Raw genomic sequence first — 60,948 nt, forward strand, 5'->3', positions numbered from 1 at the left:
CACAAACCAACAAGTCGATTACTTACTACGCTTGCATCTATAAATAGTTAAATACATACAAACCATCCATAAACCCTTCATAAAAATATTATACATAGAAATCACTCGTTCTTGTTCAACTATTGCATTACTTCACTTGTTTTCATACATACAAAAAAGTGCATTCATACTTACAAACATATTTAGAAATTTCTGTCACCAAAGTACAAATCATCCATAGATACATGTCTACTTGTGATCAACAAACCAAATACCAACTATATTGCCATAAGTCCATGGATTAAGATCTATAGGAGACGAACTAGGATTTGAAACCAAGGACCAAAATCGGACAAATAAGAGGAAAGTACCAAGAGGATTTGAGAGGAGTGTGGGAGATTTACCTCCAGGAGTCGAAATCCCACCAAAAACCTCCTTCTTAGAGCTGAATTTGAGAGAGATTGGGTAATGGGGAGGGGTGGGGGGACCCAAGTTCTTCTCTCTGTCTCTTGAGCCCAGGTTACCAATTCGTTGATCCGCAACTACCAAAGTTAGAGAGATTCTGAGAGATCTTTAGATGACCTGCCACAAATGAAATCTAGCAGCTATGCATCAAGATCATCACAATCACCGGCACAAGGAGAGCATGCTAGGGACAAACCACATAGGTTGCACCCTGCTGTCACGACCCATGAATATGAAGATGTTTGGATTGAATGTCGAGGTGGAGCCATCTCCCTGCACTGGCTTGCCCAACTCAAGTGCAACCCAATGTTTAGAGTCATGGCTATAGCGATATATGTAGTTGCTCCTCCCTCCCCATATCTCTGGGTTCATGCAAGACAATCCCTGACTTCTCTTATCGGTGCTAATGAATATCGCACAATTCTCTAACTTCTCCATCTTCAGCCATGATGCAGGTTCAGTCGATAGGTCAAGGCAGAAGACTTCGAAGGTTGACCCTGTTACTATAATAGGTCCCCGCAAGGCCACCAAGAGAAGCATATCACCACAAATCACCAGCCATCCATTGGAACGATGCCATTTTTTAATCATGCTCGACTCCATAACTGGCATTTCTTGTATGTGAATCTGGGGTGTCAACTGCACTTTGAAGAGTTTGAGATCATTATCGATGCCAAAGACACGCCCTTTGAAGACCACAATTTCACTACTAGGAAAATGGCTACTAATGGCGCACCAGTTTTGCCTACTAATGGCGCATCACTGGTGCGCCATTAGTATCACGCCACTAGTATTTTTTACTAATGGCGCACCACTGGTGCGCCATTAGTATCTGGTATACTAATGGCGCACCAGTAGTATAGGCCACTGGTGCGCCATTAGTATTTTTGAATTTTGAAGGCGGGAAAATAGTAGTGGCGCACCGTCTAACCCCCACCGTGTGCCGTTGCTATTTTTGAATTTTGAATTTGGATCTGGATCGTGATTTTTTTGCCCATTTTTTGCTCGTTTTTTGGCATGATATTATTTCAAATTTTGTTCCTATTTTTGGATCTTGTACGTTCTTTTGCCTTGTTCTTTTGGCGGAAAGGAGTTCGCCGGAGAGGAGGAGGAGGAGGTCACCGGAGAGGCGCTCGCCTACATCGCCGGAGAGGAGGAGGAGGTCGCCCAGCCATATATACGGCATAGTAATGGCGCACCATGGGCAGGTGCGCCATTACTAATTTTTTTTATTTTTTTGATTTATTTTGAATTTTGAAGGCGGGAAGATACTAATGGCGCACCATGGACAGGTGCGCCATTAGTAATTTTTTTTATTTTTTTGATTTATTTTGAACTTTGAAGGCGGGAAGATACTAATGGCACACCATGGACAGGTGCGCTATTACTAACTTTTTATTTTATTTTTTTTGATTTATTTTGAATTTTGAAGGCGGGAAGATACTAATGGCGCATCACTTTTTATTTTTATTTTTTTGACTTATTTTGAATTTTGAAGGCGGGAAGATAGTAATGGCGCACTATGGGCAGGTGCGCCATTAGTAAGTTTGAATTTTTTTGAATTTTTTTGCCTCTCCAGATCTTAAAAGCCCCGTATCTTTTTTTCTGTTAGATTTTTGAGGATTTTGAAAATCTTTAACGGGGCTTCCCCGGTTAAATTCAAATGTAACTTATTTTCTTTTATTTTTTTGACATTTCCATCATTTTTTTATTTTTTTAAAACTGAAAAGGCGGTCCAGGGGGGTGCATTCGGTGGAAGTGGTGGCCAAGTTACTAATGGCGCACCGTGGCATGGTGCGCCATTACTAGTTCAACTAGTAATGGCGCACCACTCCCACGGTGCGCCATTAGTAGTTTTGAATTTTTTTTTTTTTACTAATGGCGCACTGTGGATGTGGTGCGCCATTAGTATTTGCACACTAATGGCGCACCAACACATGGTGCGCCATTAGTATTTAGTAATGACGCACCATCTATAGCCCTTTTTCTAGTAGTGTTTGCTTGATTGGCCCATCATTAGGAGAACGTCCCACCCAATATTGACTACCAACACGCGAAAACAAATTGCGTGATCCGATATCGACAATGAGATGTGAGTTAGATGATGCTAGAGGAGTAGTGAGGGCAGCATAGAAGAGCTCGATGTCCTTGACGACCGGTAGTTGTGGGGATGAGACACTAACACCTGTGAACACATCAACAACGAGGCATGATTTATGTCTTGAGAAAATGAGATGACCATAGGTAGCACCATTGAAGCAAAACCCTTCCAGAGGACTTGGTGGGGCATTGTTTTCACCAAAAATACTATGTAGGGGAATCTCGCAGCAATGATAGGTGTCTTGGTTTGCTATATTAGTGGCATGGCATGGCCGTGTTGGTACCAGGTTGTTGATCACGGGAGGACGAGGACGAAAGGACATAGGGACATCAGGCCGGAGAAGGAGAGGTGGGAGCAGCGGTATGAAGGTGGAGAAGGCGGCACGCCAAGAGCGACAGGTCGCAGAAAAGGCAACAAGATCATAGAACGAGACCAGGCCCAGCCGAGCAATGATGGAGCCCAGAAGACCCTCCGGGAGGTCTGCCCAACCTTGCAATCTGTACATGGTGGGGTGGCGGTGACACAAATGTAGCAGAGACCTTTTCCTTGCAAGTAATTGCAGTTTCCCTGCAACAGATCACAAATTAAAGACATGCATGTATTAGAAGAATGAACTGGATAATAGAAATGTAACAGAGTGACCAGCACAAAATTCCCAATAGGCTAGCTGTAATAAGCATGGAAGTTGTGTTCAATTAGAACATACAAAATCCTAGTGACATGATAATTAAAACGCGGCAAGATATCGACAACATTGGAGTTGCATCTAGTATGCTAACCGTGACCTGGATAACAATCAAATCCAATAGTGCTTGTGAAACTGTCTCCTCCAGCCTAACCTTAAAGCATAGTGAAAACACATGATTAAGGAATGCAGCCATTTTTTCAGGAAACAATGCAAGATGGCGTAGCCAGGCATTTAGCTGAACAGCATGTGTAACGTGATGGTCCCTGGATTGTTCCATCTTCAAGAGAAAAGTGAGAAATTATCAACTACCGTTGGTGATCTAATCTATTTCCTTTCTGATCAACATCAAAGACAAGACGCCCTGAATAATATGATCTCTGGTGCTGCTTGGTGTTTCTCATGGCTCTTGCTGTGGTGAGATGAGAGAATCCATGGAAATACATGGAGCGACCGGGTAAGAGAAAAAAGGCAGGATTCGGGAGGGTATATACCTGACGGACGGCGAGTGGAAATAGAGGGGACGGCGATGATTGCGGCGGAGACGGCGGCGGCGTCCTCCGGGCTCCGGCCCCGCCCGTCGATTTCGTCTTCGCTGTGTGCCGTGCCTATCGGCCACGACAGCCGAGAATAGTTATCATTTTTTTTGTGAAAAACAAAGTTATCCAGGTGGGCTGGGCTGAACCGTCGACGTTATCAAGGTGCGCTATGTGCGTCGCGGCCCAATTGGCTAGCTTGATCGCCCCACGCTCTTCCATCGCTTGTTTTTGTTTTCTCGCTTCTGTTGCTGCTGGCTCAATGAAAAAATCCCCTACCAGTTTTTCTTCTTAATTTTGAAAAAAGGGCCAAACAAAATATCTCTGTCAGTTTTAAAACGTTTCATACCTTTAAAGATATTCACAAACTTACAAAATATTAATAAGTTTGGAAATTGATCTCACATATAATAAATATTAACAAACTAAAAAATGCTTATAAATTTGGAAAAATGTTTCTAAAGTGCATGAATTTTAAAACTGTCCACAGATTTAAAAATTATTCATTTATTATGAAACCATTTACTAATTCAAAAAATATATTCACAGATTTTTTAAAAGGTCATGTTTTAAATATATCCAATAATTTGGGAAATTGTGGATGAAACTAAAAAGGGAGTAAAAATAAAAAGGGAGTAAAAATAAAAAACAAAAAAACAATTTGTACCCAATGTGCTAATAGGCCGGGAAATAGGATTTCACCCTAATTCTCTCTACCCTTCTCTCGGTTACTAATTTTAATTTCCTATAAAATAAAAATATTATTGATTCCAACCATTAAGATGAGAACTGTTTGTACCGGTGTAAACAAGCCTTCTCAACGATAAACAAAATTTGCTCTCATTCACCCCCTTTTTTTTTTGCATGGACCAGATCGGCCGTGCATGCCCATTTCCATCCATATGAAACCGAAAACGTAACAGAGTCTTGTGGAGATAGAAAGGAAATGGGCAAAGACGAGTTCGAAAATCAACTGGTAACCCGCTGAAACACGCTTGGCATTAGGCATAAACAATGGGCGTCAAAACCTGTGAAGCAGCAACTTATGACAGAAAACGATTCAATACATGCGCATCATCGAATATGGCACAGGATGAAAAACATCACTTATGGATGCCGAACCAGGAGGCAAGAAATCGAGTTCAAAGCCATCATGATGCGTAATCAGGGCCGGCCCCCCGACATCTAGGGGCCCCCGCAGGTATGCCGTATGCAGCTAGCCCATGGCCATGGCCCGGTGCGCAGCCTCGGGTAACAGGCCATCAGTCTTGGTTTTGTCTATGCAAAACATTCAACTAACAGGCATGTTGCGTGCTTAGATAGCCCACAATCGCGAGAATCCCGGCTCCTACTACGGGAGAATTAAGAGTTGCCAGTTTTTTTCTTTCCATCATGAGTCGCATATCTTGTTCTTTGCAACCCTAGTAAATTCAGCTCAGCCCCGATCGCGAGTTGCGGCCTGGCCGGCGCTGGACGGTTTCGACCAAGGCCAGCCACGACTGCTGCAGTACGCCGACAAACTCCGCTCCTCTATCCCTAGGCGCTGAAGCACATGCACATCGTTGAGTGCGTCCCGCATACGCTAGCAGGGGCGGAGCTGGGCCCCGGGCACCCAGGGCCCAGGCCCGGGGCGTGGAAATTCTAACAAGCTACTGTATATGTGTGTTTTTCTGTAGGCCCGGGGCGTGGAAAAGAAGAAAGCCCAAAGCCTGATGGGCTGTCTCGGCTGGAAGGCTGAAACGGACGCACCAGTCCACGATCTAACCCGACGTAGTGTACGTGGCTCCGTAGGCACATGAAACGTTCAGCTCACTGCAAAAAAAGGGAAACGTCCAGCGCACGCGGCCGCCACGACCTAACTATCATCACGCAAGACGGCACAAGCACGGTCGCATCACGCCGCAATTCCAGCGCTCGCGCCGCCGTCCGCCGCCGCGTCGTCGTCCACCGGCCGCCTCCGCCCCTCCCACTTTCCTCCTGCTCCCGGGCTCGCGGCCACAGTCCTCGACTCCTCGTGTCCGACGTTCGCCGGCGTGGACTGTGGAGCGCCATCTGCTAGTCTGCTGGCTGCTTGATTGCCGCATCTTGGTATTTTCGGCCGATGATTTTCTGGTTTCCCGTGATGCTTTCCACTTGTAGTTCTGTCACACGTTCTACATTGTTAATGTGAACTGAAATTTAATTGACATAATATGTGTGTATCAATGTATATATACAGAATACAGTCATATATGTAGGGTGTTGTTGAACTCAAAGTCTCAAACTTCTTGTAGAAAAAGAAGATGAAGAGATTTGTTTCACCAGTGTCTGCCACGGGGGTGTCTACACCTATCATTTCAGATAGAGGGAATCAAGCGGCTGAGGGGATAGAATCGACACGACAAACAAAAACAACCGTAGATGTATTCACAAGTCTGGATGATGATGATATTGTATATCACTTTCAATCATATAGGTCTCGCAAATGGCTTTTACCTCGTCGAAGTGGTAAGGTTTTAGATTTCTATCAATGATAATTGTATCACTCGATGTTTATGCCATCTCTTGTGAAATTTTGCTTTTAATTTCATGAAGGTGTTGACTCTTCTTCCACCGTTGATGAGGTTATGCGAGGCACTGAAGAAGCAAACCATTGATTTGGTATTCTTTTTAACACGTGCTGTTCTTTGTACCCCCTGTGTCCCATAATATAAGAACGTTTTTGACACTACACTAGTGTCAAACGTTTTTGACACTACACTAGTGTCAAAAACGTTCTTATATTATGGGACAGAGGGAGTAATTTTTTTCTTTATGTTTTTGTATTTAAAAAATTGAAATTATGTTTTTATATATTTAGTTGTACCGTTAAGCATTGAGTTTAAATTCTATTTTTTTCGTGCAATTAAACCATATTATGTATGGGTATCTTTTGTGGTAGCTAAAAGCCTTATAGACGTTATGTTTATTCCCTCGTGGTGAATTTTTTTTTGGGCCCGGGGCTTGCTCCAATCCTGGCTCCGCCACTGTACGCTAGTACACATCACACCATTGCCGCACCGAGCGTTGCGCACTAGTAGAAAAATGGTCATTTGTCCCGGTTCGTAAGGCCCATTTGTCCCGGCTGGGTAACCGGGACTAAAGGTTCGGTACTAAAGCCCTAAACTTTTAGTCTCGGTTCTTACACCAACTGGGACAGATGGGTCTCCACGTGGATGCTGCGGCGAGCCTAGGCAGGAGGGCCTTTGGTCCCGGTTGGTAGCACCAACCGGGACCAAAAGGCATCCCACGCGTCAGCAGCTGGCAGGAGCTGAGGTTTTTTTTGAAAGGGGGTGGTTTAGGGGGTTTTGGGGGGTTAATTTAAGGTGTTAGCTAGGTAATAGAGAGAAGTGTCCTCTCTTATCTCCGTGCTTGGTTTACCAATGCTACTGCTATGCCTAAACATGGCTTACATTGAAGTGAAGGCAACATGTGGTGCGTGTCGAAAGTAATACTAATCCTAACTTGATCAAGTTTGGATTAGTACTACTTTCGACATGCATCACATGTTGCCTTCACTTCAATCCAATCCATGTTCATTTCACCGACTAATATATAATAACTCTTCATGCTTGCATCATGCATCATCATAATAACAAGTCCTAGTAATCATCATCATACAACTTCTACTCGTTATTAATAACAAGTCATACGATCATCATCCTCATAGTCATCGAACCAACCCAACATAATAGTTCTTAGCACATGATCATTAGTATTAGGTAGGACCTAAATACCCTCTTTAAGGTAAAATAGTATAAAACAATATAGGCCCCGACTCTCCATTATGGAGAATGGAGATCATCCTGTCTCCAATTCTTGTGCTTCACTTCCTTTTGCTTCCAAGAACCTCCTTACGACTATCCATACATTTTTTCCATTCTTTGATTTTCATGTCTCCACTTCTTTTAGAAATCCGATATGAACATGTGAGATTCGTAGGATGACCTGGCCGTATGTTCAAAGCATCAAGGCGACCATTCTGATACATCAGATGAGGCACACAATCATTCATGATTATCTGTTGAAAAACATACTAATAACTTCGTAGTTAGCAATGTAGTTAAGTTTCAAAAGAATTTATGCAAAAGATGCATATATGTCGTAATAGTAAAAAATCTTACCATGACATCTCCATGGATGTTACCGTAGTTCAACACGTGCACTAGTGGCACGTATTCACCATAATGTGAAGGAGTTTTATAATAGATATTGTAATTCTCAAGATCAGTACAAAATACGACCAAATGATTTTTCTCCTGATAAGTTAACTCAGAGCCATCAGTGTAGTGAGTTTTGTCTACCATCTTCCGCACATTGTTTGAACAATGAAAATAAGCTGTCAATGGAAATAAGGTGTCAACTATTTTAAAATAAACAATATAAATAAGCTAATAACTATGTTTGAGAAACTCACATAGCGGTAGAATTGGAAGCGTATCAATAAGGACCCAAATGTCCATATTATTTTGCTCGATGTCAGGATCACCAAGATCCATGGTGACAAGCATATCCTCATAAAAACCATACATCTTGCAAAGTGCTTCCCAATTTGGGCAACCAAAATGGGTTACGCTCTCAGAATTATACAGATTTACTTCAAAATCCATACCATGATGAGTCCTTAGGTGAATTTTCTTTGTTTCGAAATTTTCATGGTCTTCAAAACCCATCCTCGCCAAGACATAGTATCTTGCATGGCATGGGATAAGCTAGTCGACTTGTAAAAGATGAAAATTACACGTTGAAATAGTTGTAGTCGTGCTTAATTACGAAAAAAACACTTGTCGTCGTTGTGTACCGTTTCAACATCGAAGGTTTACTCGAGCTTAATGCTGAAGCGCCGATCTTCGTCCAAGTGAGGCCTGTCGCACAGACCTCGGTCGTCGTGGCACCAGTCACACTTCCCCGGGAGACTTTCGTCGTCCGAGTACGACATTTCCTATGTTCATAATTCAAATATTAAACTTGTACAATTAAATATAAGTACTAAAAAACCTAAACTAGATCATTATTATTCATCACGGGTTGACTATCAGTCTGTCGAGTCTTTTCTTGAAAACTCTCAGCTCACGTGGTGTATATATTCGACCGTCGGTGATGGTAGCTCCTCCTTTCGTTCCCGAGTGCATTACACCAAATTTTTGAAGGAAATATGCCCTAGAGGCAATAATAAAGTTATTATTTATTTCCTTATATCATGATAAAAGTTTATTATTCATGCTAGAATTGTATTAACCGGAAACATAATACATGTGTGAATACATAGACAAACAGAGTGTCACTAGTATGCCTCTACTTGACTAGCTTGTTAATCAAAGATGGTTATGTTTCCTAACCATGGACAAAGAGTTGTCATTTGATTAACGGGATCACATCATTAGTTGAATGATCTGATTGACATGACCCATTCCATTAGCTTAGCACCCGATCGTTTAGTATGTTGCTATTGCTTTCTTCATGACTTATACATGTTCCTATGACTATGAGATTATGCAACTCCCGTTTGCCGGAGGAACACTTTGTGTGCTACCAAACGTCACAACGTAACTGGGTGATTATAAAGGAGCTCTACAGGTGTCTCCAAAGGTACATGTTGGGTTGGCGTATTTCGAGATTAGGATTTGTCACTCCGATTGTCGGAGAGGTATCTCTGGGCCCTCTCGGTAATGCACATCACATAAGCCTTGCAAGCATTGCAACTAATGAGTTAGTTGCGAGATGATGTATTACGGAACGAGTAAAGAGACTTGCCGGTAACGAGATTGAACTAGGTATTGGATACCGACGATCGAATCTTGGGCAAGTAACATACCGATGACAAAGGGAACAACGTATGTTGTTATGCGGTCTGACCGATAAAGATCTTCGTAGAATATGTAGGAACCAATATGGGCATCCAGGTCCCGCTATTGGTTATTGACCGGAGATGTGTCTCAGTCATGTCTACATTGTTCTCGAACCGTAGGGTCCGCACGCTTAACGTTACGATGACAGTTATTATGAGTTTATGCATTTTGATGTACCGAAGTTAGTTCGGAGTCCCGGATGTGATCACGGACATGACGAGGAGTCTCGAAATGGTCGAGACATAAAGATTGATATATTGGAAGCCTATATTTGGATATCGGAAGTGTTCCGGGTGAAATCGGGATTTTACCGGAGTACCGGGAGGTTACCGGAACCCCCCGGGAGCCATATGGGCCTTAATGGGCTTTAGTGGAAAGGAGAAAGGGGCAGCCCAAGGTGGCCACGCGCCTTCCCCCTCCCCTAGTCCTATTAGGACTAGGAGAGGTGGCCGGCCCCCCCCTCTCTCTCTTTCCCCCTCCGGGAATCCTAGTCCAACTAGGATTGGGGGGGGGGAGTCCTATTCCCGGTAGGAGTAGGACTCCTCCTGCGCCCTCCTCCTGGCCGGCGCCCCCCTCCCCCTTGGCTCCTTTATATACGGAGGCAGGGGGCACCTCTACACACACAAGTTGATCATTGAGATCGTTCCTTAGCCGTGTGCGGTGCCCCCTGCCACCATATTCCACCTCGATCATATCGTTGTAGTGCTTAGGCGAAGCCCTGCGTCGGTAGAACATCAAGATCGTCACCACGCCGTCGTGCTGATGGAACTCCTCCCCGACGCTTTGCTGGATCGGAGCCCGGGGATCATCATCGAGCTGTACGTGTGCTAAGAACTCGGAGGTGCCGGAGTAACGGTGCTTGGATCGGTCGGATCGGGAAGACGTACGACTACTCCCTCTACGTTGTGTCAACGCTTCCGCAGTCGGTCTGCGTGGGTACGTAGACAACACTCTCCCCTCTCGTTGCTGTGGATCACCATGATCTTGCGTGTGCGTAGGAATTTTTTTGAAATTACTACGTTCCCCAATAGTGGTATCAGAGCCTAGGTTTTATGGTTTGATGTTATTTGCACGAGTAGAACACAAGTGAGTTGTGGGCGATATAAGTCATACTGCCTACCAGCATGTCATACTTTGGTTCGGCGGTATTGTTGGACGAGACGACCCGGACCAACATTACGCTTACGCTTACGCGAGACCGGTTCCCCCGACGTGCTTTGCACACAGGTGGCTTGCGGGCGACTGTCTCTCCAACTTTAGTTGAACCGAGTGTGGCTACGCCCGGTCCTTGCGAAGGTTAAAACGGAGTCTATTTGACAAACTATCGTTGTGGTTTTGATGCGTAGGTGAGATTGGTTCTTGCTTAAGCCCGTAGCAGCCACGTAAAACATGCAACAACAAAGTAGAGGACGTCTAACTTGTTTTTGCAGGGCATGTTGTGATGTGATATGGTCAAGACATGATGCTAAATTTTATTGTATGAGATGATCATCTTTTGTAACCGAGTTATCGGCAACTGGCAGGAGCCATATGGTTGTCGCTTTATTGTATGCAATGCAATCGCGATGTAATGCTTTACTTTATCACTAAGCGGTAGCGATAGTCGTGGAAGCATAAGATTGGCGAGACGACAACGATGCTACGATGGAGATCAAGGTGTCGCGCCGGTGACGATGGTGATCATGACGGTGCTTCGGAGATGGAGATCACAGGCACAAGATGATGATGGCCATATCATATCACTTATATTGATTGCATGTGATGTTTATCTTTTATGCATCTTATCTTGCTTTGATTTACGGTAGCATTATAAGATGATCTCTCACTAATTATCAAGAAGTGTTCTCCCTGAGTATGCACCGTTGCGAAAGTTCTTCGTGCTGAGACACCACGTGATGATCGGGTGTGATAGGCTCTACGTTCAAATACAACGGGTGCAAAACAGTTGCACACACGGAATACTCAGGTTATACTTGACGAGCCAAGCATATACAGATATGGCCTCGGAACACAGAGACCGAAAGGTCGAGCGTGAATCATATAGTAGATATGATCAACATAGTGATGTTCACCAATGAAACTGCTCCATCTCACGTGATGATCGGACATGGTTTAGTTGATTTGGATCACGTGATCACTTAGAGGATTAGAGGGATGTCTATCTAAGTGGGAGTTCTTAAGTAATATGATTAAATTGAACTTAAATTTATCATGAACTTAGTCCTGGTAGTATTTTGCAAATTATGTTGTAGATCAATAGCTCGTGTTGTTGCTTCCCTGTGTTTATTTTGATATGTTCTTAGAGAAAATTGTGTTGAAAGATGTTAGTAGCAATGCTGCGGATTGGATCCGTGATCTAAGGTTTATCCTCATTGCTGCACAGAGGAATTACGTCCTTGATGCACCGCTAGGTGACAGACCTATTGCAGGAGCAGATGCTGACGTTGTGAACGTTTGGCTAGCTAAATATGATGACTACTTGATAGTTTAGTGCACCATGCTTAATGGCTTAGAATCGGGACTTCAAAGACGTTTTGAACGTCATGGACCATATGAGATGTTCCAGGAGTTGAAGTTAATATTTCAAGCAAATACCCGAGTTGAGAGATATGAAGTCTCCAACAAGTTCTATAGCTAAAAGATGGAGGAGAATCGCTCAACTAGTGAGCATGTGCTCAGATTGTCTGGGTACTACAATCGCTTGAATCAAGTGGGAGTTAATCTTCCAGATAAGATAGTGATTGACAGAATTCTCTAGTCACCATCACCAAGTTAGTAGAACTTCGTGATGAACTATAGTATGCAAGGGATGACGTAAACGAATCCCGAGCTTTTCATGATGATGAAATCGATGAAGGTAGAAATCAAGAAAGAGCATCAAGTGTTGATGGTTGACAAGATCACTAGTTTCAAGAAAAGGGCAAAGGAAAAAAGGGGAACTTCAAGAAAAACAGCAAGCAAGTTGCTGCTCATGTGAAGAAGCCCAAGTCTGGTCCTAAGCCTGAGACTAAAGTGCTTCTACTGCAAAGGGACTGGTCACTGGAAGCGGAACTACCCCAAGTGATTGGCGGATAAGAAGGATGGCAAAGTGAACAAAAGTATATTTGATATACGTGTTATTGATGTGTACTTTACTAGTGTTTATAGCAACCCCTCAGTATTTGATACTGGATCAGTTGCTAAGAGTAGTAACTCGAAACAGGAGTTGCAGAATAAACAGAGACTAGTTAAGGGTGAAGTGACGATGTGTGTTGGAAGTAGTTCCAAGATTGATATGATCATCATCGCACACTCCCCTATACTTTCGGGATTAGTGTTGAACCTAAATAAGTGTTATTTGGTTTTTGCGTTGAGCATGAATATGATTTGATCATGTTTATTGCAATACGGTTATTCATTAAAGTCAGAGAATAATTGTTGTTCTGTTTACATGAATAAAACCTTCGATGGTCATACACCCAATGAAACAAGTTCGTTGGATCTTGATCGTAGTAATACACATATTCATAATATTGAAACCAAAAGATGCAAAGTTAATAATGATAGTGCAACTTATTTGTGGCACTGCAGTTTAAGTCATATTGGTGTAAAGCGCATGAAGAAACTCCATGCTGATGGGCTTTTGGAATCACTTGATGCTTGCGAACCATGCCTTATGGGCAAGATGACTAAAAATCCGTTCTCCGGAACAATGAAGCAAGCAACAGATTTGTTGGAAATCATACATACTGATGTATGTGGTCCGATGAATATTAAGGCTTGCAGCAGGTATCATTATTTTCTGACCTTCACAGATGATTTGAGAAGATATGGGGATATCTACTTGATGAAACATAAGTCTGAAACATTTGAACAGTTCAAAGAATTTCAGAGTGAAGTGGAAAATCATTGTGACAAGAAAATAAAAGTTTCTACGATATGATCGCAGAGGTAAAATATTTGAGTTACGAGTTTGGCCTTTAATTAAAACAATGTGAAATAGTTTCACTACTCACGCCACCCGGAACACCACAGCATAATGGTGTGTCCGAACGTCATAGCCGTACTTTATTAGATATAGTGCAAATATATGATGTTTCTTACTGATTTACCACTATCATTTTTGAGGTTATGCATTAAAGACAGCTGCATTCACGTTAAAAAGGGGCACCATCTAAGTCCGTTGAGATGACACAATCTGAACTGTGGTTTAGCAAGAAACCAAAGTTGTCGTTTCTTAAAGTTTGGGTTGTGATGCTTATGTGAAAAAGTTCCATCCCGATAAGCTCAAAACCAAATCGGAGAAATATATCTTCATAGGATACCCAAAAGGAGACTGTTGGGTACACCTTCTATCACAGATCCTAAGGCAAGACATTCGTTGCTTATAATGGATCCTTTCTAGAGAAGGAGTTTCTCTCGAAAGAAGTGAGTGGGAGGAAAGTAAAACTTGATAAGGTAATTGTACCTTCTCCCTTATTGGAAAGTAGTTCATCACAGAAATCTGTTCCTGTGACTACTACACCAATTAGTGAGGAAGCTAATGATGATGATCATAAAACTTCAGATCAAGTTACTACCGAATCTCGTAGGTAAACCAGAGTGAGATCCGCACCAGAGTGGTACAGTAATCCTGTTCTGGAAGTCATGTTACTAGACCATGACGAACTTGCGAACTATGAGGAAGCGATGATGAGCCCAGATTCCACAAAATGGCTTGAGGCCATGAAATCTGAGATGATTCATGTATGAGAACAAAGTATGGACTTTGGTTGACTTGCCGATGATCGGCAAGCCATAGAAAATAAATGGATCTTCAAGAGGAAGACAGACATTGATAGCAGTGTTACTATCTACAAAGCTAGAATTGTCGCAAAAGGTTTTCGACAAGTTCAAGGGGTTGACTACGATGAGACCTTCTCACCCGTAGCGATGCTTAAGTCTGTCCGAATCATGTTAGCAATTGCCGCGTTTTATGATTATGAAATTTGGCAGATGGATGTCAAAACTGCATTCCTGAATGGATTTCTGGAAGAAGAGTTGTATATGATGCAACCGGAAGGTTTTGTCGATCCAAAGGGAGCTAACAAAGTGTGCAAGCTCCAGCGATCCATTTATGGACTGGTGCAAGCCTCTCGGAGTTGGAATAAACGCTTTGATAGTGTGATCAAAGCATTTGGTTTTATACAGACTTTCGGAGAAGCCTGTATTTACAAGAAAGTGAGTGGGAGCTCTGTAGCATTTCTGATATTATATGTGGATGAAATATTGCTGATTGGAAATGATATAGAATTTCTGGATAGCATAAAGGGATACTTGAATAAGAGTTTTTCAATGAAAGACCTCGGTGAAGCTGCTTACATATTAAGCATCAAGATCTATAGAGATAGATCATGACGCTTGATAAGATTTTTCAATGAGTATATACCTTGACAAGATTTTGAAGTAGTTCAAAATGGAGCAGTCAAAGAAAGAGTTCTTGCCTGTATTACAAGGTGTGAAGTTGAGTAAGACTCAAAGCCCGACCACGGCAGAAGATAGAAAGAGAATGAAAGTCATTCCCTATGCCTTGGCCATAGGTTCTATAAAGTATGTCATGCTGTCTACCAGATCTATTGTATACCCTGCACTGATTTGGCAAGGGAGTATAATAGTGATCTAGGAGTAGATCACTGGACAGCGGTCAGAATTATCCTTAGTGAAATAAGGATATGTTTCTCGATTATGGATGTGACAAAAAGGTTCGTCGTAAAGGGTTACGTCGATGCAAGTTTTTGACACTGGTCCAGATGATTCTAAGTCTCAATCTGGATACATATTGAAAGTGGGAGCAATTGGCTAGAGTAGCTCTGTGCAGAGCATTGTAGACATAGAATTTTGCAAAATACATACGGTTCTGAATATGGCAGGCCCGTTGACTAAATTTCTCTCACAAGCAAAACATGATCACTCTTTGGGTGTTAATCACATAGCGATGTGAACTAGATTATTGAATCTAGTAAACCCTTTGGGTGTTAGTCACATGGAGATGTGAACCAATCACATAAAGATGTGAACTATTGGTGTTAATCACATAGCGATGTGAACTAGATTATTGACTCTAGTGCAAGTGGGAGACTGAAGGAAATATGCCCTAGAGGCAATAATAAAGTTATTATTTATTTCCTTATATCATGATACAAGTTTATTATTCATGCTAGAATTGTATTAACCGGAAACATAATACATGTGTGAATACATAGACAAACAGAGTGTCACTAGTATGCCTCTACTTGACTAGCTTGTTAATCAAAGATGGTTATGTTTCCTAACCATGGACAAAGAGTTGTCATTTGATTAACGGGATCACATCATTAGTTGAATGATCTGATTGACATGACCCATTCCATTAGCTTAGCACCCGATCGTTTAGTATGTTGCTATTGCTTTCTTCATGACTTATACATGTTCCTATGACTATGAGATTATGCAACTCCCGTTTGCCGGAGGAACACTTTGTGTGCTACCAAACGTCACAACGTAACTGGGTGATTATAAAGGAGCTCTACAGGTGTCTCCAAAGGTACATGTTGGGTTGGCGTATTTCGAGATTAGGATTTGTCACTCCGATTTGTCGGAGAGGTATCTCTGGGCCCTCTCGGTAATGCACATCACATAAGCCTTGCAAGCATTGCAACTAATGAGTTAGTTGCGAGATGATGTATTACGGAACGAGTAAAGAGACTTGTCGGTAACGAGATTGAACTAGGTATTGGATACCGACGATCGAATCTCGGGCAAGTAACATACCGATGACAAAGGGAACAACGTATGTTGTTATGCGGTCTGACCGATAAATATCTTCGTAGAATATGTAGGAGCCAATATGGGCATCCAGGTCCCGCTATTGGTTATTTATCGGAGATGTGTCTCAGTCATGTCTACATTGTTCTCGAACCGTAGGGTCCGCACGCTTAACGTTACGATGACAATTATTATGAGTTTATGCATTTTGATGTACCGAAGTTAGTTTGGAGTCCCGGATGTGATCACGGACATGACGAGGAGTCTCGAAATGGTCGAGACATAAAGATTGATATATTGGAAGCCTATATTTGGATATCGGAAGTGTTCCGGGTGAAATCGGGATTTTACCGGAGTACCGGGAGGTTACCGGAACCCCCCGGGAGCCATATGGGCCTTAATGGGCTTTAGTGGAAAGTAGAAAGGGGCAGCCCAAGGTGGCCGCGCGCCTTCCCCCTCCCCTAGTCCTATTAGGACTAGGAGAGGTGGCCGGCCCCCCTCTCTCTCTTTCCCCCTCGGGGAATCCTAGTCCAACTAGGATTGGGGGGGGGAGTCCTACTCCCAGTAGGAGTAGGAATCCTCGTGCGCCCTCCTCCTGGACGGCGGCCCCCTCCCCCTTGGCTCCTTTATATACGGAGGCAGGGGCACCTCTACACACACAAGTTGATCATTGAGATCGTTCCTTAGCCGTGTGCGGTGCCCCCTGCCACCATATTCCACCTCGATCATATCGTTGTAGTGCTTAGGCGAAGCCTTGCGTCGGTAGAACATCAAGATCGTCTCCACGCCGTCGTGCTGACGGAACTCCTCCCCGACGCTTTGCTGGATCGGAGCCCGGGGATCGTCATCGAGCTGTACGTGTGCTAAGAACTCGGAGGTGCCGGAGTAACGGTGCTTGGATCGGTCGGATCGGGAAGACCTACGACTACTCCCTCTATGTTGTGTCAACGCTTCCGCAGTCGGTCTCCGTGGGTACGTAGACAACACTCTCCCCTCTCGTTGCTGTGGATCACCATGATCTTGCGTGTGCGTAGGAAATTTTTTGAAATTACTACGTTCCCCAACAATTTTCTAGCACACGGGAATGAAGGAGAAGCTACCCCCACGACAACAGTCGGGATTCTTCGTCCTCTCATATATGGTGGAGACTCGACAGACTTAAAGTCAACCCGAAATATTGTTTAATTATCTTTCTAAAAAAGGACATATCGAGCGCCTGAAATTTGCCGGAACGGAAATATACATGTTTTTATCTACATCATATGAGCATTCAAACTTGATGACCATTACATTTCAATGGTTGAAAATATGAGCAAAAACATTTCAAAATATCTTATAGGACTCATATTGACATGGAGACTTGGCTGGTCTCACCTCGAGGTCGGAGGGGGGTCCGTGACGGGGATGATGGAGGGGGCTCCTAGATTTCTGCAGAAACAAAAACCCTATAAGCTATCAACTAATCAAATGCATACGCCTTGCACAGTGCTCTCCAATTTTAGCATTCAAAGTAGGAGTAGTTTTCCAATTTGAGCATTCAATAAGCAAAACCAAATCGTAAAATAAATTAGTATTCAAATTAGCATGCATTCAATAAGAAAAACTACATCATCTCTTGCGTCCGTACATCGTCGAATATTATCACTAATACACCTCGAATAGTATCTTACATATACCATCGCTAATACAGCTAGAACCGTAGCGCCCGACGGGTATCAGCGCGGGCGGTGGACACCCAAACAGAAGGAACCATCACAGGATCATAGCTCCAGTGAGATCCCCGAGGAACCTCCCAGGTATTGGAGAACCTGCCCTCTAACGCAACCATGTAGTGACGGACGTGCTCGTCCTCCTCGCTGACACGGTGACGTACCACCTCCGCGGTGTCCGGAAGCCTCGGCACTGTCTCGGGCCCACGCGACTGCCACCAAACAAGGTTCGGGTCAACGACGGGCTGGCTCCTCACCAAGCTACGCCCCCGGAAGGTAGCACCTCCCAATACCAGCCCGGCGGAGCCCAGTCCCGGACATGGCCCCTCTGATCAAGGAGGCCTCCTCCGCTGAGTCAACAACGAGGATGCGGGATAGGCATCGTCGACGTCGATGCGGGAATAATTGCTTTAACTAAAAAATAAACTAGTTCTATTAAATTTCTTGCTAAAAATAAACTACTTCTATAGTAAAATAAAGTAGTTTTATTAAATCAACTAGTTCAACTACTAAGTGTAGACGTTGTTGGGCCTCCAAGTGCAGAGGTTTGTAGGACAGTAGCAAATTTCCCTCAAGTGGATGACCTAAGGTTTATCAATCCGTGGGAGGCGTAGGATGAAGATGGTCTCTCTCAAGCAACCCTGCAACCAAATAGCAAAGAGTCTCTTGTGTCCCCAACACACCCAATACAATGGTAAATTGTATAGGTGCACTAGTTCGGCGAAGAGATGGTGATACAAGTGCAATATGGATGGTAGATATAGGTTTTTGTAAACTGAAAATATAAAAACAGCAAGGTAACAAGCGGTAAAAGTGAGCGTAAACGGTATTGCAATGATAGGAAACAAGGCCTAGGGTTCATACTTTCACTAGTGCAAGTCCTCTCAACAATAATAACATAGTTGGATCATATAACTATCCCTCAACATGCAACAAAGAGTCACTCCAAAGTCACTAATAGCGGAGAACAAACGAAGAGATTATGGTAGGGTACGAAACCACCTCAAAGTTACTCTTTCCAATCAATCCGTTGGGCTATTCCTATAAGTGTCACAGACAGCCCTAGAGTCCGTACTAGAATAACACCTTAAGACACAAATCAACCAAAACCCTAATGTCACCTAGATACTCCAATGTCACCTCAAGTATCCGTGGGTATGATTATACGGTATGCATCACACAATCTCAGATTCATCTATTCAATCCAAAACAAAGAACCTCAAAAAGTGCCCAAAGTTTCTACCGAAGAATCACGAAGAAAACGTGTGTCAACCCCTATGCATAGGTTCATGGGCGGAACCCGCAAGTTGATCACCAAAACATACATCAAGTGAATCAATAGAATACCCCATTGTCACCACGGGTATCCCACGCAAAACATACATCAAGTGTTCTCAAATCTTTAAAGACTCAATCCGATAAGATAACTTCAAAGGGAAAACTCAATCCATTACAAGAGAGAAGAGGGGGAGGAGAAACATAAGATCCAACTATAATAGCAAAGCTTGCGATACATCAAGATCGTGCCAAATCAAGAACACGAGAGAGAGAGAGATCAAACACATAGCTACTGGTACATACCCTCAGCCCTGAGGGTGAACTACTCCCTCCTCGTCATGGACAGCGCCGGGATGATGAAGATGGCCACCGGTGAGGGTTCCCCCCTCCGGCAGGGTGCCGGAACAGGGTCCCGATTGACTTTTGGTGGCTATAGAGGCTTGCGATGGTGGAACTCCAGATCTATTCTCTGTTCTGGAAATTTTAGGGTACGTGGAGTTATATAGGCGGAAGAAGTACGTCAGGGGAGCCACGAGGGCCCCACGAGGCAGGGGGGCACGCCCCCACCCTCGTGAGCACCTCCCTCATCTCCTGACGTAGGGTCCAAGTCTATCCGGTAGGTTTCCTTCCAAAAATAACTTCTCCAGTTGATTTCGTTCCGTTTCGACTCCATTTGATATTCCTTTTCCTCGAAACACTGAAATAGGCATAAGATAGCAAATCTGGGCTGGGCCTCCGGTTAATAGGTTAGTCCCAAAAATAATATAAAAGTGGATAATAAAGCCCAATATTGCCCAAAACAGTAGATAACATAGCATGGAGCAATAAAAAATTATAGATACGTTGGAGACGTATCACTAAGCACTTACTATAAATAAAATAAAGTAGTACCTACTAAAAATAAACTACTTCTATAGTAAAATAAAGTAGTTTTATTAAATCAACTAGTTCAACTACTAAGCACTTACTATAAATAAAATAAAGTAGTACTTACTAAAAATAAACTACTTCTATATATAGTAAAATAAAGTAGTTTTATTAAATCAACTAGGTACTACTAAGCACTTACTATAAATAAAATAAATTAGTACTTACTAAAAATAAACTACTTCTATATATAGTAAAATAAAGTAGTTTTATTAAATCAACTAGTTCAACTACTAAGCACTTACTATAAATAAAATAAAGTAGTACTTACTAAAAATAGACTAGTTTAACTAGTTCTATTATTTATCGACCCCCCCCCCCCCCTCATGTCGAAGTTATCGGGGAGGGGGTATATCGACAACGACATACCCGATAAAAAATAAGAAGAGGAAGAAGAAGAAAAAAAGAGGAGAAGAAGAAAGGAATAGAGAGGAGAAGATCGAAAAAAAGAAGAAAAAAAAGAGGAGAAGAAGAAAGGAAAAGAGGAGAAGAAGTTTCTTCTTCTTCTTTTTTCCTCTTCTTATTTATTTCTCCTCTTCTTCCTCTCCTCTTCTTCTCCTTCTTCTTCTCCTTCTTCCTCTTCTTATTTTCCTTTTTCCTCTCCTTCTTTTTCTTCTTCTTCTTCCTTCTTCCTTCTTCCTCTTTTCTTCCTTTTCCTTATTTTACTTTTTCCTCTACACTAACCTAAAATGCACTACCCTAAAATCGATATCTACCAACAACATAAATAAAAAAATCTGAAAAACAGGACATATAATCATATACACACACATACATATAATCACACATATACATATAATCTGAAAAAACATCATAGGGGCGTGGCGGCAGCGGCGGCGGCCAGTACAGGGAGGAGGAGGAGGATCGGGGCGGCGCTCACTGCGGGCGCGACGACGGTGACGAGGAGGCAGGGCCGGCGGCGTCGGGGCAGGGGTGGCGCGGGGCGGCGACGGCGTTGGGGTGGCGCGGGACGGCGTCGGAGGCAGGGGCGGCGACGGCGACGGCGAGGCAGAGGCGGTGTCGTCGGGGCGGGGAAGACGAACTGAATGAAAATTTTCACAAGTGTTGGCTCCCGGTTGGTGCCACGAGCCGGTACCAATGCACCCCTTTAATCCCGGTTGGTGCAACCAACTGGGACCAACGGCCTTGCACAACGGCGTGGTGGTGGGAGTTTAGTCCCACCTCGCTAGCTGAGAGAGAGCCGCACCTGTTTATAAGGTGCGGCGCGCCTGAGCTGTCGAGCTCCTCTCTAAAGCAGGCTTACGGGCCTAACCCCTCTGTACATGCCTGTGGGCCTACTCGGCCTTCTGTGGGCCTGAATCCTGGCCCACCTGGTTGGTTGGGTTTCTAGACGTATTCAGGCCGTGATGGCCCAGCAGGCGGCATTTTTTTTATTTTTTCCCTATTTTTTTGTTTTGTTTTTTGCATTATTTATTTTCATTTTTTTGCTTTTATTTTTTAATTCTATTTGCTTTTAGGTCACAAAAATTATAAACTTTCTGTTAGTGCCATTAGTTTTCAAATTTGATTTTGAGTATTTTTTTCCTACTATTTAATATTACTGTGTTTTATCATTATACTCAATTTGGTAATTTTAGGTTATTTTAAATATGTGTTTTAATGAAAAACAAATTTTGTTATTTTAGTTTGCTATTAAAGTTTCTAACAAAAAATTTCTTTATGAAATTTCTTTTTTGCTTTTAATGTTTTGAATAGAAAATTGTTAGATAATTTTAGTTGCATAATTTTATATAATTTTAGTTTCAAAAATACTAGAGGTTTACAAAAGATTTTTAGTTGATTCCTTTTGCTTTTAGTTGCATAAATTCTTTTTGCTTTTAATGTTTTGAAGAGAAATAGAAAGTTTCAACCTTTTTTGAACTTATTTGAACTTCAGACTGTTTCTGTGTTCAAAATGGACCATTCAACCGGGACCTCATCAATTTTCAACCCTTTCTGACTTCCTTTGTTATTTTTCATGCATTTACTGATTTGGTTGAGCTAAATGACCCTGAAGTTGGAAAGCATTTCAAATAAACTCTGAAAAGGTTGGAAGTTGGCATGGCATAATCATTTCACCCACATAGCATGTGCAAAAAAGTAGAGAGGGTTATGGCAAAAACTGGATGCACTTTGTGTGCAAAACGGACAATCTCTTTCGAAGTATCAGGGTTTCATACGGAAACTCGTCTGTTACATGGATATTCTAGATCAAAGGCATTATCATAATAGTCGTGGAGAGAAAGTCTTCACTTTTTCTTCGTTTATGTCCTTTGCTTATTGCGCCGTAACCATGGATAATCTTCATCGTTTATCAGGATGCTTGGGTCAGCCTTGACTTTGAAGGGAGGAATTTCATGAAATTTTTCATAATCTTCAGACATGTCTGTCTTGCCCTACACTCCCGCGATGTCTCTTTTTCCTGAAAGAACTATGTGGCACTTTGGCTCATTGTATGATGTGTTCGCTTCCTTATGTTTTCTTTTTCTCGGTTTCGTAGACATGTCCTTCACATAGAAAACCTGTGCCACATCATTGGCTAGGACGAACGGTTCGTCTGTGTACCCAGGATTGTTCAGATCCACTGTTGTCATTCCGTCTGTGGGTCTACCTGTACCACGCCTCCTGATAGATTGACCCATTTGCACTTAAACAAAGGGACCTTAAAATCATGTCCGTAGTCAAGTTCCCATATGTCCACTATGTAACCATAATATGTGTCATTACCCCTATTGGTTACTGCTTCAAAGCGGACACCGCTGTTTTGGTTGGTGCTCTTTTCATCTTGGGTGATCGTGTAAAATGTATTTCCATTTATCTCGTATCCTTTGTAAGTTAATACAGTCGAAGATGGTCCCGTGGACAACGAGTACAGCTCATCACAAACAGTGGTGTCATCTCTGAGACATGTATCCAACCAACTGTCGAAAGTCCTGATGTGTTCACATGTAAGCCAGTTGTCACACCGCGCCGGGTATTTGGAGCGCAGACTGTTCTTGTGTTCATCGACATACGGGGTCACCAAGGTAGAGTTCTGTAGAACTGTGAAGTATGCTTCAGACCAAGAATGCCCGTCCCTGCATATTATTGAGTCCCCTCCAAGCGTGCCTTTTGCAGTCAGTCTTCCCTCATACCGCGATTTAGAAGACCAATCTTATTAAGGCCAGGAATGAAGTGAACACAAAATCCAATGACATCCTCTGTTTGATGGCCCATGGAGATGCTTCCTTCTGGCCTAGCGCGGTTACATACATATTTCTTTAGGACTCCCATGAACCTCTCAAAGGGGAACATATTGTGTAGAAATACGGGGCCCAGAATGACAATATCTTCGACTAGATGAACTAGGACGTGCGTCATGATATTGAAGAAGGATGGTGGGAACACCAGCTCGAAACTGACAAGACATTGCGCCATATCACTCCTTAGCCTTGGTATGATTTCTGGATCGATCACCTTCTGAGAGATTGCATTAAGGAATGCACATAGCTTCACAATGACCAATCGGACGTTTTCCAGTAGAAGCCCCCTCAATGCAACCGGAAGCAGTTGCGTCATAATCACGTGGCAGTCATGAGACTTTAGGTTCTGGAACTTTTTCTCTGGCATATTTATGATTCCCTTTATATTCGATGAGAAGCCAGTCGGGACCTTCATACTGAGCAGGCATTCAAAGAAGTTTTCCTTCTCTTCTTTGGTAAGAGCGTAGCTGGCAGGACCTTCATACTGCCTTGGAGGCATGCTGTCTTTTCCGTGCAAACATTGCAGGTCCTCCCGTGCCTCCGGTGTATCTTTTGTCTTCCCATACACGCCCAAGAAGCCTAGCAGGTTCACGCAAAGGTTCTTCATCACGTGCATCACGTCGATTGAAGAGCGGACATCTAGGTCTTTCCAGTAGGGTAGGTCCCAAAATATAGATTTCTTCTTCCACATGGGTGCGCGTTCCTCAGCGTCATTCGGAACAGATAGTCTGCCGGGACCCTTTCCAAAGATTACGTATAAATCATTGATACGTCTCCAACGTATCTATAATTTTTGATTGCTCCATGCTATATTATCTACTGTTTTGGACTATATTGGGCTTTATTTTCCACTTTTATATTATTTTTGGGACTAACCTATTAACCGGAGGCCCAGCCCAGAATTGCTGTTTTTTTGCCTATTTCAGTGTTTCGAAGAAACAGAATATCAAACGGAGTCCAAACGGAATGAAACCTTCGGGAACGTGATTTTCTCACCGAACGTGATCCAGGAGACTTGGACCCTACGTGAAGGCATCAGAGAGGCGGTCACGAGGGTGGGGGGCGCCCCCCCCCTTAGGGCGCGCCCCCTGCCTCGTGGGCCCCTCGAAGCTCCACCGACGTACTTCTTCCTCCTATATATACCTACGTACCCCCAAACGAACAGATACGGAGCAAAAAACCTAATTCCACCGCCGCAACTTTCTGTATCCACGAGATCCCATCTTGGGGCCTGTTCCGGAGCTCCGCCGGAGAGGGCCGTCATCACGGAGGGCTTCTACATCATCATAGCCTCTTCGATGAAGTGTGAGTAGTTTACCTCAGACCTTCGGGTCCATAGTTAGTAGCTAGATGGCTTCTTCTCTCTTTTTGGATCTCAATACAAAGTTCTCCCCCTGTTTCGTGGAGATCTATTCGATGTAATCTTCTTTTTGCGGTGTGTTTGTTGAGACCGATGAATTGTGGGTTTATGATCAAGTCTATCTATGAATAATATTTGAATCTTCTCTGAATTCTTTTATGTATGATTGGTTATCTTTGCAAGTCTCTTCGAATTATCAGTTTGGTTTGGCCTACTAGATTGGTTTTTCTTGCCATGGGAGAAGTGCTTAGCTTTGGGTTCGATCTTGCAGTGTCCTTTCCCAGTGACAGAAGGGGCAGCAAGGCACGTATTGTATCGTTGCCGTCGAGGATAACAAGATGGGGTTTATTTCATATTGCATGAATTTATCTCTCTACATCATGTCATCTTGCTTAAAGTGTTACTCTGTTTTTAACTTAATACTCTAGATGCATGCTGGATAGCGGTCGATGAGTGGAGTAATAGTAGTAGATGCAGAATCGTTTCGGTCTACTTGTCACGGACGTGATGCCTATATACATGATCATGCCTAGATATTCTTATAACTATGCTCAATTCTGTCAATTGCTCAATAGTAATCTGTTCACCCACCGTAGAATACTTATGCTCTTGAGAGAAGCCACTAGTGAAACCTATGGCCCCCGGGTCTATTCTCATCATATTAATCTCCATCACTTTAAACTTGCTTTGCTTTTTTACTTTGCCTTTTACTCTTCACTTTGCATCTCTATACCAAAAATACCAAAAATACTATCTGTCAGATCTCACTCTCGTAAGTGATCATGAAGGGATTGACAACCCCTAATCGCGTTGGTTGCGAGTAGCTATCGTTTTGTGCAGGTACGAGGGACTTGAGCGTGGCCTCCTACTGGATTGATACCTTGGTTCTCAAAAACTGAGGGAAATACTTACGCTACTTTACTGCATCATCCTCTCCTCTTTGGGGAAAACCAACACAAGCTCAAGAGGTAGCAAGAAGAATTTCTGGCGCCGTTGCCGGGGAGGCTTACGCAAGGTCATGTCAAGATTTGGACTCCCGACAACGAGCCATTTCTGGCACCGTTGCCGGGGAGTCTATGCAAAAAGTCAACATACCAAGGACACATCACAATCCCTATCTCTCGCATTACATTAGTTGCCATTTGCCTCTCATTTTCCTCTCCCCCACTTCACCCTTGCCGTTTTATTCGCCCTCTCTTTCCCAACCTCCTCCTCCTTTCTCTGTTTGCCTTTTTCTCGCTTGCCTTTTTGTTTGCCCGTGTGTTGGATTGCTTGTTTGTCGCTATGTCTGAAGTTGGGGAAGTTATCGCCGATATGGGCGATGACAATATCATGGAAAATTCTAATGCTCCTGTTGAAGAATCCCCTACCTACCATACAAAAACATTTCGAATCGGTAGTGGTAATATTATTGGAAAAGGAGTTATCCAAGATTTCTTTACTTGTGCCGGTGCTTTGCCCTCTATGGGCGGTTCTATTCTCCATAGAACTAGTAGTCTTGCGGACGCTATTGCCATGCTTATCGTTGAACTTGAAAGGCAATTTATGCATATGCACCCATCTATACAAAGAATTTTCCTAGAATTTTCTAATATCGAGCATTCTTCTGTTAAGCGTGCCGCTACTATCTTTTTGGCTCATGAATTCAGATTTATAATAGAAGAAGCCAAAGAAATCTTTGCGCACTATAAAGTGGACGCTGGTCGTCCTCCCATAGAATCTATCCTCTTTGATCAAGAAGAAATTATGCGCTTTCAATCTCTTGACTATGTTGCTTTCAATGAAAACCTTAGAAAAAAGGTGCCAATCAATATTTTAATTGATAGAATCTCTGAACTTAATGATGATTTGGCTATTCGAAATAATGAGCTAGGATGCTCTCTTGAGTTTAGGCTCACAAGGTTCTGTCAAAAGAATGCTTATAATGATGAATTGGTTGTGCAATACGAAGGGCCGAAAGAGGAACCTATACCTCCCAAAATTGATCTTGGGGACTTTTGTCCTATTAAATTTAGCCCTTTTGATTACTTTTGCTTGCCTCAAAGGAAACTTGCTGCCGAACGTAGAGAATATGAAATGAGTTTTACCGATCTATCTTATTACTACGGCACTACCTAGATCTATCCTCGCTTTTATGCCTAGCTAGGGGCGTTAAACGATAGCGCTTGTTGGGAGGCAACCCAATTTTATTTTTAGTTTTTTGTGTTTTTCTTCTGTTAGGGAATAAATAACCCATCTACCTTCTGTTTGGATGTGGTTTTGTGTTTTAATTAGTGTTTGTGCCAAGTTAGACCTATTGGATCTTCTTGGATGATAGTTATTTGATCTTGCTGTAATTTCCAGAAACTTTGCGTTCAGTGCCCGAATTATTAAAAATCATCAGAACGTGATAAAATACTGATTCCAATTGCTGATGATCAATAAACAAATTGTCTAGGTCTTCCAATTTTGGTAGATGTTTTGGAGTTCCAGAAGTTTGCGTTAGTTACAGATTACTACAGACTGTTCTGTTTTTGACAGATTTGTTTTTCGTGTGTTGTTTGCTTATTTTGATGAGTCTATGGCTAGTAAAATAGTTTATAATCCATAAAGAAGTTGGAATACAATAGGTTTAACACCAATATAAATAAACAATGAGTTCATTACAGTACCTTGAAGTGGTCTTTTGTTTTCTTTCTCTAACGGAGCTCACGAGATTTCTATTGAGTTTTGTGTTGTGAAGTTTTCAAGTTTTGGGTGAATTCTTTTGATGGATTATGGAACAAGGAGTGGCAAGAGCCTAAGCTTGGGGATGCCCATGGCACCCCCAAGATAATCCAAGTACACCAAAAAGTCAAAGCTTGGGGATGCCCCGGAAGGCATCCCCTCTTTCGTCTACTTCCATCGGTAATTTACTTGGAGCTATATTTTTATTCACCAACATGATATGTGTTTTGATCGGAGCGTCTTGTATTATTTGTGTCTTTGTTTGTTAGTGTGCCACAATCATCCTTGCTGTACACACCTTTTGAGAGAGCCATACATGAATTGGAATTTGATAGAATACTCTATGTGCTTCACTTATATCTTTTGAACGTTATAATTTTGCTCTATGTGCTTCACTTAGATCTTTTAGAGCACGGTGGTGGTTTTGTTTTAAAGAAACTATTGATATCTCATGCTTCACTTAGATTATTTTGAGAGTCTCTTAATAGCATGGTAAATTGCTTAATAATAATATGCTTGGTATTCAAGATTTGTGAAACTTTCTTTTGAGTGCGTTGAATACTAAGAAAAGATTGAAGCATGATAATTGTTTTGAGATATGGAGGTGATAATATTAGAGTCATGCTAGTTGAGTAGTTGTGAATTTAAAGAATACTTGTGTTAAAGTTTGTGATTCCCGTAGCATGCACGTATGGTGAACCGTTATGTGATGAAGTCGGAGAATGATTTATTTATTGATTGTCTTCCTTATGAGTGGCGGTCGGGGACGAGCGATGGTCTTTTCCTACCAATCTATCCCCCTAGGAGCATGCGCGTAATACTTTGCTTTGATAACTTCTAGATTTTTGCAAAAAGTATATGAGTTCTTTATGACTAATGTTGAGTCCATGGATTATATGCACCTTTTCCCATCCTTCCACCATTGCTAGCCTCTCTAATACCGCGCACTTTTCGCCGGTATCATACACCCACCATATACCTTCCTCAAAACAGCCACCATACCTACCTATCATGGCACTTCCATAGCCATTCCGAGATATATTGCCATGCAACTTTCCACCGTTTCGTTTATTATGACATGCTCCATCATTATCATATTGCTAGCATGATCATGTAGTTGACATCGTATTTGTGGCAAAGCCACCGTTCATAATGTTGGGGAACGTAGTAATTTCAAAAAAAATTCCTACGCACACGCAAGATCATGGTGATGCATAGCAACGAGGGGAGAGTATGATCTACGTACCCTTGTAGATCGCAACGGAAGCATTGACACAACGTAGAGGAAGTAGTCGCACGTCTTCTTCCCGATCCGACCGATCCAAGCACCGTTACTCCGGCACCTCCGAGTTCTTAGCACACGTACAACTCGATGACGATCCCCGGACTCCGATCCAGCAAAGTGTCGGGGAATAGTTCCGTCAGCACGACGGCGTGGTGACGATCTTGATGTTCTACTGTCGCAGGGCTTCGCCTAAGCACCGCTACAATATGACCGAGGTGGAATATGGTGGCAGGGGGCACCGCACACGGCTAAGGAACGATCACGTGGATCAACTTGTGTGTCTAGAGGTGCCCCCTGCCTCCGTATATAAAGGAGCCAAGGGGGAGGGGTGCGGCCAGCTCTATGGAGGCGCAGGAGGAGTCCTACTCCTACCGGGAGTAGGACTCCCCCCCAATCCTATTCCAAATAGGACTCCCAAGGGGGAAAGAGAGAGAGAGGTGGCCGGCCACCTCTCCCAGTCCTAATAGGACTAGGGGAGGGGGGGAGGCGCGCAGCCCACTATGGGCAGCCCCTTTCACCTTTCCACTAAAGCCCAATAAGGCCCATATGACTCCCGGGGGGTTCCGGTAACCTCCCGGTAATTCGGTAAAATCCTGATTTCACCCGGAACACTTCCGATGTCCAAACATAGGCTTCCAATATATCAATCTTTATGTCTCGACCATTTCGAGACTCCTCGTCATGTCCCTGATCTCATCCGGGACTCCGAACTCCTTCGGTACATCAAAACTCATAAACTCATAATAACTGTCATCGAAACCTTAAGCGTGCGGACCCTACGGTTCGAGAACAATGTAGACATGACCGAGACACGTCTCCGGTCAATAACCAATAGCGGGACCTGGATGCCCATATTGGCTCCTACATATTCTACGAAGATCTTTATCGGTCAGACCGCATAACAACATACGTTGTTCCCTTTGTCATCGGTATGTTACTTGCCCGAGATTCGATCGTCGGTATCCAATACCTAGTTCAATCTCGTTACCGGCAAGTCTCTTTACTCGTTCTGTAATACATCATCTCACAACTAACATATTAGTTGCAATGCTTGCAAGGCTTATGTGATGTGCATTACCGAGAGGGCCCAGAGATACCTCTCCGACATTCGGAGTGACAAATCCTAATCTCGAAATACGCCAACCCAACATCTACCTTTGGAGATACCTGTAATGCTCCTTTATAATCACCCAGTTACGTTGTGACGTTTGGTAGCACCCAAAGTGTTCCTCCGGTAAACGGGAGTTGCATAATCTCATAGTCATAGGAACATGTATAAGTCATGAAGAAAGCATTAGCAACATACTAAACGATCGGGTGCTAAGCTAATGGAATGGGTCATGTCAATCAGATCATTCAACTAATGATGTGACCTCGTTAATCAAATAACAACACTTTGTTCATGGTTAGGAAACATAACCATCTTTGATTAACGAGCTAGTCAAGTAGAGGCATACTAGTGACACTCTGTTTGTCTATGTATTCACACATGTATTACGTTTCCGATTAATACAATTCTAGCATGAATAATAAAAATTTATCATGAAATAAGGAAATAAATAATAACTTTATTATTGCCTCTAGGGCATATTTCCTTCAGTCTCCCACTTGCACTAGAGTCAATAATCTAGATCACATCACCATGTGATTAACATCGATAGTTCACATCATCATGTGATTAACACCCATAGTTCACATCGCTATGTGACCAACACCCAAAGGGTTTACTAGATTCAGTAATCTAGTTCACATCGCTATGTGATTAACACCCAAGGAGTACTAAGGTGTGATCATGTTTTGCTTGTGAGAGATTCTTAGTCAACGGGTCTGCCACATTCAGATCCGTATGTATTTTGCAAATTTCTATGTCAACAATGCTCTGCATGGAGCTACTCTAGATAATTGCTCCCACTTTCAATATGTATCTAGACCGAGACTTAGAGTCATCTAGATTAGTGCCAAACTTGCATCGGCGTAACCCTTTACGACGAACCTTTTTTCACTTCCATAATCGAGAAACATATCCTTATTCCACTAAGGACAATTTTGACCGCTGTCCAGTGATCTACTCCTAGATCACTATTGTACTCCCTTGCCAAACTCAGTGGTAGGGCATACAATAGATCTGGTATACAACATGGCATACTTTATAGAACCTATGACTGAGGCATAGGGAATGGCTTTCATTCTCTTTCTATTTTCTGCCGTGGTCGGCTTTGAGTCTTACTCAACTTCACACCTTGTAACACAGGCAAGAACTCTTTCTTTGACTGTTCCATTTTGAACTACTTCAAAATCTTGTCAAGGTATGTACTCATTGAAAAAACTTATCAAGCGTCTTGATCTATCTCTATAGATCTTGAAGCTCAATATGTAAGCAGCTTCACCGAAGTCTTTCTTTGAAAACTCCTTTCAAACACTCCTTTTATGCTTTACAGAATAATTCTACATTATTTCCGATCAACAATATGTCATTCACATATACTTATCAGAAATGCTGTAGTGCTCCCACTCACTTTCTCGTAAATACAGGCTTCACCGCAAGTCTGTATAAAACTATATGCTTTGATCAACTCATCAAAGCGTATATCCCAACTCCGAGATGCTTGCACCAGTCCACAGATGGATCGCTGGAGTTTGCACATTTTGTTAGCACCTTTCGGATTGACAAAACCTTCTGGTTGCATCGTATACAACTCTTCTTTAGTAAATCCATTAAGGAATGCAGTTTTGTTTATCCATTTGCCAGATTTCATAAAACGCGGCAATTGCTAACATGATTCGGACAGACTTAAGAATAGATACGAGTGAGAAACTCTCATCGTAGTCAACACCTTGAACTTGTCGAAAACCTTTTGCGACAATTCTAGCTTTGTAGATAGTAACACTACTATCAGCGTCCGTCTTCCTCTTGAAGATCCATTTATTCTCAATTGCTTGCCGATCAACGGGCAAGTCAACCAAAGTCCATACTTTGTTCTCATACATGGATCCCATCTCAGATTTCATGGCTTCAAGCCACTTTGCGGAATCTGGGCTCACCATTGCTTCTTCATAGTTCGTAGGTTCATCATGATCTAGTAGCATGACTTCCAGAACAGGATTACCATACCACTCTGGTGCGGATCTTACTCTGGTTGATCTACGAGGTTCAGTAGTATCTTGATCTGAAGTTTCATGATCATTATCATTAGCTTCCTCACTAACTGGTGTAGGTGTCACTGAAACAGTTTTCTGCGATGTACTACTTTCCAGTAAGGGAGCAGGTACAATTACCTCGTCAAGTTCTACTTTCCTCCCACTCACTTCTTTCGAGAGAAACTCTTTCTCTAGAAAAACTCCGAATTTAGCAACAAAAGTCTTGCCTTCGGATTTGTGATAGAAGGTGTACCCAACAGTCTCCTTTGGGTATCCTATGAAGACATATTTCTCCGATTTGGGTTCGAGCTTATCATGTTGAAACTTTTTCACATAAGCATCGCAGTCCCAAACTTTAAGAAACAACAGCTTAGGTTTCTTGCCAAACCATAGTTCACACGGTGTCATCTCAACGGATTTAGATGGTGCCCTATTTAACGTGAATGCAGCTGTCTCTAATGCATAAACCCAAAACGATAGTGGTAGATCGGTAAGAGACATCATAGATCGCACCATATCTAATAAAGTACGGTTATGACGTTCGGACACACCATTACATTGTGGTGTTTCAGGTGGCATGAGTAGTGAAACTATTTCACATTGTTTTTAACTGAAGGCCAAACTCGTAACTCAAATACTCTTCTCTACGATCAGATCGTAGAAACTTTATTTTCTTGTTACGATGATTTTTCACTTCACTCTGAAATTCTTTGAACTTTTCAAATGTTTCAGACTTATGTTTCATCAAGTAGATATACTCATATCTTCTCAAATCATCTATGAAGATCAGAAAATAATGATACCTGTCGCGAGCCTCAATATTCATCGGACCACATACATCAGTATGTATGATTTCCAACAAATCTGTTGCTCGCTCCATTGTTCCGAAGAACAGAGTCTTAGTCATCTTGCCCATGAGGCATGGTTCGCAAGCATCAACTGATTCATAATCAAGTGATTCCAAAAGCCCATCAGCATGGAGTTTCTTCATGCGCTTTACACCAATATGACCTAAACGGCAGTGCTACAAATAAGTTGCACTATCATTATTAACTTTGCATCTTTTGGTTTCAATATTATGATTATGTGTATCACTACGATCGAGATCCAACGAACTATTTTCATTGGGTGTGTAACCATATAAGGTTTTATTCATGTAAACAGAACAACAATTTATTCTCTTACTTAAATGAATAACCGTATTACAATAAACATGATCAAATCATATTCATGCTCAACGCAAACACCAAATAACACTTATTTAGGTTCAACACAAATCCCGAAATTATAGGGAGTGTGCGATGATGATCATATCAATCTTGGAACCACTTCCAACACACATCGTCACTTCACCCTTAACTAGTCTCTGTTTATTTTGCAACTCCCGTTTCGAGTTACTAATCTTAGCAACTGAACTAGTATCAAATACTAAGGGGTTGCTATAAACACTAGTAAAGTACACATCAATAACATGTATATCAAATATACTTATGTTCACTTTGCCATCCTTCTTATCCACCAATCACTTGGGGTAGATCCGCTTCCAGTGACCAGTCCCTTTGCAGTAGAAGCACTTAGTCTCAGGCTTAGGACCAGACTTGGGCTTCTTCACTTGAGCAGCAACTTGCTTGCTGTTCTTCTTGAAGTTCCCCTTCTTCCCTCTGCCCTTTTCTTGAAACTAGTGATCTTGTCAACCATCAACACTTGATGTTTTTCTTGATTTCTACCTTCGTTGATTTCAGCATCACGAAGAGCTTGGGAGTTGTTTCCGTTATCCCTTGCATATTATAGTTCATCACGAAGTTCTACTAACTTGGTGATGGTGACTAGAGAATTCTGTCAATCACTATCTTATCTGGAAGATTAACTCCCACTTGATTCAAGAGATTGTAGTACCCAGACAATCTGAGCACATGCTCACTAGTTGAGCGATTCTCCTCCATCTTTTAGCTATAAAACTTGTTGGAGATTTCATATCTCTCAACTCGGGTATTTGCTTGAAATATTGACTTCAACTCCTGGAACATCTCATATGGTCCATGATGTTCAAAACGTCTTTGAAGTCCCGATTCTAAGCCGTTAAGCATGGTGCACTTAAACTATCAAGTAGTCATCATATTGAGCTAACCAAACGTTCATAACGTCTGTATCTGCTCCTGCAATAGGTCCGTCACCTAGCGGTGCATCAAGGACATAATTCTTCTGTGCAGCAATGAGGATAAACCTCAGATCACGGATCCAATCCGCATCATTGCTACTAACATCTTTCAACACAATTTTCTCTAGGAACATATCAAAATAAACATATGAAAGCAACAACGCGAGCTATTGGTCTACAACATAGATATGCTAATACTACCAGGACTAAGTTCATGATAAATTAAAGTTCAATTAATCATATTACTTAAGAACTCCCACTTAGATAGACATCCCTCTAATCCTCTAAGTGATCACGTGATCCAAATCAACTAAACCATGTCCGATCATCACGTGAGATGGAGTAGTTTCATTGGTGAACATCATTATGTTGATCATATCTACTATATGATTACAGCTCGACCTTTCGGTCTCCAGTGTTCCGAGGCCATATCTGCATATGCTAGGCTCGATCAAGTTTAACCTGAGTATTCTGCGTGTGCAAAACTGGCTTGCACCCGATTGTTAGATGGACGTAGAGCTTATCACACCCGATCATCACGTGGTGTCTCAGCACGAAGAACTTGGCAACGGTGCATACTCAGGGAGAACACTTCTTGATAATTAGTGAGAGATCATCTTAAAATGCTACCGTCAAACTAAGCAAAATAAGATGTATAAAAGATAAACATCATATGCAATCAAAATATGTGACATGATATGGCCATCATCATCTTGCGCCTTTGATCTCCATCTCCAAAGTACTGTCATGATCTCTATCGTCACCGGCATGACACCATGATCTCCATCATCTTGATCTATATCAATGTGTCGTCACACGGTCGTCTCGCCAACTATTGCTCTTGCAACTATTGCTATCGCATAGCGATAAAGTAAAGCAATTATTTGGTGCTTGCATCTTATGCAATATAGAGACAACCATAAGGCTTTTGCCAGTTGCCGATAACTTTAACAAAACATGATCATCTCATACAACAACTTATATCTCATCACGTTTTGACCATATCACATCACAACATGCCCTGCAAAAACAAGTTAGACGTCCTCTACTTTGTTGTTGCAAGTTTTACGTGGCTGCTACGGGCTTAAGCAAGAACCAATCTCACCTACGCATCAAAACCACAACGATAGTTTGTCAAATAGACTCCGTTTTAACCTTCGCAAGGACCGGGCGTAGCCACACTTGGTTCAACTAAAGTTGGAGAGACAGTCGCCCGCAAGCCATCTATGTGCAAAGCACGTCGAGGGAACCGGTCTCGCGTAAGCGTACGCGTAAGGTTGGTCCGGGTCGTCTCGTCCAACAATACCGCCGAACCAAAGTATGACATGCTGGTAGGCAGTATGACTTATATCGTCCACAACTCACTTGTGTTCTACTCGTGCATATAACATCAACATAAATAACCTAGGCTCTGATACCACTGTTGGGGAACGTAGTAATTTAAAAAAATTCCTACGCACACGCAAGATCATGGTGATGCATAGCAACGAGGGGAGAGTATGATCTACGTACCCTTGTAGATCGCAACGGAAGCATTGACACAACGTAGAGGAAGTAGTCGCACGTCTTCTTCCCGATCCGACCGATCCAAGCACCGTTACTCCGGCACCTCCGAGTTCTTAGCACACGTACAACTCGATGACGATCCCCGGACTCCGATCCAGCAAAGTGTCGGGGAATAGTTCCGTCAGCACGACGGCGTGGTGACGATCTTGATGTTCTACGTGCAGGGCTTCGCCTAAGCACCGCTACAATATGATCGAGGTGGAATATGGTGGCAGGGGGCACCGCACACGGCTAAGGAACGATCTTCACTATCAACTTCTGTGTCTAGAGGTGCCCCCTGCCTCCGTATATAAAGGAGGCAAGGGGGAGGGGTGCGGCCAGCCCTATGGAGGCGCAGGAGGAGTCCTACTCCTACCGGGAGTAGGACTCCCCCCCAATCCTATTCCAAATAGGATTCCCAAGGGGGAAAGAGAGAGAGAGGTGGCCGGCCACCTCTCCTAGTCCTAATAGGACTAGGGGAGGGTGGAGGCGCGCAGCCCACCATGGGAAGCCCCTTTCACCTTTCCACTAAAGCCCAATAAGGCCCATGTGGCTCCCGGGGGGTTCCGTAACCTCCCGGTAATCCGGTAAAATCCTGATTTCACCCGGAACACTTCCGATGTCCAAACATAGGCTTCCAATATATCAATCTTTATGTCTCGACCATTTCGAGACTCCTCGTCATGTCCGTGATCACATCCGGGACTCCGAACTCCTTCGGTACATCAAAACATAAACTCATAATAACTGTCATCGAACGTTAAGCGTGCGGACCCTACGGGTTCGAGAACTATGTAGACATGACCGAGACACGTCTCCGGTCAATAACCAATAGCGGAACCTGGATGCTCATATTGGCTTCCTACATATGCTACGAAGATCTTTATCGGTCAAACCGCATAACAACATACGTTGTTCCCTTCATCGGTATGTTACTTGCCCGAGATTCGATCGTCGGTATCTCCAATACCTAGTTCAATCTCGTTACCGGCAAGTCTCTTTACTCGTTCTGTAATACATCATCTCACAACTAACATATTAGTTGCAATGCTTGCAAGGCTTATATGATGTGCATTACCGAGAGGGCCCAGAGATACCTCTCCGACATTCGGAGTGACAAATCCTAATCTCGAAATACGCCAACCCAACATCTACCTTTGGAGATACCTGTAATGCTCCTTTATAATCACCCAGTTACGTTGTGACGTTTGGTAGCACCCAAAGTGTTCCTCCCGTAAACGGGAGTTGCATAATCTCATAGTCATAGGAACATGTATAAGTCATGAAGAAAGCATTAGCAACATACTAAACGATCGGGTGCTAAGCTAATGGAATGGGTCATGTCAATCAGATCATTCAACTAATGATGTGATCTCGTTAATCAAATAACAACACTTTGTTCATGGTTAGGAAACATAACCATCTTTGATTAACGAGCTAGTCAAGTAGAGGCATACTAGTGACACTCTGTTTGTCTATGTATTCACACATGTATTACGTTTCCGATTAATACAATTCTAGCATGAATAATAAACATTTATCATGAAATAAGGAAATAAATAATAACTTTATTATTGCCTCTAGGGCATATTTCCTTCACATAATTCTTTCATACATGTCACTCTTGATTCATTGCATATCCCGGTACACCGCCGGAGGCATTCATATAGAGTCATATTCTGTTCTAAGTATCGAGTTGTAATTGTTGAGTTGTAAGAAAAATAAAAGTGTGATGATCATCATTTTTAGAGCATTGTCCCAAGTGAGGAAAGGATGATGGAGACTATGATTCCCCCACAAGTCGGGATGAGACTCCGGACGAAAAATAAAAAAAAGAAAAAAAGAGGCAATGAAAAAAAGAGAAAAGGCCCAAATAAAAAAATGAGAGAAAAAGAGAGAAGGGACAATGTTACTATCCTTTTACCACACTTGTGCTTCAAAGTAGCACCATGATCTTCATGATAGAGAGTCTCTCATTTTGTCACTTTCATATACTAGTGGTAATTTTTCATTATAGAACTTGGCTTGTATATTCTAATGATGGGCTTCCTCAAATTGCCCTAGGTCTTCGTGAGCAAGCGAGTTGGATGCACACCCACTTAGTTTCTTTTGTTGCGCTTTCATATACTTATAGCTCTAGTGCATCCATTGCATGGCAATCCCTACTCACTCACATTGATATCTATTGATGGGCATCTCCATAGCCCGTTGATACGCCTAGTTGATGTGAGACTATCTTCCCCTCTTTTTGTCTTCTCCACAACCACCATTCTATTCCACCTATAGTGCTATATCCTTGGTTCACGCTCATGTATTGCGTGAAGATTGAAAAAGTTATGAAAAAATTAGAGTATGAAACAATTGCTTGGCTTGTCATCGGGGTTGTGCATGATTTAAATACTTTGTCTGGTGAAGATAGAGCATGGCCAGACTATATGATTTTGTAGGGATAACTTTCTTTGGCCATGTTATTTTGAGAAGACATAATTGATTTGTTAGTATGCTTGAAGTATTATTATTTTTATGTCAATATGAACTTTTGTCTTGAATCTTTCGAATCTGAATATTCATACCACAATTAAGAAGATTTGCATTGAAATTATGCCAAGTAGCACTCCGCATCAAAAGTTCTCTTTTTATCATTTACCTACTCGAGGACGAGCAGCAATTAAGCTTGGGGATGCCTGATACGTCTCCAACGTATCTATAATTTTTGATTGCTCCATGCTATATTATCTACTGTTTTGGACTATATTGGGCTTTATTTTCCACTTTTATATTATTTTTGGGACTAACCTATTAACCGGAGGCCCAGCCCAGAATTGCTGTTTTTTTTGCCTATTTCAGTGTTTCGAAGAAACGGAATATCAAACGGAGTCCAAACGGAATGAAACCTTCGGGAACATGATTTTCTCACTGAACGTGATCCAGGAGACTTGGACCCTACGCCAAGGCATCAGAGAGGCGGTCACGAGGGTGGGGGGCACGCCCCCCCCTTAGGGCGCGCCCCCTGCCTCGTGGGCCCCTCGGAGCTCCACCGACGTACTTCTTCCTCCTATATATACCTACGTACCCCCAAACGAACAGATACGGAGCCAGAAACCTAATTCCACCGCCGTAACTTTCTGTATCCACGAGATCCCATCTTGGGGCCTGTTCCGGAGCTCCGCCGGAGAGGGCCGTCATCATGGAGGACTTCTACATCATCATAGCCTCTCCGATGAAGTGTCGGTAGTTTACCTCAGACCTTCGGGTCCATAGTTAGTAGCTAGATGGCTTCTTCTCTCTTTTTGGATCTCAATACAAAGTTCTCCCCCTCTCTCGTGGAGATCTATTCGATGTAATCTTCTTTTTGCGGTGTGTTTGTTGAGATCAATGAATTGTGGGTTTATGATCAAGTCTATCTATGAATAATATTTGAATCTTCTCTGAATTCTTTTATGTATGATTGGTTATCTTTGCAAGTCTCTTCGAATTATCAGTTTGGTTTGGCCTACTAGATTGGTTTTTCTTGCCATGGGAGAAGTGCTTAGCTCTGGGTTCGATCTTGCGGTGTCCTTTCCCAGTGACAGAAGGGGCAGCAAGGCACGTATTGTATCGTTGCCGTCGAGGATAACAAGATGGGGTTTATTTCATATTGCATGAATTTATCTCTCTACATCATGTCATCTTGCTTAAAGCGTTACTCTATTTTTAACTTAATACTCTAGATGCATGCTGGATAGCGGTCGATGAGTGGAGTAATAGTAGTAGATGCAGAATCGTTTCGGTCTACTTGTCACGGATGTGATGCCTATATACATGATCATGCCTAGATATTCTCATAACTATGCTCAATTTTGTCAATTGCTCAACAGTAATTTGTTCACCCACCGTAGAATACTTATGCTCTTGAGAGAAGCCACTAGTGAAACCTATGGCCCCCGGGTCTGTTCTCATCATATTAATCTCCATCACTTTAATCTTGCTTTGCTTTTTACTTTGCCTTTTACTTTTCACTTTGCATCTCTATACCAAAAATACCAAAAATACTATCTATCAGATCTCACTCTCGTAAGTGACCATGAAGGGATTGACAACCCCTAATCGCGTTGGTTGCGAGTAGCTATCGTTTTGTGCAGGTACGAGGGACTTGAGCGTGGCCTCCTACTGGATTGATACCTTGGTTCTCAAAAACTGAGGGAAATACTTACGCTACTTTGCTGCATCATCCTCTCCTCTTCGGAGAAAACCAACGCAAGCTCAAGAGGTAGCAATCATTGACCATAGGAAGTACGTGATTACCAGTACGCATGGCAGGCTTCTTCTGGTGATCTGCCTCGCCTTTAAAATGCTTGCCTTTCTTTCGACATTGATGGTTGGTCGGAAGAAATCGACGATGGCCCAGATACACATTCTTCCTGCATTTGTCCAGGTATATACTTTCGGTGTCAGCTAAACAGTGTGTGCATGCGTGGTATCCCTTGTTTGTCTGTCTTGAAAGGTTACTGAGAGCGGGCCAATCGTTGATGGTTACAAACAGGAACACGTGCAGGTTAAAGTCCTCCTGTTTGTGCTCATCCCACACACGTACACCGTTTCCATTCCACATCTGTAAAAGTTCTTCAAATAATGACCTTAGGTACACATCAATGTCGTTGCCGGGTTGCTTAGGGCCTTGGATGAGAACTGGCATCATAATGAACTTCCGCTTCATGCACATCCAAGGAGGAAGGTTATACATACATAGAGTCACGGGCCAGGTGCTGTGATTGCTGCTCTGCTCCCCGAAAGGATTAATGTCATCCGCGCTTAAACCAAACGATACGTCCCTTGGGTCACCTGCAAACTCAGCCCGGTACTTTCTCTCATTTTTTCTCCACTGCGACCTATCAGCGGGTGCTCTCAACTTCCCGTCTTTCTTACGGTCCTCTCTGTGTTATCGCATCAACTTGGCATGCTCTTCGTTTCTGAACAGACGTTTCAACCATGGTATTATAGGAGCATACCACATCACCTTCGCAGGAACCCTCTTCCTGGGGGGCTCGTCGTCAACATCACCAGGGTCATCTCGTCTGATCTTATACCGCAATGCACCGCATATCGGGCATGCGTTCAAATCCTTGTACGCACCGTGGGAGGATGCAGTCATTAGGGCATGCATGTATCTTCTGCACCTCCAATCCTAGAGGGCATACGACCTTCTTTGCTGCGTACGTACTATCGGGAAATTCGTTATTCTTTGGAAGCTTCTTCTTCAATATTTTCAGTAGCTTCTCAAATCCTTTGTCAGGCACAACATTCTCTGCCTTCCACGGCAGCAATTCCAGTACAGTACCGAGCTTTGTGTTGCCATATTCGCAATTGGGGTACAACCCTTTTTTGTGATCCTCTGACATGCGATTGAGCTTCAGCTTCTCCTTTTGACTTTCGCACTGTCTCCTTGCATCAACAATGACCCGGCAGAGATCATCATCATCGGGCACATCGTCTGGTTCCTGATCTTGATCTTCATCAGCTTCCCCAGTTGTAGCATCACCGTATTCAGGGGGCACATAGTTGTCATCGTCCTCTTCTTCTTCGTTGTCTTCCATCATAACCCCTATTTCTCCGTGCCTCATCCAAACATTATAGTGTGGCATGAAACCCTTATAAAGCAGGTGGGTGTGAAGGATTTTCCGGTCAGAGTAAGACTTTGTATTCCCACAATTAGGGCATGGACAGCACATAAAACCATTCTGCTTGTTTGCCTCAGCCACTTCAAGAAAATTATGCAGGCCCTTAATGTACTCAGAGGTGTGTCTGTCACCATACATCCATTGCCTGTTCATCTGCGTGCATTATATATAATTACGTGTGTCAAAAGTAAGAAAATTAGACAAGTATCTATCTAAAGTAAGAATTTTTTTTCTTTCAGAAAGAAGATAAGAACAAGAGGCTCACCACAGTGGTGTCGGCGACGAGATCGGTGCGGGCGATCGACGGCGGTGAAGACGGGGACGGGACTTGACAGACCGCTAAACCTAGACAAATCTCGGGAAAAATGAAGCTCGGAGGTCGATTTTCGAGAGGAGAAAGCTTAACTAGTGTGGCTCGGGAATTTCATCGAATACCTCATGTGCATAGGAGGTGAGCTAGAGCACCCAAATGCCCTCCCCTCGCCGGCCAGAAAAAACAGAGCACTGTGGAGTGCTCTGCTGCGGCGATGGGGTATATATAGGCAACTCATTTGTCCTGGTCCGTGGCTGGAACCGGGACTAAAGCCCCGCCTTCTGTCCCGGTTCGAGCCACGAATCGGGACCAATGGATGTGGGCCAGGAGCGAGGCCCATTGGTCCCGGTTCGTGCCAGGAACCGGGACAAATGGGTCCAGACGAACCAGGACCAATACCCACGAGGCCTCGGCCGGCCACCTGGGCTCACGAACCGGGACATATGCCGCCCATGGGTCCCGGTTCGTGACTGAACCGGGACTAATGGGCTGGCCAGGCCCAAACCAAAGCCCTATTTTCTACTAGTGGCGGACGCCGATCTGACCGATTGGAGGTATATCACGTAACCATTTCCCTATACGCATACTTGTTAATTAAGTACTCCAATTTACATGATGCATACCTTACACTGTTCAACCTTTTGATGCAAAATAAAATAAAAACCCTAGGCCTGTTTTTTGAAACAAGTATCCTAGACCTTTGTTATCATGTCGTCTACAAAGTATACTTATGGTAGAAGAAGTAAAGGAAAGGGAACAACGTGTGGTGGTAGAATCGCAGACAGGAGCTATTGATTTCTTTTGTCAACAGTAATATTGGATCATTTGCCTCATTGGTGCTTCGACGAACCCAAATGATGATTGATGAGTTGGGTCTTGGGGATACATATATCTTGCCAAAGGAAGAGGAACCAACTAATGGGAATTGGGAATGTTAAGAAGAAGGAAATATTGACATAAACATCGGCAATAACAATATATACATTTTTCTGCGGGAAAACAGTGTATACATCAGTGATAAGACTGGTAACATTGTATCCATAGATTTTGCTTATTATTGTTATGACATTTATACTAGGGGGCCCCAAGTTTTGGGTGCGCCCCGTGCCCCTGGAATTTCAGGACCGGCCCTGTGCGTAATTCAAACATCTCTCGAGACCAACATAATTCGTTCCTACCCAAGTTATGTGATTTGATGATCGACAAATACCAAGGTTGGAGAGATTATTAATTATGCATATGTTGGAGGGTTCTGTTTTTCATATAACAACAATTTATTTTTTATTCTCGTTGAAATAGCAAATTCACATGAACTCTGACAGTCTCTACTGGGCTGTCATGACTCAGCCGTAAAACCAATTTTTCAGCAAACCCAAAGTGCAGAAGGAAACCCACAAGAAAGAAAGAAGAAAAAAATCAAATCTCTGCAACATCAAAAGAAAATTCTTTCTAGTGCTCGGCTGAGGCACTAGAACTAACTTTGTGCAGCTCACTGAAATAACACTTCAGTTCTTAGTGCTCGGGTAAGGTACCCAAAGCACATGTAGCAAACAGGCTGGCTCACATATGAACAAACATCATTCGGACCAGCTGGTCATTGACATTTTCATAGTATAAAAAGGACATATAAAATCTTGCTGTGCTAAATGGGAAATGGGAAAACGAGTTTGAACAGTAACTGGAAACGGGCTGAGATACACTTGGCCTCGGGCATAACCAAGGAATGCAAAAACCATGAAGCAAGAAAATAAAGTTCAGACCCATCATAATGCTGAAATTAAAGATCTCTCGAGACCAACATAACTTTTACCTAATAAAGTTATGAGATTCTACAATGACAACTACCAAAGGATGGACAGATTCTTGCAAGTCTTTGCAATAACAGAATCTTCTTCGAATAAAATATAGCAGTAATGTAACACGATAATCATCATCACCGACGCAGAGACAACATGCTGGGGATAACCCACATAGGTCGCACCCTTGGGCCGCAGTCCATGGTAACAAACACATTTGACGTGAGTTCGGAGCCATCTCTCCGCCATTGCTTGCCCAACTCAAGTGTAATCCAATGTTTAGACGTCCTGTAATAGCAGTATATGCAGTTGCTCCTCCCTCCCCATTTCTCTGGATTAATGCAAGACAATGCCTGACTTCTTGGATCCCTGCTGATGAATATCGCCCAATTCTCCAACTTCTCCATCTTTAGCCATAATCCAGGCTCAGTCGATAGGTCAAGGCGGAAGACTTCGAAGGTTCTCCCCATTATTCCAGCAGTTCTTCGAAAGCCAACCAAGAGAAGCATATCACCACATGCCACTAACCATGCGTCTAAAAAACGCCGTTCCCTGATCATGCTTGACTCCATAACTAGGAGTTCTTGTATTCTTATCTGGGGTGTAAAGTCCACTTTGAAGAGCCTGCGATCAGAGTCCATGCCAAACACTTTCCCTTGGAAGATCACGATTTGCTTGATTGTTCCACGATAAAGAGAATGTCCCACCCAAGATTGGCTTCCAACACGCCAAAACAGATTTTGTGATCCGGCTTCGATAATGAGATGTGAGTTAGGTGATGAGAGAGGAGCTGTGAGCGCACCGTAGATGAGCCCAGTGCTTTCCAAGACCGGCAGTTGTGGAGATGAGACACTAAAGCGTGTGAACACATCAAAAACGACACATGATTTATTGCTGGAAAAAATAAGATGACCGTAGGAAGCCCCACTGAAGCCGAACCATTCTCTAGGACTTGGTGAGGCATTATTTCCACAAGACCACCATAATATTGGAATCTCAAAGTACTTGTAGGTGGTGTCTTGATTGGCTATATCAGTGACATGACATGAGCATGTGGGCACCATGAACTTTTTTAAGGGGCCTGGATGTGGAGAGTGCAAAGAGAAATCAGGTTGGAGAAGGAGAGGTGGGAATGATGCTGCCAAGGTATATTTGCATGAACATGAAGAAAACACGGCACGCCAAGAACGGCAAGTGGCTTCAAAGGCAAGAAGATTATGGAAGGAGCTGAGTCGAGCAATGATAGAGTCTAGCAGGCCATCCGGAAGGTCTGCCCAGCCTCGGAATCTGTTGGACATGGCAGAGGCACGGATATAGCAGCACTTGCTCTTGCAAATAATTGCAATCCTCTTCTGCAACAGATAGAAGACACACATTAAAAGTATACAACGAGCAACACGCAGAGGGAGTAGTTGTAAGCAGAGAGATGCACTAAATATAAAAGCAACAGATATAAATCAGTAAGAAAATAAAATAAAAAATGTCTAGTGCATGCATGGATCCAGACGAGCTAGTTGTAAGCAGAAAGAGATGCACTAGATTAGAAAATACAGTACTAAACTACAGTGGGTCAGTAAACCAGCAAGATATCGATAACATTGGCTCGGCGCGGACTATTTATCAACAAAAAGTAAAAACCAGATGCAACATTATTTCTGAGAAAGAGGCCTCCGGCATAAACCATAGAAGAGCGTGGCAATCGGAGCCTCGCCGCAAATTAAGTCCCCCGCCCACGACAGTGCAAAATTTGCAATCCGATCAAAAACAAGTGGAATTAGATATAGGGTATTTTCTTGGGAATTACATAATGCTCTACAACACGAGAATGTATCGACATAATTAAGCGGGATTACTGTATATATTGGTATTCTCTTGGCTTCCAGATCTGGCTACCCAGCAGCAAGTCACCAAGGAATTGAGAACTTCTGATCGTCAAATCCTAACCTAGGGTTCTTGCGGGAGGGTATCCATAGTTCTTCTGGCAGGTAAGAGCATCTCCAATAGCTTGTCTATATGGATGTCTATACTCGTTTTCCATGACGTGAGCCCAAAACAGGCGTCCAACAACTTGTCTATATGGTTGTCCTATACACATCCTCTAAATCGACCTCGACAATGTCCACGACTGGACATTTTGAAGGAGTTGTCTAAACTCAGCTGTAGTCATGATTTCTTCCTCTCCCCAGCAATGGCCCACCTGTCATGGTCCCTGTATATAGACATTCTGATGCAAAACTGGACGTGTATATAAGGGAATCTTTTTAGACCATTGTCTATATGAATATATAGACATCCAAATATACACATGCTATTGGAGATGCTCTAAGGAACCCCAAGCCTGAGCTACTGGCAGGGACGGGGAGGAGAATGAAAAAGGATGAAGCTGAGATATGGAGCGTGTGGACATACCTGAAGGCGAGTCGACGGCGATCATATGGTGGCGGCCTCCGGCTCCCGTTCCGGTAGGTATACCAATCTTTTTTTTGAGAGAGAGAACGGTATGTATACCAATCGGCAGCATCAACCCGCCAAGTGGGCCAGACCGTGTACGGGCCGGACATCTTTCTATGAGTTGGCTGGGCTGGGCCGTCGTTGCGCCCAATCCCTTCTCGTCTCTCTCCAGTCTTGCGGCTACTGATTCTAACCATTGAATGCCTAAAAAAAAGATTCTAACCATTGAGAGAAAATCGTGAAAATCCATGCTCAAAGTTTATACAATGAACATCAGTCATAAATGTGGGTGTTGTGAGTGTGTTCATACAATGAACATCACTGTTTCAAAGTTCAAACTCATTTTTGTACATTTTTTTTATCTCTCTCTCATAAAATTTTCATATAGCAGCAAGGGATTTTAGATGAAGTGGTCAATGCATATGTGTTTAACTTGTCCTAGCTAACTCCTTTCATTTGATGATTTAGCTACTAAACTCTTCCATGCATTTGTGGCCTTCCTTTATTTATGTGTTATGTCTAGGTTCGCGCACTTGGCGTTTTTTCTTCTAGGGGTCATCAGTGTGCTCTCTCTCCCCCTTAATTGCTTTCCCACGTCTTTTTTTTTTGCTTATGTGGCAAGCTTAGCACATATACACCATGGAGCACTGTGAAAGGCCTAATGGCATGACAAAGAGGTGGCTCCCACAAAAGAAGAAATTGGTCAAAGGAGACGACAACAAAGTGAAGACCTGACTGCAATCATTAGTGCCACAACCACAATTCCACAAAACTTAGTGACAGTCTGTGAATATCGAATTCGGATAATTGCACATATCAGTTTTTCCTAGAAAACTCTATAGGAGTTTACCAAAGCAAAAATCTGGAGTGTGTTCCAGAATATAGCAAAACTATGTAGTTACATGTCAGAGTAAATTGTTCAAAACCACCACATTTGTGGTTAGGGTATTCCTTTACCACCGCTTTTGCCAAAAATCTCAAATCACCACCACTTCTGCAACAAATGAGTAACAAATTCCTTTGATTAAAAAATGAACCGCAACTAATCATAAAACTGACCAGTTGAACCCACATGTCGAGCCAACGTGGCATAACCATGTGAACAATACACAATCAAGTCCTTGTAACTTTTAAAAAGAGAGCAATCGAGCCGCCGCTGCTGCTGCCGCCTGCCGCTGCTATTGGCTGTCGCTCTTGCTGGCAGCTTCACTGCTTCTGCTCCACTACTGGTCGTTGTTGCTACTGGCCGCGGCGGGGGCTCCCCATGGCCATGGCGCCGGGAGCAGGAGGGGCGGCAGGGGTTCCCGATGGACATGGCGCGTAGCGGCGGGGGCTCCCCATGGACATGGCGCGCGACCGCGGGTGCTGCCCATGGCGGCTGGGGATCCCGATGGACATGGCGTGCAGCAGCAGGGGCTCCCCATGGACATGGCGCGTGACGACGGGTGCTACCAATGGCTGCTAGGAGCGGGAGGGCCGGAGGCGGCTGAGGCTCCCGATGGCCATGTAACGCAGTGGCAGTGGCTCCCATGGACATGGCGTGCGACAGCGGGTGCTGTCCATGGCGGCTGGGAGCGGGAGCGTGGCTGGGGCTCCCGATGGACATGGCACGCAACGGCAGGGGCTCCACATAGACATGGCGCGCGACAGCTAGTGCTGCCCATGGTGACTGGGAGCAGGAGGGGCCGCGGGGGTGGGGGCGGGCCGATCGGGCAGGAGGAAGAAGAAGAAGGGAAAAAAGATGGAGCTGACATGTGGGGTCCACTCCAGCTCAACATCTTATCCACATACACATGCCATGTCACCCTGATGTGTGGGTCTGTGAAGTCAGTTTTGTGGTTAGACATGGCTCAGATCTAAATTAGTGCGATTTGTTACTCACTTGCCATGGAAGTGGTGACAATTTGTGACTTTTAGCAAAAACGATGGTTAAAGAGTACCCTAGCCACGAATGTGGTGGTTTGAGCAATTTGCTCTTACATGTCTGAATTAGAATTTGAGTGCGAGTTCTTGAAGGCTAGCTTTGGCTCTGGTAGGTAGCCCTCCTCACCCTGTAACCATATGGTGTCTTTGTATGTAGTTTCTGAAAGCTACATGTACTCAAGTTCACCAAACAACGACATTAAGTTATACAGGAAATGCAGTTTCATTTCTGATACCTCCTAACCCTAGATTGAACCAGCTTTGATGGTCCTATTGCACAAATATGAAAAACAAAACGTTGTGAGACATCACCCGGTGGACGTGTATATGGATGCGGATGCTATGTGTTGCCTTTTATGGTGCTCCCTCCAACCGGTTGATATCTTCCTGCTGACATCGCCATTCACTGCCTCCCCATGTGCACTACAATTTTCCGACAGCCGATGAAGGCCGTCACTGTCAATCCAAATGCACTTATATATATATAACTGGAGGAGAAGTGCAGTTTGCTCTTTAATCCAACCATATAGTGATGTGAGTGAACAAGCAATTAAACACGCTTCATGTGCAAGCTGCGCTAGAGTCTAGTCATTGGGTTGTTTGATGCCTGTAGTACATTTTGAACTAACTACTCACATGTTGTGGGCCTGGGGATCCATGCTCTAGCATTTTGAACTAACTCAAATTGGATGGATCACTTGTCAGGGAAGTGCATGCCGGTGCTGTAGTTTGTAACGCTCGAGCCGTTGTTCCATTATCTTCTTGATGCAGGACTCAACATTTTGAACTGGATGTAATTTTTGCTGCTTCTGGTGTTCTTTGTAGTACATTGATGTTTGATGAGTAAATTGAAAGTTTTCTCGAAAAAAAACAATGGCAGATGGATGATGCCTAAGATTTTCCCTTCGTGTGGGCGACTCAAGAGAACAGGAACATGGTTTTCGGTGCTTCCCGTCTCCGCGGCCGCCGGTCCGCCTCATCTCTTGTGGACTTAAGACCACGAAGGCATGGTGGACCCTGGCCCTTGCCAACCGGAGGACTCCTTTTTTAGGTTTTCTTAAAGTTTCTTTTGGATTTGGGTCCTGTTCAGATAGGCGAAGCGGCAGTGGCTCCATGAAGATGTATAAGTTCTTCCCGCCCAGCCCCATCTTGGTGGTGCGTCTAGCATCATCGGAGGGTGTGTGGAGGTGTGTCGCCGACAGATCATGATAGTTCTGGCTGGATTTGGTCCCCGCTCGTCTACGGTCATGTGTCTTCATGTTGGATCCTTTCGACCTATGCTTCTCTTCATCGGCAATAGTTGTTGTTCTGGTGTGCTGGTCCGGTGGGGTCTTAGCACGATGACTTCCCGACTATCTACTACAACAAGGTTTGACCGGCTCGCTCTAGTGTTGTAGTCGTCGCTAGATAGTCTACGAATCTGGATGTAAGTTTTACTTCTAGTGTTCTTTGTACTACGTTGACAATTGATGAATAGAAGATTGGGAAGAGGGGAGGTGGCCGATGACCATCGATAGACACATATCACTATGGACTAGATGAGAGCTTTTCCAGGGATCCCATTTTTTCTATGACCCACCCCATTAGTGGGCCCCATAGTGAATGGAAGAGTCAAATTAGTCTCCTCTTTGTTGCTAATGGCATAACAAAGAGGTGGGTGCCACAAAGGAAGAAATTGGTCAAAGGAGACGACAACAAGACCTGACCGCAATCATTAGTGGCACAACCACAATTCCATAATATTTAGAGACAGCTTTCGCATATTGAATCCGAATAATTGCACGTACCTAATTTTTCCTAGAAAAATCTATAGGAGTTTACCACAGAAAAAATCTGGAGTTTGTTCCAGAGTATATTATATCAAAATTGTATAATTACATGTCTGAATTAGAATTTGAGTGTGGATTCTTGCAGGCTAGCTTTGGCTCTGGTAGGCTGCGCTCCACGGGTTCAGATCCTCTGCAGTACTATGCAGTGATGTAGTGCGGATGACATATGGGCCGATTCCACACGATGCGCTACAGCAGACGATTCTAACCCGCGCTCCACACCATCTTTATGTTTCCCTATAACCGTCTGTTGTCTTTTATGCAGTTTTACAAGCTATTCACGTACTATTGTTCAGGAAACAGAGACATTTAAGTCAAATGGGACATGCACTTCTATTTCCGATACCTCCTAACCCTAGACCGAACTGACTTTGGTGGTCTTATTACACAAATATGAAAAACACAAACGTTGTGAGGCATCATCCAGTGGACGTGTATATGGATACTGCTCTGTGTTGCCTTTTATGGTGCTCCCTCCAACCGGTTGATATCTTCTCCGGACGCTGCCATCGCCATTCACTGACTCCCCATGTGCACTATAATTTTCCATGTAGGGACAAGTGAAGTTCACTCTTAAATCCAACCATATTGGGATGTTTGATGCATGTAGTACATTTTGAACACTCTTCATCTGCAAGCTGCGCTTGAGTCTAGTCGTTGGGTTGTTTGATGCATGTAGTACATTTTGAACTAACTTCTTACATTTTGTGGGCCTGGGGATCCATGCTCTTCCATTTTGAACTAACTCAAATTGGATGGATCACATGTCAGGGAAGTGCATGACGGTGCTTTAGTTCGTAACGCTCACGCCGTTGTCCTATTATCTGCCTGTTGCAGGACTGAACACCTGTTCTGATCCTCAAGAAGCTTAGGCAGCTGCTGTTCTGCTGGACCTTCAGCACTGATCTACGAGGAGCTTAGAATAGCTAAGCAAAGAAACCAGGGCCAATGTGTCCCATCAGCCATCCTGGTAGCTTTACCAATTTCAGCATGCTCCACGCAGTCGTCAAGAGCAGCTTCAGGCTGGCTCTTCATGGCCTTTGTTGTCTTCTGTTCATCCAACAATCATTAACCATGCATGTTCTGCTTGAAAAATTGCATAACCTCATGCACAATCGCATGTTTGTATAACAGTCGTGTATCATGCATAAGCATCCAACTTCTGCTATGAGAAATACAACATCATCCAGTACTGTACCCAATGTCAGCATATCACTGATCAACTGTAAAGAAACTTGGTCAAAAAGCAGAAGGTAGTAAGTCATTCACATAGGGTAATGATTAAAACTGCCATATTGATAAATACATAACAAGATTGCCAAGCTAATCCAAGGGTAGGTAATCCCCGAAGTCGTCAAAAGAACCATGTAGCCAAGTTTAGTATTACAGCTTAGGAAAATCCATCCAGTAACTACAACTAGAGATAATTGGGTATCTAGAGCTGCAACTAACGTAAAGGGCCAATGTCTCGGACTGGAGAATGGGTGTGACCGTCGGCTCAGCTGGTTTCTATTTTTTTTCCTGCAGAAAGACTATGAGTTTTGTCCCTCCAAAACAGGATTGCAATCGGCCACCGTAAGCCGACATACAATCCGGGGGTTGACGTAACCAACAAACTATATGACCCTCTGTTCTACCAAACTGTGCCAAGCATTCGGCAACCCTGGTCTGGCGTATATATGGAGCTAACAATGTGATCTGGCTCAGCCGGCTTCTCGGTCGAAGTCGTCATCATCGGACATTCACATTGTTGACGCCATACTCTTCCTAGATGTCATAGGTGGGCTTGCCTATGGACTATTAATCATATATCACAAGGAGATCTTGATTGGAAACGAGAAACAACTCTTCTACACGGAGAAAAAGAGGGGTTCCAAAAAAATTTAAACAAAGCCACAGAAAGGTTCTATTTGATGGAAAGCTTCTTCTATCTTGCATCGTTGAGTAGACAAAATATGGATGACAGTTGTGAGTGGATGGAAAGCTTCATCTACGGTCATGTGGATACAGGTTGAATCCTTTCAATATACGCTTCTCTTCATCGGCGCCAATTGTTATTCTGGTGTGCAGGTCCGGCATGGCCTTAGCACGATGACTTCCCGACTGTCTACTGCAACAAAGTTTGACTGGGTCCGAAGAGGAGGGCATTCATGGCGGTGGGCCTTCGGCTCGCTCCAGTGTTTGTAGTCGTCGCTAGGTGGTCTTCGGATCTGGATGTATGTTTTACTTCTGGTGTTCGTTGTACTAACTTGACAGTTCGATGAATAGATCGTAATTTTTTTCCCCGCAAAAAGAGTAGCGGAAGAGGGGGGGGCGGGGGGGGGGGGGGGGGGGGGGGGGGGGGGGGGGGTGGCCGCGGACCGACGATAGACACATCTCTCGATGGACTGGATGAGAGTTTTTCTATGGATCCCATTTTTTCTATGACCCACCCCCCATTAGTTGGCCCCCATAGTGAATGGAAGAGTCAAATTAGTCTCCTCTTTGTTGCTAATGGCATGACAAATACTCCCTCCGTTCCAAAATAGATGACTCAACTTTGTACTAACCTTAGTACGAAGTTAGTACAAAGTTGGGTCATCTATTTTGGAACCAAGGGAGTAGGTGGGTCCCATAAAGAAAGAAATTGGTCAAAGGAGACGTCAACGGCGAAGACTTGACCGCAATCATTAGTGGCACAGGCAGAATTCCATACAATTTAGGGAGCCTTCGAGTGTAGAATCTGGATAGTTGCACGTACCTAAATTTTCCTTCAAAAATCTATAGTAGTTTACTAAAGCAAAAAAATTGAAGTGTTTCCAGAATATAGTGTATCAAAATTGTATAATTACATGTCCAAATTATAATTTGTGCCGGAGTTCTTGAAGGCTAGCTTCGGTTCTGGTAGGCTGCGCTCCTCACCATCTTTATGGTTCCCTGTACTGTAACCATCTGTTGTCTCTGTATGCGGTTTCAGAAGCTATTCCTGTACTTATGTTCCTGATGGAGCGACATGCAAGTCATGCAGGAAATGCACTTTTATTTCCAATACCTCCTAACCCTAGGTCGAACCGGCTTTGGTGGTCTTATTGAACAAATATGAAAAAAAAAAGATAACATTCTGAGACATCACCCGGTGGACATGTATATGGATGCAGATACTCTTTGTTGCCTTTTATGGTGCTCCCTCCAACCGGTTGATATCTTCACGCTGCCATCGCCGTTCACTGCCTCCCCATGTGCACTGCAAAATTCCATCGGCCAATGTAGGCCGTCACTGTCCATCCAAATGCACTTGTATATAATTGAGGAGAGGTGCAGTTCGCTCTTGAATCCAACCATATAGGGATGTAAGTAAACACGCAACTAAACTTCATGTGCAAGCTGCGCTTGAGTCTAGTCATTGGGTTGTTTGATGCCTGTAGTACATTTTGAACTAAACTTCTCACATTTTGTGGGCCTGGGGATCCATGCTCTTCCATTTTGAACTAACTCAAATTGGTGGATAACAGGTCAGGGAAGTGCATGCCGGTGCTGTAGTTCGTAACGCTCAAGCCGTTGTCCTCCTGCTATGTGCTTGCTGCAGCTATGTGTTTGCTGCAGGACTGAACACATTTCTAATCGGGAAGAAGCTGCGGTTCTGCCCGGCCTTTAACACTGATCTATGGAGCTGAGAATAGCTAATAAGCGAAGAAACCAGGGACCAGCAGTGGTGACGCCTCCAAGATCAAGGCAAGAGCACGGAGAAAGGATGGGGCCTAAACCTCGGTGAGCTAGCCAGGATCTGCAAGGGTGGGTGCATCATCCGCGCCAGCTTCCTGGACCGCATCAAGAAGGCCTACGACAGGAACGGTGAGCTCGCCAACCTCCTCATCGACCCTGAGTTCGCGCAGGAGATCATGGATAGGCCAGCTGCGTGGAGGAGGGTCGTCTGCCTCGCCATCAACAATGGCGTCAGCACCCCCAGCATGTCCGCAATTCTGGCCTACTTCGACTCCTACCGGAGGGACATGCTTCCAGCGAACCTCGTCCAGGCCCAGAGGGACTACTTCGGGGCGCACACCTACGAGACGGTCGACATGCCCGGCTCATTCCACACCGAGTGGTACAAGATCGCCAACTCAAAGATCTAAGCTGCTGCTGCTGCTGTTGCTCTACCAAGAGACGGCCCGTCAGGTTTCGTCTTCTCGGTCCTGCTTTCTCAAGTTTGCTTTATGAGCAGAACCACTGCATGTTGCTTGTTTTTTGTGTCATATGATTCTCAGGAAATTCTGTTGCTATCTCTTGTGTCTATGGTAGTATGTGAAGATCTAAGCTGCTGCTGCTCTGCTGAGCAGACGACCCAGCACGGGCTCATCTCCTCGGCATCTTTGGTTGCTGCCAGTCACGAGTCCTTTTCCTGTAGGGGAGCAATTGTCGTTTAATTTTTATTAATTGAGTAATGAGTCCTGTATTTAATTTCTACAACTACAAGGAGATCACATATATACTCTCCAGTCTCCACTACTTCCATGTGATTTCAACCCTGGAGGGAAGACATTGTTATTCGTCGGATCTCCCCCGATGATTATTCTGAATTAGTTTGAATAAAATGTGTTTTTACCAACCTGTGTTTGATAGCCAGTGATCCTGCTGTCTCAAGGCTGCTTTATGAGCAGAGCCGCTGCCTGTTGCTTGTTTGTTGTGTCCTATGATTCTGTTTCTATCTCTTGTGTCTATGGTATGTGACAAGTCCTTTTTTGTTTGGAAGATAAGTCATGTTTGCCTACCCTGTATCTTTTTTTCTTTTGTACTGGATCATGTACAGTACTACAATTCTTGTGTTACATAGTCAAGTTGTGACACACACTGTCAAAAGAAAGTTCCAACTATGAGCATAAGTAATCATGAAAGGGTTGGTAGTACTAGCCTCCATGTAGTTCAAAGATCAAACCTATGGTAGAGAAAACGTGTTTTACCGACAAGAACAGAGTCCAAGTTCTGTAGGAACTTTGTTCGAAACCGGCTCATTTCGACAAAATATTACCGTACTTCGCGCCATCAAGTTTCATCTGAGATCGACCGATTTATATTCGGAAGTAACTTCCACCCATCATCGCTGGAGTGTATACATGATGAACTCAACTGTCCTTGATTGTCAATCATCGGCACTCAGTCGGATCGGGCCGTCTCCTGGTGTGTGTCGGGCAAAGACAACTCTTCTTTGGAGTACACAAACCGAGCACGAAGGCGTATTTTGCATGATGGAGAAGCTGCGGAGGTGGTTTGCTACTCTGCTTCCTCTCTCGGATTGTTTCCTTCTTGACTGGCGCGCAGCAATCCAACCTTGGCGTGGTCTACCTGCAGAGAAGATGGGTGCCAAAAAATGAAACAAAAGAGCAACATTTTAATTTTGATAGGATCATGGAAAGCTTTTTTGCGATTCCATGGTTTGGCGAAGACAATATGCACAACATAAACTCACTCAAGGGCATGTCACCTTGCCGGTGAATGCACCATATCTTAACTCAAATGAAGTGACAGAGAAAAAAAATAAGAACAATCAGTGAATTTTAAGGAAGAAAATAAACCAAGGTTCCAGCCCAATAAAAAAACTAAGGTCCTAAATATCGTAAGTCGGCACATAGTAAAGCATTATATTATTCCTAAATGCTGTTCGAGACCTTTCATCGACATATCATGCAACGTTTTGCTTGATATATTCCGGTTCATGTCATCTTGAATGATATAGTTTCACCAAAAATATGAAATTAATGCCTAATTTTAATAGGAATGCATTTATACGATCTCCAGGTGTATTCCAGATTGTACGACCATCACAAGGCCACATTACTGCAATGGTAAAGAAAAAAGGTCTAACCATGCAGGTCAAGCATCCTAAAAAAATGGGCACGCCAACCACATTGCACGTACTTGGGCTTCGCTTCATGGTTACTGCATGGTATCATGCTGAACTTCAAAGAAGAAGGACGATAGTGAAACAATATCATCCAGATCTTCACATAGTATCAATGCAAAATTATACAGATCCAACAACTACCAACCATGAACATCATGATGTTTTGTGTGTGTGCCTATATATACCGACCCATCATGACTCCAGCAAGCATCCACTTCTACTAGTTGGAACACCCTTTCATCACATTCAAATTTGACAAACTGAGAAAAAAATAGGAACTGGGCCTGAGAGATAGTAGATGGACAAAATAGAATGTGAAGATGGATCAGGGAATAAGAGACACCGGGAAAAGTGGGAGCGTCTCTATGTGGACTACGCATCTTGTTGGTTCTCGAATGGTGAATATGAAAACTTTGTCAAGACGGCCCACAACGAATTCGAGTATGGTGACATACGAGTTCAAGTATGTTGCACAACTCACAAACAACAATCACCTCTGTTACTTTGTGGGTTGAAGGACGAGCGTGTTGTGGCTTCTAAGATCGATCGATTTACAGTAAAATTGTGTGACATGGTTTGAACGTGACCAAAAATCTGGGATGTTCTTCTTTCACCAAGTACCTTTGATGGTCTCTATGTAGTTTATGCAGTGATCAGGACTATGGTAAAGAAAAAAAAAGTGCATTCGACCCAGTCTGAGTTCCAAGTTTCATAAAAATCTGCTCCAAATCGGGTCTGAGTTCCAAGTTTCATTAAAATCTGCTCCAAATCGACCAGTACCTCTGCTCCAAACTGTTTAAATCTTGTCTACTCCCAACATGTTTCAAGCACGACTGAAGTGTCACCATAATAGACATCCCCAAGCTGGTATCATGTTTAAACTGCTAGCAGGATGTTTGTTGGGGGTTTAGAGAGTATGCAAGAAACTACAAAAATTAGGAGACAAAATAGAAAGTAGATGTATCGGCCCCTTAGTGCAAGATTGCTTTGTGGGTTTGTTCCTGAATCGGGAACCAATCTTTCTGCGAACTGAAAGTGCAGCTGTATCAAGTTCAAAGCCATCATGCTGAAATGCTGCATCCATGGCCACATGCAAATAGGAGCCTCATCTGGCGATCCCGTTCCGCCTTCTCCCGCTCGGCTGGTTCCATTACCGGGGAAGGTGGGGGTGGCAGGAAAGGCAGCGGAAGGTGCGTCCCCGGTGGATTTCGAGGGATTTGTTCGGCGTTTGTCTTCGGTGGATCCAGTTGGATCTAAGCTTCATTCATCTATATTTTTGTGTTTACATGTTGGATCCTTACAATCTACGCTTCTCATCATCGGCGACAGTTGTTGTTCTGGTGTGCGGGTCCTGTGGGGCCTTAGCATGAGGACATCCCGGTTGTCTACTATACAACAAGGTTTGTCCGGCTCCGGGAAGGGAGGGGCAATGACAGTGGCACGTCTTCGGCTCGCTCCAGTGCTTGTAGTCGTTGTTACGTGGTCTACAAACCTGGATGTAATTTTTGTTGCTTCTGGTGTTCTTTGTAGTACATTGATGTTTGATGAATATATTGAAAGTTCTCTCGCCAAAAAGGAGGGGAAGGGGATGATGCCTAAGTTTTGCCCTTCGTGTGGGCGACTCAAGCGAACAGGAGTAGGGTTTCCACTACCTCCCATCTTCGCAGTCGACGTCCACCACACTCTTGTGGACTTAAGGCCTTGGAGGCATGGTGGATCCCAGCCCTTGCCACCAGGAGGTCTCCGTTTTTAGTTTCTTTTTAAGTTTGTTTAGGGTTTGGGTCATGTTCAGAAAGTTGAGGCGGTGGTGGATTCGTGAAGATGGTACAAGGTTCTCCCCGCCCAGCCCACATCCCGGCGATGTGTCTAGCATCATCGGAGGAAGTGTGGAGGTGTGTCGCCGACGGATCTCATGATTTGGCTGGATTTGGACTCTGCTCATCTACGATCATGTATCTACAGGTTGGATCCTTTCGATATACGCTTCTCTTCATCGGCGACAGTTATTGTTCTGGTGCACTAGTCCGGTGGGATCTTAGCACGATGACTTCTCAACTGTCTACTACAATAAGGTTTTACTGAATCCGACGAGGGAGGGGTATGATGGCGATGCGCCTTTGGCTCGCTCAAGTGTTTGTAGTCATCGCTAGGTGGTCTTCCGATCTAGATGTAAGTTTTACTTTTGATGTTCTTTGTACTACCTTGAAGTTGATGAATAGATAGAAAAAACCCGCAAAAAGAAAAAAAAAACAGAAGGTGGGGAAGAGGACTGGGGATAAACACATATTGCGATGGACTGGATGGGAGTTTTTCCAGGGATCCCATTTTTTCGATGACCCACCCCAATAGTGGGCCCCCATAATGAATGGAAGAGTCGAGTTAGTCTCCTCTGTGTTGCTAATGGCATGACAAAGAGGCGGGTCCCTCAAAGGAAGAATTTATTTTTGCGAGGACTCAAAGGAAGAAATTGGTCAAAGGAGACGACAACAAGGTGAAGACCTAACCACAATCGTTAGCGGCATAGCCAGAACTCCATAAAAGTTAGTGACAACCTTGGAATATAGAATCCGGATAGTTGCACGTACCTAATTTTTCCTACAAAAATCTATAGGAGTTTACCAAAGCAAAAAATCTGGAGTGTCTTCCAGAATACATTGCATCATAATTGTACAATTACATGTCTGGATTAGAATTTGAGTGCCATGTTTTCATGGCTAGCTTCTGCTCTGGTTTCCCTATAACCGCCTGTTGTCTTTGTATGCGCTTTCAGAAGCTATTCACGTACTAGTGTTCAGGGCAAAATGACATGTAAGTCATACATGAAATGCACTTTTATTTCCGATACCTCCTAACCCTAGATCGAACTGGATTTGGTCGTCTTAGACACAAATATGCAAGAAAAAATAAAGGTTGTGAGACATCACCCGGTGGACGTGTATATGGATGCAGATGCTCTTTGTTGCCTTTTATGGTGCACCTCCCGACCGGTTGATATCTCGTACAGGACGCTGCCATCGCCATTCACTGCCTCCCCATGTGCGCTGCAAATTTCAGTCAGTCGATGTAGGCTGTCGCTGTCCATCCAAATGCACTTTATATAACTCGAAGAGAACTGCTCTTCACCCTTGAATCTTACCATATAGCAATGTAAGAGCAACTACAGCCCGAACACCATAATCCCCCCAAACATCCGGATGGCGCCCAGCCTGTGACCGAACAAAAAAAGTGCAACCGGACGTTTCATGTCTGGCCCAAACGTCCGGATTGACCGGCACTCCCCATATCCGGCCTATATTTGGGGCGGATATGGGGAGGTCCAGACGCGCCCGGGCACTCCCGTCATGTCGGCTCTGTCAAGGCGGACCCATCCTAAACCAGAATCAAATTGACTAGTTCTCCACATCAGCCAAACTCCTCCCGTCTCCCTCCTCCATTTCTCCCGCCGTCGTGCAGCCGCCCACCCCCTCCTTGCTAGTCGTCCTCACCCGCCTTCGCTGATGTCATCGCCAACGGTCATGTCTGCCTCCATGTGCGCGGATGATGCCTCGATGGAATCAGTCGGGGTCCCCGGCTGGCTTTGGATCCTTGCAAGGCGGAGAACCTTGCCGAAGGAGCACCGCCAAAGGCAGCACGGACGTGAGGCAGAGGAAAAGATAGCGATGGCGAAGGCAGCTGCAGACACGGCCTTGGTGGCGGCAAAGGCCACTCCTGAGGACATGGACACAACGCTCTCCAATCCGTCAGTCATGGCCACGGAGACAATGAATGTTTGGTGGTTGCCCGACTCCATCACACCCTCCTAGTGGAAGGGCATCCCGGATTTGAGCTTCAATCAGGCCGTCCCCAACGAGGACATGATGGCGGACTCGCCAGAGCTCGAAGTACGTCGGGCGTCCTCGAGCAATGCCGTTGCCAGTCATGCCCACTTCATGTTCGACGGAATGCCCGACCAAGACTCGATATAAATTTTGACCCTTCCACATTTTTATCCATAGTTTCTTTTGTTGTACAGATCATCAGATCGTATTAGTTGGACCGTAGTTAAATTGCGATGCATATTGTACGAATAAATATTGCATGACATGATAAATCATGGTCAAGTGTCTTTGTGTTTTACTATGGAGGATACCAAATCCTCGGTGTTCGAAGTTGGGAAAACATCACACACTAATAATAATAATAATAATAATAATAATAATAATAATAATAATAATAATAATAATAATAATAATAATAATAATAACAATAATAATAATAATAACTGCAAAATTTATGGAACCGAGCATTCACACAATTTAAAGATGTTTTGTTGTGTGAAAGTTGATGCAACACTAGCATGGATCCGATTTATGGAACCGAGAAAAAAGCAAGAAATATTAGAAGAAAATTTGGAAATTTTATCATGAGCAAAAACACTATGTGCGACCGCACCCAATTTGCACTAACCACGTTGCGAGCTCTCTTCAACATATATGGTCGTCTATCCAAAGAGGTCGTTAGCAAATTTATTGGTTATCTCAAGTTGTAGGTTGGAACCAAGGCAGCATCGAAGTTCAAACCCATGGAACTTTGGCAGCGGCTTTGTACCATCAAGTGGAGAACAAGCCATTCAGCTTTCCTCATTGTTGGATGAAATTGAATGGGGGACCCAAGTGGCAGATTTTTCCCAAGGAAATTGAGAACGATACGAAGAACATGAAGAAAAACGATGGGTCGAGCTCGGCTCACTGAATTGGAGTGGACGAGGAAGGGGAAGAAGAAAATTATGCATCCGACTTACAACCAGCTATGCCTAAAAGAAACCAGAAGTGATGGGAAACAAGTGGGAGAAGAAAAGGGTGGCGCTTGAAGGTGTGGCAAGCAAAATATCCGCCACTTGGATGGGCATTTTTTATGCGAAGAATGTGAAGAAGAGGAGAGGTACAAGATGTTCATTGATGTGCAAAGTGAGAAAGGTGGACTTTGACTGGTAGAGGTTGGCCTTGGAGCAGGAGAGGCTGGAATTGAAGAGGCAAGAGAAGGTTGCCAAATTGGTGCTTAAGCAAATGATGACAATGCATGGTCTTGACCTCGATAAAAGAGAGGTTGCGGCTTGCGAGAGAGATGAAGGAGTCGAGGATCGTGTTGCAGGACATCAACCTCTTGGATGAGATGGGGAAGAAGTGGTTGCTCCGCATGAAGAAGAGGATCAATGACCATGAGGACTGAAGTTGTTCATTCATTCATGTATCGTTTATCTATGTATGAATTATTGAATTTTATTTTCGCATGTATTGAATTTATTGGGGCTACACTATCTTTGTATCATTGAATGTATGATGAATTTGCGTTGTATGATCAGCGTGCATGGATTTGCTG

General features: G+C 43.6%; 1 protein-coding gene across 1 annotated transcript; it reads left to right on the forward strand.

The window, feature by feature from the left end:
* The first annotated feature begins 47,622 nt into the window (after nt 1–47,622).
* Nucleotides 47,623–55,331, forward strand: LOC125518044 (6-phosphogluconate dehydrogenase, decarboxylating 1-like). The gene is made up of 2 exons (XM_048683007.1): nt 47,623–47,773; nt 53,418–55,331. The coding sequence occupies exons 1-2, from the start codon at nt 47,623–47,625 to the stop codon at nt 53,822–53,824; spliced, it is 558 nt and encodes a 185-aa protein (XP_048538964.1). The 3' UTR covers nt 53,825–55,331.
* The last annotated feature ends 5,617 nt before the right edge of the window (nt 55,332–60,948 follow it).

The sequence above is a fragment of the Triticum urartu genome, chromosome 7 (genome assembly GCF_003073215.2).
Source record: "Triticum urartu cultivar G1812 chromosome 7, Tu2.1, whole genome shotgun sequence".
In the NCBI taxonomy this organism is placed as follows: Eukaryota; Viridiplantae; Streptophyta; class Magnoliopsida; order Poales; family Poaceae; genus Triticum; species Triticum urartu.

Bases quoted from the DNA above. Each gene is read 5' to 3' on its own strand.
- LOC125518044 (XM_048683007.1), top strand. From the start codon at position 47,623: ATGGTGACTGGGAGCAGGAGGGGCCGCGGGGGTGGGGGCGGGCCGATC. The intron at 47,774-53,417 runs GTGGGTCTGTGA...GACGCCTCCAAG, and splicing joins ATGCCATGTCACCCTGATGT to ATCAAGGCAAGAGCACGGAG.